General features: G+C 34.4%; 2 long non-coding RNA genes across 2 annotated transcripts; both read right to left on the bottom strand.

Moving 5' to 3' along the window:
* Positions 1–10232: 10232 nt before the first annotated feature.
* LOC123665574 lies at positions 10233–12774 on the bottom strand. Its single transcript, XR_006745069.1, has 4 exons — positions 12677–12774; positions 12102–12339; positions 10583–10739; positions 10233–10497 (listed from the first exon to the last, which is right to left on the bottom strand). It is a non-coding gene; the product is annotated as an uncharacterized LOC123665574 (long non-coding RNA).
* A 1493-nt stretch (positions 12775–14267) lies between these two features.
* LOC123665518 lies at positions 14268–31865 on the bottom strand. Its single transcript, XR_006745062.1, has 3 exons — positions 31487–31865; positions 28433–28437; positions 14268–14280 (listed from the first exon to the last, which is right to left on the bottom strand). It is a non-coding gene; the product is annotated as an uncharacterized LOC123665518 (long non-coding RNA).
* Between the last annotated feature and the right edge of the window lie 29083 nt (positions 31866–60948).

The raw sequence follows: 60948 nt of genomic DNA, 5'->3' as shown, positions 1-60948 counted from the left end.
CGATAGTTGACGTCATGCTCGCTGTAACAATGGGCAGGACTAGGGTTGCCAGATCGATTAACCCTATTATCGGGAGAAAAAAACAAATATTTGGGATATTGGGACTTTAGTCGGAAGAAACAAAAATGAAATAAAATTAAAGTTCATGTATATTTTTAAAATAACATTTTACATTATTGTTATATCGTCCGCTGCCAATATAAATGTCTATATAAAAAAAATACTAACAAAAAGAAACAGAAAATGGTTTTCTCATTACCTACATTTTTATATTATCAATAATCAACGAAATTGAATAAAGTAATTTATTTTTTAGGCTTTCTACGTGTATTTTGTGTTACTTTTCTCAGATTTTACCATTTCAGTGATTTTTCACTATTTAATTTGTAATTCAAACAATTTACCTCAAAGTTGAGTGAAATTATTGGCTCTTTTTTTATTAAAGCCATAGATTTTTCAGTAAACAATACTTTTCCACAATAAGCATTGCTTACTGAAATAGACAGAACTAAACACAATTTATTTTTAAATTTTTACCTCATTGCACCTACTAATAAAGTAGACCCATATTTTGTCATTGGACATATTCATTTTTCTTTCTTGGAGGTGATTTAAATTAAATGTTTTTTTTAAAAAACAATATTCATTCATACAATTCATCCAATTTTTTTACTAGATTCAAGAGATCATTCTATGAGAACAAAGTGTCCTTTTTAACCGACTTCCAAAAAAGGAGGAGGTTCTCAATTCGACTGTAATTTTTTTTTTCTTTTTATGTATGTTACATCAGAACTTTTGACTGGGTGGAGCGATTTCGACAAATTTTCTTTTAATCGAAAGGTGGTGTGTGCCAATTGGTCCCATTTAAATTTATTTGAGATCTAACAACTACTTTTCGAGCTATATCTAATAATGCGTTTTTACTTGACGCTTTTTTTTGTCGACCTATGTTGTATTATACCGCATAACTTTCTACTGGATGTACCGATTTTAATAATTCTTTTTTTGTTGGAAAGGAAATATCCCTAGTTTGGTATCATGATAAGGAAACCAGGATCTGATGATGGGATCCCAGAGAAATTGATGGAAATTCTTGAAAATCCGCAATAACTTTTTACTGGTTGTACCGATTTTGATAATTCTTTTTTTGTTGGAAAGGGGATATCCCTGGTTTGGTACCATGATAAGGAAACCAGGATCTGATGATAGGATCCCAGAGAAATCGAGGGAACTTCTTGAAAATCCGCAATAACTTTTTACTGGGTGTACCGATTTTAATAATTTTTAATTTAATCGAAAGCTGATGTTTGTCATGTGGTCACATATAAATTTCATTGAGATCTGATAACTACTTTTCGAGTAATCTTTGATAACGCGCAGTTACTTGAGTATTTTTTCGTCGATCTACGTTGTATTACTCGTCGATGTAATTGAAGTCCGTTTTTTTTCGTTTGCGAGCAAACACAATTTTTTAGTGAAAATTGGGAGTCTTTTATATAAGGAGTTCTCACGGAAATAAAATCGTTCATCTAAGTACTTAATAGCTTGTTTGAAAAACTTCGCTGCTTCTTTATAAAATTGTTCCTTTTCAGCATCGGATACTCTAATTGATATGAATCTGTTCTTACTGCCATAGAATTTTATCTTGCATTCGGCCTTTGAGCTGCTTAGTAGCTTTCTTATTACAGCATCTTTTTTTTATACAACTAGGTCGGCAAAACAAGCGTATGGCTCCTGATGGTAAGCGATTACCATCACTTATAGATGCTTGTGACACCAGAACCATCGCATGTGCGTTCCCGACCCTATCCCCAATCCCCCCAGGACACCTTACTCACCACAGAAACTCAACACTGCTTGAAATCAGTATTATTTAGCTGTGATCACTAATATCCAGGTCGAGGAACTTGCCCAGTCGGGCTTCTTCTTCTTCTTTTTTTATAATTGGACTCCCATAGGAATTGCCAAAGTCAGAGTGTTTTCCCTAAATTACTTTTGAAGACTCTGCTCATAAGATTAGCGTTGTGATACTACAAGGTTATGTATGGTTTGCTTAACACCACTTATTCATCTAAAAAAAAAACAAATGTTAGTTGTTAAAAGAAAAACTTCACATTTTAATATGGTTATCTAAAATAAATGTACTTAAAATATCCCGTCTTCGGCCTGTGTATTTCAAAGCTAGCAGTTGGATGGTTATCCCGCCATCAGTCGGCTTCTTAAGTTCCAAGGTGGTTGTGGAACCTTGTTATCCCTTAGTCGCCTCTTACGACACCCACGGGAAGAGAGAGGGTGGCTAAATCCTTTAGTGCCGTAGCCACACAGCACATCAGATAAATATTGCCTTCTAAGTTGAAGTGGTGGGTCAACTTAAAGAGCATTTATGTGTGATGACCTCATAGCACCAACGACAATACGAAGAGCTTTCGTTTGAATTTTATCTAGTAATTTCAGATAGGTTCTACTGCATGGCTCAAGGAAAAACGATCCGTAATCTGTGACTCCAAAGGAGAGAATTGTATAGAAGTTTCTGGGTATATGTGTGAGAGCCCCACAATACGCCAGAGAAGGCGCGAAGAATGTTTATACTCTTCTCACATTTTGAATAATGTGTGTATAATGTGTTGAAATGGATAGGCCATGTCTATCCAGCCAATTATTTAAATAATTAACAGCAGAGTTCAGGAGAGCGGAACAATTTGAAATATTCTTAGAAGAAATATACATTGCTATATCATCTGCATACTTATTGGAAAACATTGCAAAAGCAATTAATAGACAAGTCTTAAGTCATATGTATAAATACTATAGAGGAGAGGGCTTAGCATTGAGCCCAGTCGGGCTGTTCCAGATTTTGAGCAGGATATTTCCTACTGTGCTCCACCTCAGTTGCATAACAACATGCCAATACTGCCGAAGCGCCGAGTTTCGTTAGTCGAAAATTCGGAACTTAAAATCGTTTCCTAAACTGAAGTTGTTTTGCGGTGGATTTTTTTTCTTTGTCGGGAGTCGGAAGGGTATACAAAAATTTGGGAGAATCCCGCCAAATCCCGACCATCTGGCGACCCTAGGCCGGAAAGGTTTCGACTTGTATTGCGCCCGTATTACTTTTGTTTAGTAGCCAGGTCCAGGAAACGTTGGACATCGAACAAACTTAATAAACCGCGAAAAGTGGTTTCAATAAAAATGTCATTTGTTTTTCACTCTCTTATAAATAAAAGTAATGTAGTATGTGTAATAGTGATCTCATAAGAATGTTCATTTAGTATTTTTGAGTTATATACAATTAGTATGATAACTTACTAGAATATATGTTTGTAATTAAAGGTGTCGAATATTTTTTAATTATTCTACTTAATCACATAATCTAAGTTATTATGCAGCATTTACTCCTATCAATTGATCTTGAAAATTAATAAAAGATATGTATAAGATCGGCAAGAAAAGTGACGGATACGGATCTCATTTTTCCTGCAGATATCTACGGATACAGATACTGATATCCGGAACATCACTGATATATTTACGTGTATATATTATGTATTTACACCTCCATGCCATCTAATTCTTTTGTCATATCCTTTTCATGCTAGAGGTTGTCTGGAAGATATATTGCCCTTTTTTGCGATAAGACCGCCTTTTGTACATGTCTATATATTCTTTCTTTCGGTGTAAATTTTTTTCTCAGATAGTGTTCAATGAAGTGTATTTCTATTTATTTTAGTCAAACGCTAATATCGTTTTTATTTTAAGATTTCTACTCACAAGAACAGAAAAAGTATTAATCACTATTATATATATACGGCATTACAGTTTGACTTAATGAATATAATGTATATTTTGACATCAACCCAATTGCTACCTCATTTCAATTATGTTTTAATTTGTTTCAGATCTATGTGGAATTGGCATAAGATCTTTACTAAATTGGACACACATGATCAGTGTGTTCAATTTGCTGAGGAGAGGGGTCTGCTTCCGACAGAAAAGACCTGCACATACCACCGGAAACCAATGACTCTTTTTAGAGAAACGGGCCAACTTGGCACTTTCAGGTGTATGGAAAACGATTGCCGGATGAAGGATGTGTCGCGTGCTAGCGGGACATGGTTTGAAGAGGCGAAATTGTCCCTCACCATGATCTTTCAGATGATGTACGCATTTAGTCAGGGACTATCTTACTATCAAACCAGAAAAGAATTGGCACGTGAAGATAGTCCAGTTATTTCCACCAGTACAGTCACTCACTGGTTTCATTCTTGCAGAGAAACCATTGCCATCCATGAAATAAAAAACCAAAGGACCCAAGGAAAGATAGGGGGCCCTAATAAAGTGGTGCAAATTGATGTAACAAAATTTCAAAAAAGTAAAAATAATCGGAGACGGCATATTGAAGGTCATTGGGTAATCGGAATGATAGAAGATGGCAACGATGACCTCAGGCTCGAAGCGTGTCCTGATGAGGAGATATCGGCAAAGATATTGGTGCCACTTATAAAAAAACATGTCGCGGAAGGTTCCATCATTCACACCGATTCTTGGAGACCTTATATGAGCCTTCCCGACCATGGATATACCCACAAAATGAACGACCATAGTGACCCTAACAATAAATTTGTGGCATCAGATGGGACACACATACAGAGAATTCTAAGCCAGTGGAGGGGTCTGAAAAATCATTTCATGCAAAGGAAAAATAAACAAGATTTTACACTTTGGCTCGTAGAGTATTCGTGGAGGAGGCGAATTTATGTAAATCATTTAGATCCCTATGAAGAGTTGCTAAATGCTATCAAATATGTATATTAAAAATAAATGTACATCCAAGACATATATATATATATATATATATATATATGTCATCGCGGACGCTAATCGGACTCAATATTACAAGTTTTGATTTAAATTATAAAAATATTGTACAGAACAACGCACATTGAGTAATATGATTGTCTTGAAAACTAATAACCTTCTTAATGTTGCTTATTTATTACAAAATTATTATTTGCCTGATGACCGCAGGGCTGGCTTTGTCGCACCGAAGACGCTGCTGCCCGTCTTCGGCCTGTGTATTTCAAAGCCAGCATTTGGATGGTTATCCCGCCATCGGTCGGCTTTTTAAGTTCCAAGGTAGTTGTGGAACTTATCCCTTAGTCGCCTCTTACGACATCTACGGGAAAAGAGGGGGTGGCTATATTCTTTAATGCCGTAACCACACAGCGTGGTGACGATGGGCAAAACACATGAGTTCACGCCATTTTTGGCTCGAACTTGTGGAGGATACATACAGTTTTTTTGGTCCTTCGAGCATACAGCTTGAAAAAGAGTGAACACATCTTTTATTCAACGACACAAACCGTTCTTCTATACAAAATTTAACCCTATACAACGAACATATGGTCATAACGCGCCGTATTGATGATTGAAGAAGCGAACGAAGCAATAGAGTATATAACTTATATACTCTCTTATATTTTCTGAAGCTGGAGCTGTAATTACCCAAGAAAGAAACCGGTTGCTCAGCAGTAATTATCGAAATGATTATTTTTGAATTCTGTAATGAGAAAAAATAGTAAATAACTTGTGTAATTCATAATAAAATTGATTATCTTTCGTTGTTTAATTTGTCGTTCTACTACTTTTCATATCCTAATGCGTTACAGATGTATCATTTAAAGTAACTAATTGTTTGCTTGTCAGTATTCATGACTATCAAAATGAATCTAAGTAGGTTATCAAGGCTGTATTAGCTGACCCTGCTAGTAATTAAAGAAAACATCGATGTTGCACTTTAAAAAATATCGATGTTTTTATGAACGATGTTGCATCCCTATATATAAGGTAGTTGGAAGTACATTGTTGTTCGTACCTACAGCGGTATAATCCAATGCCACGCGCTGTTGCAGCTCATCAACCAGCGCGTCGAGTTCAAGGTTATTTCTACGGAGCGGCAACGTTGTAGAGGTATCGATAAAAATATCGTTAATTCGTGACGTCAGAGGTAAAGTTATCAGTATCGTTAAAGTTCTATTTAACGTTAAAAAACGTTTTCGTTACCGAATTAACGTTAAAAGTTTTGACGGTAAAAAAGGTATCTGTTAAAATTAATGCTATTTACCGGTACTTAATAATGGTAATTGGTAACGGTAACAAGCCCTGCTAACTCGTCATTTAGTTTCCGGATTCCTTTCTTGGTCTTTATTTTTGCTCTTACGACTTTCACTCCAACAAGCCTTACACAAAGCAATGTTTCCTGTCCTAACTTAACAATTTTTGTAACGTAGACTAAGCTTCACTCAGATATTGGCAAGGGAGCCAAAGTAAAAGAAGAAGTATTATTTTATAAGAAACTTATTATTTTTATCCAAATTTGCGCAGGAATCTTAACACTTTATGTTGCACATATTTCGGTCCAAAGGAATGCAATTTACCACAGAAGAGATGGTGTTGGTACCAGAGTGGAGGCTAATCCAATTATATAATATAATTTATATTTAGTAAAGCCACAAATGCCAACAACAACCAGCTTAAAGATGTGACTTGGTCCAAAGACCAAGACCATTTCAATTCGTTAATAGTCAGTAGCCCACTTACATCTGAGCAGCTAAGGCTTAAGTGGGAAAATTAATAAAAAGCTGTTCGAAAAAGAAGAAGTACTAAAATTAGGATGAATAACTGAACTTGGGTTTTGATACACACAATCAAAGCAACACAATAAGACGCTAAAATCGCATCAATCATATATAATTCACTTTCGAGCAAAAAAAGGAGCTATTATACATATCGCTTCAGCCTGTAATATCCCACTGTTGGGCATAGGCCTCTTTCCCCATGTAGAAGGATCAGAGCTTAATCCACCACGCTGCTCCAATGCGGGTTGACGGATATATTCCCATTATGAGTAACGATCGCTATCAGGTGTACATGATAACAACCGGGACCGATGGCTTAACGTGCTCTCCGAGGCACGGTGGGGAGACCCACAAGGACTGCACAAACACCCAGACCATGGCAAATACCTGTATGGCCAATACAAATGTATGTCATGTGCAAAGATCGAACTCGCAACCGCCAGCGCAACCGGCACAATCCATAGCTGTGACCGTTGCGGCAACGCGGCGTCATTATTCATTATACATATAAGGTATTGTATTTTGTATTTTATATTGTCTTGGTGTTCATAATATATATAAATTATTATTATGAAATCTATGTTTTATGTGAAATGGCAAATGTAAAGTTAATGCAATTTGTCTTGCAAAATAAAAGTATATTTTACTAAGAAATGACTACACTTGTGAATACAGACTGTAACATTACTAAATATACCCCTTCAACTTTTAGACTGGAGGTGAAAAACCAGACTACATTCCACTAGATGAAGCGCTGAATAAAATAGCAGCCATTTTTGGTTCGACCTGTGAAGGTTACAGCATTCAGTTTGGTGGTGAAGTTGTGGTCGAGGAGGTGGAGGAAATGGTGCAGGAAGCAGTGGTTGTACCTTATTATATTGAGAACACCACCGGTTATTTTTTATTTTTTTTTTATTTTATTTATTTAACATTAACACCAACAAGACATACACTAACAAGAACAAAAAAGAATAAATTTTTACAATATTAAGTATAAGTGTTGCCTTAATTATAGGTGTTACACACAATTCGCAAAAAGAAAACAGACGCACAATATACAAATAAAGTTATATGTAACAAATTCATATTAAATTAAATCACAGAAAAAAAAAATCGACTATAAAAATCATAAAAAATATAAAACAATTAAATTTAACATTAAAATTTATCACAAAATATTGAAAAATTTATAAGGAATTCCAAGGACATTAATTATTAATCACAATATTACTATTAATTAAATCAACATTCATTCACACACATAATAGATAATAACAATAAAAATCATCATCATACTTAATCATATAGCATAAAGGAACCACAATACAAACATCATAATCAAGAATCATTAAAATTGCAAAAATTTAACAAATTGTACTTAAATTTAAAAAGATTGTCTGAAAAAATATCGATATCCGCTTTTGTGTTTTTTTGTTATTGTTTCGTCTGCTTTGTCTCCGCACACCCCTCGGTCCAAAGCTTCTTTTTCATCCACAATAAGTAAAGGTGCATATTGTTTCACTGCTTGTTTCTGGGTTCTATATATCTGACTCTACCTTATTTATTTCATGTATGTTATTTGGTGAGCTGAAAATTAAGCTAACATGTCTTATTTGATGTTTGCAATATTTTAATTTCAAAGCAATTTCACTTGAACTAGTTTCCCTATGGAAAAAATCTCATAAAACATGGACTAACGCAGACCCAATTCTCATACCGAGTTATAAGAATCTATCAGATCTACTCTCCTAACCCTATATACGAATTTGGTATGCATTTGTCCATGTTTTTAACCGACTTCAAAAAAAGAAGGAGGTTACTCAATTCGACCGTATATATATATATATATTTTTTTTTATGTATGTTCGGAGATAACTTCTTCGTTTATGAACCGATTTTGATAATTCTTTTTTTGTTTGAAAGGAGATATTCATAGTTTGGTACCATGAAAAGGAAACCAGGATCTGATGATGGGATCCCAGAGAAATCGAGGGAAACTTTCAAAAATCGTAAGGGTGACTAGTAAATTTAATCATGTTTTCATTAAGTACTATAAAGCACTACTATTTAATAAAGGTCTGGAGTGGATCTGATGATGGAGAAGAAAGATAGTCGAGGGAACTCTTTAACAATTTATAGCAATTACCTGCTGTGTGATCATCTGTGTCGCAGGACCAGGTTTGATAATGGAGCCCATAAACACTCGAGGGAATTACTCAACAATTTACAACAGTTACCTTTTGCTGTTTGACGACCGCTTTGATATAATAGTGCATGTACCGTGTCGGCGGCGCCTAAACACCGACGGTCGCGGGTTCTATTCCCGCTCGGAGTGGATATTTATGTTTATACAAATATTTATTTTCGGTCTAGTTGTTAATCCTTGTGGTTCTCCCAACCTAGCCTCAGAGAACACGCTAGGCTGTCAGTCCCGGTTGTTATTACGTACACCTGATAGCGAACTTTACTCATAGTATGTCGACGCGTTAGCGCAGCGGTCACAGCACCGGCTGTTGCGCTGGCGTTAGTGGGTTCAATCTCCGCGCACGACAGACATTTGTATTGGCCATATAGATGTTTGTCATTGTCTGGGTGTTTGTGCTTGTGTATTGTGTATGTTTCCGGACCCCCGACACAAGAGAAAAAGCATCCTTGTTAGGTCTACCCATCACTGAAAATTGTAAAATAAAATAATTTTTAACTAAAAAAAAACCGACTTTAAACAGGAAACTAAAAAGTGAAAAATAAATTTATTTAGTACAAAGTAATTTGTATTTTGATTTAGTTAATCAGAAATGATTAAATAAATATTTTATAATTTTGAAGTTGGTGCCAAGTAAATACTACAACAACCTGGCTACAATACAAATACAAACAACACACACACAACAAACAAGTACAAAAAATATTATTGGATATGTCAAAACAATAACAGAATAATAACAGTATTCAACCTAATAGTCAATGAAACAAATTATGAAAGAAAACTGAATACAACTTACGAGTAGATACTAGAGTAGTTATTGTTTTACTTGGCACCGACTTCAAAATTATAAAATATTTATTTAATAATTTCTGATTAACTAAATCAAAATACAAATTACTTTGTACTAAGTAAATTTATTTTTCACTTTTTAGTTTCCTGTTTGAAGTCGGTTTTTTTTTTGTTAAAAATTATATGAGATATTCTCCATAGAGTTGTTTTTGGCTAAATTCATATTGAATTATAGTAAAAAATGTTTAAGTCATTTGTCTATAATAAATGACTTGTTCAAACATTGTTTCTATTTCTATGTAATTTTTGTAATTTATGAATATTCCACTATTGTCTGTAGAGAAGGTAGGAATATTTATTTTAGTACATAACCCTAAAATATTCAGTATTGTACTTGTATACTAATATAATTGCTTAATATGATTTTTACGAAATCTAAAACGACAAACTCTGGCTGAGGACATCAAGATGTCAGTGAAAAATAGAAATCAGGCCATTGCTGATTATTATGATGCAAGAAGAAATGTTTGTTTTAAAGAGAAGAAAGTTATAATTAGAAATTCTTGAGGAGGAACGGAAACTGGAGGAAAGTAAATAAATTAAAGTGTTTTGAAACATTTGTTTTATTTACCTAAATTAATTATTACTTAACGATTGCCATTCCTGAATCTGATTTAAAGAACATTTGCAGATTTAATAATTATATTAAAATTGAGTATATCTATTTCTGGTTAGACTTCCTGTAAATTTCTTTGTCTGCAAATGTTATGCATCTTAGAAGTAACAACAATTATAGCGTGTATTGTTTCCCTAGGTAGCCTTATTTTTCATGACAAAACTGGGAATCTTCTTTTCCAAGATCCAAAACTTCTGTAAATTATAACCAATAATCAATTCAATTAATTTTGTTCTCAATATTCAATAAATCCAATGATCAACATTGTTTTATTAGTACCTTTTTATAGTATTTCTAGTTAGAATGTTTGCTCGGTTGTAGTTTATATCACTATTACATTGTGTATTCAGTAACGGTGTTAAAAAATAGGATTTTCATGGATATTCAATATCGCCGAATAACCATCGAATGCCGTAAACACCACTTTCACACTGAGCTAAAAATAAAAATTTAATTAAAAACTTGTAAATATGTGATATGATTGATATGAAATAACCCTATTTTAAGTAGTAGAAATAAGTAACATATTATATATACATTATAAATATAAAACTCTAGTGTCTCAATGTTAGTTATAGTTCGCGTCATGTCAAAAGAACGCTGAAAGAAACTGGAGGGGGTGCGTTTGCGCATGGGTATACTCGCTCACAAAAGTACTACTGTTTTATTTTTTAATTAGGCTTTCACTCGCGGCTTCGTATAATAGTTATTGGTAGGTACATTAAAAAATACTATAAATACAAGTGCGAATAATTCGGACTAAATCTTAATATATATAAATCTCGTGTCACAATGTTTGTCCTCAATGGACTCCTAAACCACTTAACCGATTATAATAAAATTCGCACACCATGTGCAGTTCGATCCAACTTGAAAGATAGGCTATATTTTATTTTGATATATTAATTATTATATTTAAGAAAAAAATAAAGAAGGCGGTACAAAGTTCGCCAGGTCAGCTAGTAAGTATAATAATTATCACTTTACAAAATCACATTTTTTTTTAAACAAAAGCAATAACAAATTTTTTAGTTATTGAAATGTATTCAAAAATATTAATTATCTGTACTCTCGATATTCGTATCTTAATAGTTTTTATGTGTTTAAAATGATTAATTGATATTTGTTTTTTAGTGAAATAAATAGTAAATGGAGAATTTTGTAATTTAAAACTTTTGTGCGCGATAATATTTTGAGTCGACGTCGAACTGTCCGACCAATAGCACACCGGCAAGCATGCGACACGTGATAAACACTCCCGTCCCCTACCCCATAACACCAAATAGACCGATAAATCGCTTCTGCGCAGCTTCAAGGCCAGCGTTCTTTTTACATGACGCGAACTATAACACACTCCTCTAAAACGGCTGGGCCGATTTTTATAAAATTTTGTGTGCATATCGGGTAGGTCTGAGAATCGGCCAACATTTACTTTTCATACCCCAAGTTATAAGTGGGGTTGGAATTAAGGGGGGTTAACATATGGCAAAACAACGTTTGTCAGGGTCAGCTAGTAGGTAGGTCAGCTGGTAGTAATATATATAATAGCTACCTCGTAGCTCTGAGTTGTTAAATATTGTTGCATCATGGGTTGGCCCTGGTCATCTAGCCACAACATTCATGAACTTTAAATTAGCATCGCACACCTTGAACATTTAGAGAAAAAACAGATTTTCTATTTCTAAACTCTTCACCAATATTTGAATCTCTTGAAAAAACATTTAATTAGTATCTGTAGGAATTTTTACTATGATCTTAGAAATTATTAACAAAAACTACACACTAACTATATACTTACTTGGTGATCGCATTAGTATATGTGTGCCTTCAATAGCACCTAATACACGAGGAAATCTGGCTATTTGGATGTATATGTACTTTGCGTATAATCTGTAGCTTGTGATACATCTTTTATTATATGTCCTGCATAAGATTTAGTAACTCCTATGTAGTCAGCTACCGCAACCAACATTGTGCCCAATGAGTAGAACCTCAATGTCAACAAAAGCCGATGTAGAGGTGGAACTTCACGATTCCTAAAAAATATAAAGTTTATTTACAACTAGCTACTGGCCGCGACTTCGTCCGCGTTACTAAAAAAAACCAAATTTGAAACATTCTTCATTAGTGCTCCGCTCCTATTCATCCTAGTGTGACGATATATAGCCTATAGCCTTCCTCGATAAATGGACTATCGAACACTGAAAGAATTTTCCAAATCGGACCAGTAGTTTTTGAGATTAGCGCATTCAAACAAACAAAAAGACAAACTCATTACAACTTTAGGTATAATATTAGTATAGATGAAATATATGATATCAATTTCTTAAAAATTCAATTTAAAATATTTGCTTTAGAATAAAGTGAACTTACCGTTTTGAGATTACTCTTAAAAATAGTAATCGTTAAATATAGTAAATATAGTAAATCGTTTGCTTGCACTCTTTCTTAATATAAACCTATAAACAAAATCGAAATGGTCATAATTATGAAAATAAGTAATACGCTCTTCGTATACACGCATTGTACCGTGCACATTGTCCTCGTCAGATTTCTAGTTATTTAACTGTAGCATAAGAGCAATATCTGTCGACTGTTGTCTTGCAGATAGCTTGTAGGTCCAGAATGACTGTGTGCAGCTTGTCAACAGCAAAGCTATATGCTCGAAGGAAGACTGTTGTCTTGTAAAAAGCTTGTAGTTTACTTGAAGTTGTTCGAAGGACCAAAAAACTGTATGGTGCAGTCTATGGTTGAGTGAGATCATGAGGGAAACCAAAGCCAATGAAAGTCGATCTAACACTATGTTTATTAAGATTATTTTGAGTATATATAGGCAGAAGTACAGACGTCATCCGCATCAGACAAACAACAATTTCATTAGAAATCTGCATAAGGAGGTTATTAGTTTGCAAGACAATCATATTACTCAATGTGCGTTGACCCGTACAATAATTTTATAATTTAATCAAAACTTGTAATATTGAGTCCGTGTAGCGTCCGCGGCGGCATATATATATGTCTTGTATGTATGTTTATTTCGAATATATATATTTGATAGCTTTTAATAACTCTTCATAGGGATCTAAATGATTTACATAAATTCGCCTCCTCCACGAATACTCTCCAAGCCAAAGAGTAAAATCTTGTTTACTTTGCTTTTGCCCGAAATGTTTCTTCAGACCCTTCCACTGGTTCTGAATCATCTGTGTGTATGTTCCATCTGGTGCCACAAATTTATTGATAGGGTCATAGTTGATTATATTGTGCTTATATCCATGATCGGGAAGGCTCATATAAGGTCTCCAAGTATCGGTGTGAATGATGGAACCTTCCGCGACATGTTTTTTTATAAGTGGCACCAATATCTCTGCCGATATCTCCTCATCAGGACACACTTCGAGTCTGAGGTCATCATTGCCATCTTCTATCATTCCGATTATCCAAAGACCTTTAATCTGCCGTCCACGATTATATTTACTTTTTCCACACTGTAACTGATCAATTCGCACCACTTTATTAGGGCCCCCTATTTTTCCTTGGGCCCTTTGGTTTTGTATTTCGTGGACGGCAATGACCTCTCTGCAATAATTAAACCAGTCAGAGACTGTGCTGCTGGAAAGAACTGGATTATCTTCACATGCCAGTTCTCTCTTTGTTTGATGGTAAGATAGTTCCTCACTGAATGCATACATGATCTTAAAGATCAAAGGTAGGGACAATCTTACCTGATCAAACCATGTCCCTCTGGCACGCGACACAACCTTCGTCCGGCAATTGCGCTTCGTACACTTAAATAGGCCAAGTTGGCCCGAATGCCTATAAATAGCCATTTGTTTCTGGTGGTATGCGCAGGTCTTTTCTGTTGGAATCAAACCCCTCTCCTCAGCAAATCGAACACACTGATCATGTGTACCTAATGTAGATAATATTTTACACCAATTCCACATCGATCTGAAACAAATTAAAATATAATATAACTTTACTAAAAACACTTTTGTATCCTCACCAAAACATAACTTCTTCTTTGATGCCGTAGCCACAAAGATAATATTATTAATATGATATTAGTATTTCTCTTTTTTTTTTTGTTATAATAATGTTAAGATAACTTTTGAAGATTACCTTTGTTCGGTGTGGTTATCGGAGCTGGTAGTTTCGGGCTAGGCTTTGATTAAGAACCGCATTTTGAAGTTAGATAGCTTAAGGACGCTATCACATTTTTCTACAAATATCAGTGTTTTTAACGTACCATTTTAATTAATTAGGAGTCACCCTGAGAGGATATCTTGGTTTCAAATGAAAGATAATATATTCATCTCCGAGTGAGACCATAAATATTCTATAGCCCCATACAAACTTTTCACACAAATACAGTTTAACCATCACAGAAATCGCAAAAAATTAAAAAAAGACGGGTCTGAATTGGAACCATTATAGCCTAAATACACTGCACTAAGAAAAATAAATACACTAAGAAATTGTTGCTTATTTAGTCCTCTATGCGTAGCGCTAGATATTTTATATAAAAATAAATAATATTTCCATTTATGAGAAAAATAAGAAACGCTCTCAAATTTCTTCATACATTTTTTACAAGTGAACCATCGTCGTTCGTCATTCCGCGCCGAAACGCGCTCATGGAAGCACGGCTGTATCGCTTCAGCGCAAGTAATAATTACGTAAAAAATTAGTTTTTTGAGTGTACTGTGCTTGGACGAAATTGATACTTCACAATCGATTGTCTTTGCTATGCATCTGGTTTATATATAATAATCAATAATAATAAGTAATCTTTACAATTTGTCTTCTTTTCAACCGACTTCAAAAAAAGGAGGAGGTTACTCAATTCGACCGTGTATATATGTATATATATATATATATATATATATATATATATATATATATTTTTTTTTTTTTTTTTTAATGTATGTTCGGAGATAACTTTTTCGTTTATGAACCGATTTTGATAATTCTTTTTTTGTTGGAAAGGAGATATCCCTAGTTTGGTACTATGATAAGGAAACTAGGATCTGATGATGGGATCCCAGAGAAATCGAGGGAAACTTTCAAAAATCGTACGGGTGACTAGTAAATTTAATCATGTTTTCATTAAGTACTATAAAGCACTACTATTTAATAAAGGTCTGGAGTCGATCTGATTGATGATGGAGAAGAAAGATAGTCGAGGGAACTCTTCAACAATTTATAGCAATTACCTGCTTTTTGATCTTAATTCGTTTCTATTGATGAGAACTTTGCACCTGTATCAGTTATAAGTGCCATTACAGTCTGATGATGGAGACAAAAGATAGTCGAGGGAACTCTTTAACGATTTATAGCAATTACCTGCTGTTTGAACTTAATTCGTTTCTATCGATGAGAACTTTGCAGCTATATGAGTTACAAGTGTCTTTACAGTCTGATGATGGAGACGAAAGATATTCGAGGAATTACCTGCTGTGTGGTCATCTGTGTCACAGGACCAGGTTTGATGATGGAGCCCATAAACACTCGAGGGAATTTCTCAACAATTTATAGCAATTACCTTTTGCTGTTTGACGACCGCTTTGATATAATGGTGCATGTGCCGCGTCGGCGGCGCCTAAACACTGACGGTCGCGGGTTAAATTCCCGCTTGGAGTGGATTTTTATGTTTATACAAATATTTATTTTCAGTCTAGTTGTTAATCCTTGTGGTTCTCCCAACCTAGCCTCGGAGAACACGCTAGGCTGTCAGTCCCGGTTGTTATTACGTGCACCTGATAGCGAACTTTACTCATAGTATGTCGACGCGTTAGCGCAGCGGTCACAGCACTGGCTGTTGCGCTGGCGTTAGTGGGTTCAATCTCCGCGCAGGACAGACATTTGTATTGGCCATATAAGATGTTTGTCATGATCTGGGTGTTTGTGCTTGTGTATTGCGTATGTTTCCGGACCCCCGACACAAGAGAAAAAGCATCCTTGTTAGGTCTACCCATCACTAAAAATTGTAAAATAAAATAATTTTTAACAAAAAAAACCGACTTCTAATAGGAAACTAAAAAGTGAAAAATAAACTTACTTAGTACAAAGTAATTCGTATTTTGATTTAGTTAATCAGAAATGATTAAATAAATGTTTTATAATATTGAAGAAGTTTCCTGTTTGAAGTCGGTTTTTTTTGTTAAAAATTATTTTATTTTAAATTTACATTCATCATCATCATCATTGTTCCGTTTGCAGAGTTATAAAATAAATAAATTTCTAAAATAGAAGCAGCCTATGTTACTCCTTATTGCATAAGATATATCCCAGTGAAAGTACCGTCAAAATCGGTCCACCCGTTTCAGAGATTAGCCGGAACATACCGACAGACAGACAGACAAAAATTGGAAAAATGTTATTTTGGTATATGGACCGTGTATACATCCGCATGCATTTAGTAAAAAGCAGTATTTTAATATAACTAAAGGACACTCCAATTTTATTTATTTGTATAGATTGTTTACGTAAAATATGTTATGTTTATATTATTATAATATTAAAACTATAATAATATAACTTAAAATTGTATGTGATTTTGAATTATAAAAATAAGCGTATTATTATCTATTATATTTTATTGTATAGTACGACGAACGAGTAGTAGATACCCTGACGCCTTAAGACATCGTCATACACAGAGTAGGGGAGAGGTTCCGTGAATAGTAGGTACTTAGTAACAGTTACCAAGTTCGACTTTAAACTTACAACTAAATTTACTAATCAATACCAGTAAAATTAAAAATTAATACTTTCAAGTACCAAGATTAGTTACGTCGGTACAAAATCGAGCAGATAGCGGTATCAATGTGTGCGTACGCGTAATGTTATTGTGTTGCGATTTAAATACCTAAACTTGAGCGAGTGAAAAATGTGATAGCGTCCTTAAGGTTATTTTTTTTTTTTGTAATGAAATTATGCCGATAATCATTATCATTTATCGATGAATCATTGATCATTGATTTTTGTTTAAAAGGGTAAAACTCTAATTTTGTTGTTACAAATAAGCACTTAGTTTAATAATTTCATTATTATCATACAAATCTAAATTTACATCGCATATTAGATTATCTGTACTTATATTACAATGAAGTATATGAATGCCTTGGAAGACATTTGTTGATCAGGTCACGTAAGTCTCCACTGTGGCTTACACGTACTGTAATAAGTCCCCAAAAAAAGTTAAATACATTAAAGTTAATAAGTTTTGCCATATTATTATTATGTATGTATATGTTATTAGCCCCCGTAATCTAACCCCCCACCACTCACAGCTTAGGATTATGAAAAATAGAAGTTGGCCAATTCCGAGATCTACCCGATATGCACACAAAATTTCATAAAAATTGGTCCAGCTGTTTCAGTGGAGTATGGTAACTAACATTGTGACACGAGAATTTTATATATAAGATATATCGACAGTTATCCTAATCTAGGATTAAAACATTGTCTATTTTTTAAGCTTTCTGCTGTTTGATTTGGATGGCTTGGACACTTAACACCAGGAGACACTTGGAACTGTAGATTTATTGGAAACCAGACCCGAGACTGCATCCTGTTCTGACATCACTGTTAATACGGTGTTTAAAGCTATTGTTGTCCAGGATTACTATAGGCCCATCTCTGGTCCAATATTTTGTAACACCAAAGCGCTGATGAGAAGCCATAAAGATCTTATGTCCGTTCTTTGTTAGGAACTCAGAGACAGTCACATCATAGCCCATAGTTTGCTTAATGGATTCCATTGTGTGATAAGTACTGCCTATGAAAATTTTAAAACTCAACTGTTTTTCCTGTTGAACTTTACTTGTCAGATTAGCTGGTAGGCAAATGAAGATCACAGACACATGAAATTATAATTTTAATCAGAAATCGTATTTTACTTTTAAATATTATTTGCACAGCAATTTCTTTTGTTTAATTTGACCCCTATACTATACTGTATATTCTATGTATATAAAATAAGTCAAATTAAATTAAATAAATTTACCTTAACTCATTCGAGTAGGGATTCATTCTTCTGCCAGATGAACCAGTAGGTCTATACACCGGCATCGTAACATACTCGTCCTCGTCCAAAGAACTAGCGATAGTCGGTTGGCTACCACCGGAACTAGATGCTATGCCACTAGGACCAGCAACCGGTTCATTGAGTATAGATTGCACAGTAGGAACAAGCGGCTCTATTGAGTCTATCACTCGCGCACTACTCGAAGACGGCTTAGAAGAGGAAGCCGTGACAAGTGGCTCTATTGAGACGTACAACATTTGCACTTCACTCGACTCTTCAGATACAGAAAGAGACGCCATCACACGGTGTTTTCCAACAGGAGTACGTGAAAACTATCTCGACTGCAAGAGCAACAAACGATGACGACTAGGCTTTAGATTTAGAACCGTTATTTGGAAGTTAGATAGGTTAGGGTTTATTTTTTATGCCGATAAACGGTCAAATTTTGAGCTTAGATAATTCGACGGTTCCTAATCTAAAGTTCCACCACGATGACCAAAGAGTTTAGCAAAGAGTATAAGAATATACGGGGATACGGGGGAGTATAGAATAGTTTCAATTCTAACAGATATACGTTAAAAGTTAAAACTTATTAATCTGAGCAAAGAGTATATAAGTAAATCTGAGGTTAAAACGTCACGTTTTCAAACAAAATGACGTTGGCGCCACACAACATAGAATACCTATAATAGGTGTTTTGCAAAGGTGTTTTGCACAGAGTATAGTAATTCTTACCGTGGCTCCACACATGGCTATTTGTGTTTGAGTATTTGCCATATTTGACAAATAACTTCCATGTGTGGAGAGTGTATTTGCCAAATTTATTGCCGTATTTACCTATTTGGCAAATATGGCCAATAACAAATACGGCTTACCGAACTTCTGTCGGTTTTGCAAGGCACATCAATGGCCAATATCAAAAAATGTGTTTAATTTTTTGATATTTGGCTCCATGTGTAGACGGTCGTATCGTCTATTTGCTCGTACGTCAAATATTTTGTCAAAAACAACAAATACTGAACAGCAAACACAAATAGCCATGTGTAGAGCCACCTTTATAGAAAGTGTTTTGTATAAGCTTCTTGGCGCCACATTTCACGTTTCGTTCTGTGCTGCAAACCTAAAAAAGCTAAAAAACAGCAGCTCACCAATAAAAATAAAAAAAACAGCAGAAAACTGTTGGTAAAGTAATAAATTATATTTTAAAAAAACTAAAAAAATCACGCTTTTGTAGCTAATCGAACTAAAAAGTAGAAAATAATTTTTAATTATAAAGAGTTTATATTACAGTACCTACTAGAAGATCGAACAATCAATTATAATTAATTACCTACTTCAAAATAAAATTATCATAAATTTTTAGTTATTAAAAGAATAATTCAATTCAGAGTAAAAAACGTGGCACCCCACGTATTTTACTTTATTTTCATAACTTTTTAACCGACTTCCAAAAAAGGAGGAGGTTCTCAATTCGACTGTATTTTTTTTTTATGTATGTTACATCAGAACTTTTGACCGGGTAGACCGATTTCGACAAATTTCATTTTAATCGAAAGGTGGTGTATGTCATTTGGTCCCATTTAAATTTATTTGAGATCTAACAATAACTTTTCGAGTTATATCTAATAATGCGTTTTTACTTGACGCTTTTTTCGTTTACCTACGTTGTATTATACCGCATAACTTTCTACTGGATGTACCGAATTGGATAATTCTTTTTTTGTTAGAAAGGGGATATCCTTAGTTTAGTACCGTGATAAGAAAACCAGGATCTGATGATGGGATCTCAGGGAAATCGAGGGAAACTCTCGAAAATCTGCAATAACTTTTTACTGGCTGCACCGATTTTGATAATTTTTAATTTAATCGAAAGCTGGTGTTTATCATGTGGTCACATATAAATTTTATCGAGATCTGATAACTGTTTTTTGAGTAATCTTTGATAACGCGTAGTTACTTGACTATTTTTCGTCGATATACGTTGTATTACTCGTCGTTATTACTATGTTTTTATAACTCTCCGCACATAGATAGTTGCAAGTAGAATAATTGTTACATTTAATATAATTATCAAACTTTTCAAAAACCAGTAATAGATATAGCTGGCACTGGTTTTAAAAATGATATAAATATTTAGTTTATGTTTGATATGATAATTATTGTAGTATACAATAAATAAAGTCCATCTTTATAATAATACCTTATCTTTCTATCACTTTAAAAACCTAATTTCCCTAACCGAGTACTTGAATTTATCGATAATTCGTATCGACTATCGACAGTTTATGCAACCACGACTGTAAGCAACTTGTCAGCAGCGTGACCAGATTTAGTAGATTTCTACTTTTTTGGTAGATTTCGAGGTACCGGTAACAGTATCTAGTAGTTAAAAATTATTTGGTATATTTTGGTAGAATGCATGTTTTTCAACTATTCTGGTACTTTTTTCCTTCATATCGCAAATCTCTTCGAAAAAATGCGGGGTATTCCTCTTTTCGTCGGATGAATTGTAGCTATCTCTTTCTGATATTAATTATTCGAGAGGGAAAGCTGTTGGAGGAATCCCACATGTATTGAAAAATATGATTAGGTAGGTTTACCTTTAATTTTCATTCTTTTCATAATCATTCGTGCCGTGAGCCAGGGATGAAAAGTTACCGATTTATCGGTGGACCCCGATTTTAGTGAATATTTATTCACGATATACGAATATATCGATAAAACGATTTGAGGGAGTAAATCTCCCGATTTACTCCATTTTAGCACATGAAACTTAAATTATACGAGTTATAAGGTTTGTAACACTGTTTGTACCTAAATTTAACTGTACATAAATGGTAATTCCCGGAGGCATTTTATATTGGCCTCTTATTAAACAAGCCAATCTAAGCTGTCATTCAAAGGTACTTAGGATTAAATATTATTGTCCTTGGAATGTAGGGGCTTCCCACAGCTATCAATTGCGAGTGAAACACAAAATCAATAAAAAGTAGAATAGGTTAAAGATTCTAAGAAATAAGGCTTTTAAATCAAATTAATGGACTCAAAACAGCTTTATGATAATGTTACCTATTACTCAACATAAGAAGAAAAATTACAACCCTATCACAATTTAAGAATACCTATATTTCTGTAGATTTCAATTTTAAGTAATAAGCATTAATTTATCTAATTTATGGTGTTTAATTTGTTCATTGTATTTTTTTATCGTTATAATCAAGAGAACAATTATGCTTTTTCGTTGTAACACAACAGCGAAAAATGTAATAGATTTTTAGTAATTTCTCGTTCTCTTTTGGTAGAATTTAGTAGTTTTTAACTTCCACAAGCAGTAGACTCGTTAACTACAATCTGGTCACACTGCTAATCTACTCTGATAAGCAGTGTGACCAGGTATAAGTTCGCCTGATAGGTTATTTATACTGCAGCCTGAAAATAAAACGAAAATGTGGTGTATAGAGGTTTTATAACTATTAAAATATACTAAATTGCGCCTTTTAAAAAGTTACTTCGTGTGATAAGCATTTCAATTGACTGAAATAAAAAAATATTTTGCATTGAACATCTTAATAGTAATGCATATCTTCACAACCACGCGAACATAGTCGCGGGCGACAGTTAGTATATTATAAAACAAAGTCCCCAAAAGTATATGTGATGGATTCCCTCAAAATCTACTGAACGGATTTTCATGCGGTTTCACCAATGGAGAGAGGGCTTCAAGAGAAAGGTTTACGGAACGGCTAAGCCGAGTTTGATGAGTTTCACTGGAAGTTTACCGGGAAAACTTTGTGACACTCTGATTTCAACGCGGGTGAAGCCGCGGGCACAGCTAGTATACTATATACATAAACAAGAATATTGTTAATAATTTATTTACAACTACACTATGATAGAACAATCACCGTACAATAGGGTGAATAAACACAACTTTCAAATTCAACACTGATTTTCTTACATATTTTGTATAGAAGCTTATTAATAAAACATTGTGAAATCGTGAGTCGTGTTGTAATATACCAAATATGTATCCCAAAAATTAGCGAAATCGTGTCTATTATTTGTAAATTAAGAAAAAGTAGGTGGTTTTTATTTATCCGGAAACTGGGGTCAAAAGACACGAGGGAGGGGGTGAATAGAAAAAAAACACTAGGGCTGTCAAATTCAACTTAAATTTATTTATTGAAATAATAAGTAAGAACAAAGACAACATAAATGTATGTATATCTTTTATAAATCAGTATATATATAAGTATTAAGTATTTTCAGGAACATTTAATTAAATACTTTAGGAAAATAAACATGAGCAGTATATTATTACAAGCAAACAAGCTTAAAAAAATAACAAAAATATAAGAATGTTTAATTCTAACATAAACTATAAAATTCCAAAAAAAAACTATATTTGATAAATAATCTTAGGTTTTCTATAAAATGAGATCAAAAATCACAATTGAAAATAAAATTGGGAACATTGTGATTAAAGTAGCAATGTAATTCACTTTTGGGGTTTAGTTTTGGAAATTAAATTGGTAACTTGTTATACTACCTATTTAATCTGAATCCATCAGAACATTTAATATATCATCATCACACCTCTAATAAGTGGGCCGCCTAGAAATAGTTTTCGTTGATGCTGTCTCAACAAATGTATTTAACAATGTTTTCTTTAATTCTGCATCCCTCAGAAGAACAGTTCTTTAGGATACCTTTTATACTTCTTGTCACGAGGATTTGGTTTATAAATCCTCGGCATGGCGAACGCAGTACGATGTAGCGTACCTGTTTGAAATAAATATCAATTATTTAGATAATTATTTAATTTATTTTAATGTTTGAATTTATATAAAAAAAAAAAAATAGATAACTACTTAAAATGGTTTTCTAATAATTAATTGATACTTATAATATTTTTAAAGCACGTAGGTAGCTAAGTATAATGAACTAGTCTACTATAGACAACCCTAAAAAACGTGTTTTTACTAACCCCTTTTCGTTTCTATTAACCTCTCACTCGTATCTATTCACCTCTTTCTTCGTGTCTATTGACCCTAAAGGCGTTTCTATTTACCCCTTTCTCGTATCTACTCACCTCAAAATTGCAGAAAAATGCGTGCATCCTGATTTTTACAAGAAATAAGAAAGAAATAATTGAATATTAACACTCACCTTTGTATTCCTAAAAGATTAGAAAGTTAACTTTCCAAATAAATCAATTGGCTAGGTGCAATCTTCAAAGAACTCAATATTGAGCAAAACTTTTCGCAAGGTCTAAAATCATTATTCACACACGTTGACTATAACGGCTTTTTTCTTTAAACCATTAAACTTGACGTAAATTTGTGTGTTGTCAGCATAAAGGAAAAATATTGCCGTGTAATTAATAGAAGATATAAACCTTCAATAATAAGCGATAAATAATCTAGAGACAAAATAATGAAACTTCCAGTTTTGTTTCTATTCACCCCGTGATTTCTATTCACCCCATTTTACGGCACCTAATTTATTTACAATTTAATTCTATTACGTCAAAGAGCAACACGGAGGGGAGTAGCCATGTACAGGCGTTCCCCTCTGTCAAGGTATAAGGCCAAATGGCCATATGCAAACAATAAAACTAGTTGCAGGCGCACTGATTACTAGACTAAATCTAGTTGCGCGATTGGATCAACGTCCTTCAAAAAATGCCAAATCGTTCTGTTTTTTGCTACAAAAAAAGATCTGCAACGTCAAATTTACTAAAACATGGTGTTACCTTTCATACGTAAGTATTTTTTAATCACGTTATTACTTGTATACTTCTTTTAAACCTTTTTTAAACTTAAAAATTACAAATATTATCGGTCGTGTTGACTCGATTTGTTTACCAACACAGGCCGCTCGCCCTCATACAATATGCGGATCGGTCGAGCGACTGATCGGAGTCTATTTCCGAGAAGTCACTGTCGCCGAGCGATAGTGTTGTTACCGGTTTGTTTGTAGATGGTTATCGATAAAAACGGCAAAGGCAAAAGAGGAGACAGACAGTTTGAGATTTTGATTTATTTAAAATATTATATTGCTAGCTTTTTTTAATAAACATAGTTATATAATAAAATTGCATTAAATATTAGTTAGTAGGTTAGTATTGAGTATTAATACATTTTACTAGAATTACTTAATGTGAACTTCGACCATAATGTTTTATATAAAAATTTGGCAGGTTTTCTAAAAAAATTGTAATAACAGATTAACCTGGACGCCCACAAAAAATAGTGTAATTTGTTCAGATCATATCAATACCACTAACTGTCAAGTGTTGGCGAACAATAGAAGGATTAGTCGAGGGCACCAAACCAACACTAACGCCACACTGTTTTTGCCCCGTAAGTTTTTTTGTCACATGTACAAGTTAATCAAGATATGGTTCACCCTAGTCATAGTAGTGAAATGAAGCTTAGATTTATAAACTTTAAAAATTAACAATGTCCATCTTTTCAGTGTCATCAACAAATCATTCCGATGGCTCCTAAGTATACTGAGTCAACTCTACTTTTAATAACTTTATTTTTTTGTTACATAGGTAGATAGGAAATGAAGTAAATGTTATTAATATCTTAAAAAATGAAATTATCAAAAGTTGTTAGTTGACTCAGTATACTTAGGAGCCATCGATTCAATCTAGCAGATGACAAGCTATCATCTTATGATGCCATTAGTGCTACGCTCCCTATTCCTGATTCGTTGACATCACCGTGTACATCATCAACTCCTCAAAATGTATGTTAACTTTAAATCGTTTATTGTAGACTGGCATCGTTTGGTACAACAATGTTGCACCAAACGTATTGTGATATAATTATAATAGTTAGACATATGCTGTCGCAACACTTTTTAGCCGACTTCCAAAAAGGGAGGAGGTTCTAAATTCGACTGTATCTTTTTATGTATGTTACTTCAGACCTTTTGACTGGGTGGACCGATTTTAATGATTTTTTTTAGATGAATTTAATAGAAAGCTGATGTTTATCATGTGGTCGCGTTCAAATTTCATCGAGATCTGATAACAACTTTTTGAGTACGTATCCTTTGATAACGCGTATATATTACGTATATTGTATTACTTGTCGATGTAATTGTAGTCAGTTTTTTTTCCGTTTGCGAGCAAATACAATTATTGTAGATAATGATGTGTTCTACAAAGTCTTACTACATTATATATTTCTATTATCATTAGTTTTTGCAGCGCACGCAATCTAAGGATTATTTTTGGTTATTTTTTTATCCCTTGGGTTACTACTCTATTGGAGTTTTAGTAAGGATCCCTAATATTTTTGAAAATATAGTATAACCTATGTCGCTCAGGGATAGTGTAGCTTCTCAACGGTGAAATAATTTTTTGAATCGGTCCAGTAGTTTCGGAGCCTATTCAATGCTAACAAACAAACAATCAAATAATCAGATCTTTACTCTTTATAATGGTTTTTTTCATGAAGATGTTTGATTTGTAGTATATAATAAATTAAGTCTATTTTTATAATAACATCTTAGCTTTATATTATCACTTTAAAAACCTTATTTACCTAACCGAGTACTCGAATTTAACGATAATGCATATCGACAGTTGTTACAACCACGGCTGTAAGCAACTTGTCAGTGTAGTTGCGGCGTGTCATTATACTGTAATGACACAGAATGTATCTATGTGTGTGTGAAAAATGTAAGTGTGATTTTAATTTAGTATAATGTGAGTTTCGTAGCGACAGACGATTATTTTTGTGTGGGAATTAGATAAAGTGTGCATGTGTGTAATTTCCCCCCGCAAAAAATGACAGAAAGTTTTGTATCGGTAACAAACGCAATGGTTACTCCCCTCCGTGTTGCTGTATGTATTACTTTTAATATATCTACACAAGAATGTACAATGAGGACTAAATACAAGCATCAATAAGCAAACAATATTTTCAGGACGAGGGATTTCAGGGGGAAGGACATCGTAGATAGGGTAAAGGAGTTTGGGACAGTTGAAAAGGATATGGGATGCTGAACCTTCGTCGAGGCAACACAGAATGTATCTATGTGTATGTGAATTATGTTTGGTCGCAAACGAAAAAAAAAAACCGACTTCAATTACATCGACGAGTAATACAACGTAGATCGTCGAAAAAATAGTCAAGTAACTACGTGTTATCAAAGATTACTCAAAAAGTAGTTATTAGATCTCGATAAAATTTCTATGTGACTACATGATAAACATCAGTTTTCGATTAAATTAAAAATTATCAAAATCGGTAAACCCAGTATAAAGTTATTGCGGATTTTGGAGAATTTCCCTCGATTTCTCTGGGATTCCATCATCAGATCCTGGTTTCCTTATCAAAGTAGGTAAACTAGGAATATCCGCTATCCAACAAAAAAAGAATGATCAAAATCGGTTTATCCAGTAGAAAGTTATGCGGTATGATACAACGTAGATCGACGAAAAAAGCGTCAAGTAAAAACGCATTGTTAGATATAACTCGAAAAGTTATTCTTAGATCTCAAATAAATTTAAATGAGACCAAATGACACACAACACCTTTCGATTAAAAGAAAATTTGTCGAAATCGCTCCACCCAGTCAAAAGTTCTGAAGTAACATACATAAAAAATACAGTCGGATTGAGAACCTCTTCGTTTTTTGGAAGTCGGTTAAAAACTGAAAAATGACAATTTACCTTTTGTATCGGTAAAAAACGCTATGGCTACACCCCTCCGTGTTGCTTTCTGTTTTTAACAGACTTGAAAAAAAATGTTCAAAATTCGATTGAATTTTTTGTTATGTGTGTTACGTTATAACTAATTTTTATTAGTTGGGCCGATTTCGATAATTCTTTTTTAATCAAAAGGAGCTGCTCGTCATACCTAGGTATAGTCGCATTTCAATCTTTTGTCCTACGTTATATCGAGTTATATCCTACATGGTGTAAAGAATTATCAAATTGTACATGTTACATGAAATGTTTAAATTATTGACGTATTTTAGTCAATTTACTAATTAATTACCGTATTTAGTAAATATCATAAATATAATAATCAATTAAGGGGCTACACTACCTCAGCTCGAATTCAGATTTCACCCGTACTAAATACACACGAGAATTGAGAGCGCTTGGTTGTTCATCGCGCGAATTATATGTATTTTCTCCCCACAAACATTATCAATAGTTATTTTTTAAAAAACGCAACACATAAAATGTTTTTCATACGTATTTCAATTACCATGCTTAATCTCAAGTCCATAACTTCTATATTTACTGAAAAAGAAAATTTTTTGAGAAAATTTTATGGAATCGTGTTTTCGAAACATATGAAAGATAGTTTATGTCCTGAACTTTACCATATATAAATTTCAAACTTAAATATTTTGTAGTTTGGAAGATATGGACATCCTGCCGCGTGAAAAATAAGCAATTTGAGGTAGCATACACTCTTAATATAAATAATTAAGGTTTTTGTAAATAACGTATTTTTGATAAGGAATAATACTGTATCTGTATAGCTTTAGAATTAGTGCAATATAAATTAGCATTATTTAGAAGTTACTATTTATGTATACTGTATGTGTTGTGTACTATATGTATGGTGTATACAGTATGACTGAGTAGCTATTCTTAAAAGTCAACACGGACTGTTTTTGTAGACCAATGAAAGAGGAAAAATTATACATACGGTCGACTTTCGTTAATTCAAACTTGCTATAATTCGAACCTCTATATAATTTAAGGTCATCACGAGTTCCCTACAAAATCTCTTTATATTTAGAACTAAATCTATACATTTTTATACACTTGGTAATTCGAACGAAAAAACCATTGCCACATAACAAAACGACGCGTTAATGCGAACTCATCGGCGTCAAACACTCGACAATTAAAAGTTGAAGAGAGAAAAAACAGAAAGCTTGTAAGTAGATACATTTCGAGACAAGTTCAAACTTGTAAATACATGTATCATGATCACACACACTTCCGCACGAATTGGTTTGTTTAGTTATGTTTCAGTTACTGTTACTCTTTCGTCGTATACAAATTAAAAGTTTGTGTTAGTTATGAGTCCTAAGAAGTATAAATGCTTGACGATTGCTGAAAAGAAGAAGTAAATCAAAAGAAGAAGAAGAAGTAAATCAAAAGAAAAATTTATATGTGACCACATGATAAACATCAGCTTTCGATTAAATTAAAAATTATCAAAATCGGTACACCCAGTAAAAAGTTATTGGGGATTTTCGAGAGTTTCCCTCGATTTCTCTAGGATCCCATCATCAGATCCTGGTTTCCTTATCATGGTACCAAACTAGGGATATCCCCTTTTTAACAAAAAACGAATTATCAAAATCGGTACATCCAGTAGAAAGTTATGCGGTATAATACAACTAGGGTTGCCAACTTTTTTTGATAAAAAAAAAGTATAAAATGGTTTGGATAGGAAAAAATAAAGTATTTGGAAGAAAAAAAAAGTATTTTTAAAATTTTATGTTTTTGTTGCTTTAAAAACGTATTTTTGTGCGCCTTTACCACATGCTAACAACTTTTTGTTATGTTTAAATGTTTCAAGGCTCGTTTGACAATCAATATTTAAATTTATATAAATAAACAATTCGTTTCTAATTAAATTTAATGATGCTCTATTTCTCTCTTCTCGCACTTTAGATTCATTACTGAAAAAACTCTTTCAGTGAAAGCTGAAGTGGCGGGAACAGAGAGTAAATAAGAAATAATTTTATTTATATTTGGTAAGCTATCAGATGCATTTTTAAGTATATATTGCCATTTTTCTGCTGTACTTTTCACTGAAAATTCTTTATCATTAGTGATTTTTCTTTGGATCTCTTTAAGTCTTATAGATTCGGAATATATATCATCCATCTTAATATTTAATTTGTCTTGTAATTTGATTTTTGTAATTATTATTTCAAAATGTTCAAATTTAACCTCATTTTTTAAAGACACGTTAGGAAGTATTGAAAGCCAGTTATCTTCGCTAAAATCAAACCATTTTTTCATATAATTTAAGCTCATATCAATAAAAAGAGAAAAATTACTGATAACTGTATTAAATGTTTCGGTTGATGACTTTTTAATTTTTTGTAATCTCATTTTTGATTCATAACCAAAGTACTTATCAGTTTTTCTTTGTTCTAAATCGTTTCTTAAATTATCCATAATATTAAAGACATCCAGTATAGTTACATTATTTCCTTCCAAACATTTTATTGTTTTATTAAATATATTAAGCATGTGGCTTGTAAAGTGCAGATAAATTTCAACAATTTCCCTATCCTGTTGATCACTTAGTTTTAATAATTCTTGTATAATTGTTGGACAATTATCACCTAAACTTATAAAATAATTACATATTGGTGTCCAATTAAGTAAGAGGGTGTCAATGGCTGGAAGAAGAGATAACCAACGAGTGCCAATATGACGTTTAATTTCGTGAAATTCACCATCGACCATGGAAACAAATTTTTTTAATTCTTCTCTTCTACAAGCAGATACCGAAAAATGACTGTATATTTTTAAAACAATATTTTCTATGTCACATTTCAAGTAGCCCATGGCATGTTTCACTGTATTATGGACAATGTGTGCATGACAGTTGCTTTTTATTAGATTTGGTACTTCTTTTTTAATATTTGTATACAATGAGTGATGAATGCCAAAATTAGCATTGCAATTGTCTGCACTGAGACTTGATACTTGACTAAATGACAGGTTGTAGGAATCCATAGACTTCTTAATAGCTTCTAACATGCCATCAGCAGATTCCTTAGAATTTTCGTAAAAATCTATCAGTTTATTTTGGATCCCTTCATTTATTGAAAAATATTGCACTACAAGAGGAAATAACTTAATATTCTTTTTATTTGATGCATCTGTCTGGAGACAGAAAAATACATCATTGTTTAAATCATTTATTACGTTTTCTACAGAATATGGACCTATTTTATAATACTTCTGTTACTAAAGCTTCCATTTTAGTTCTAGCCAAGCGAATTTTATTAGCTATTTTGGAATCTACAAATAAAATTTTGTTTAATTTATTTATGCAATCCATGCTATTATAAGATAAATTATGCTTCACAGTGTGATAAGTTAACGCTAATTCCACTGCTGTAATATTCTCATAATCACTAGATTCTTGACTTACTGATTTAGTATTTGATGTAAGGAAATTTTGTAATGCACTAGATGTTTTTTTCATTTCAGTTTTCATCTTATGCTTCTGAGTATTTTGATGTTGCTTAATCTATAGAAAGAAACAAACAAAAACTGAAACTACCACCACCATATTAATCCATCACCATTTTCAAAATAGCATTATTTATTGAATCATGAATTGCCTATTCTTCAATTGAATGATAAATATTAAAATATCTATTGATATATCTATAGGATGAAAAATATATTTTTTAATATTATTATAATAACAAAAAACAATTTTTTTTTTTTAAATAAGGCATAGAATTTGAAACATTGAAACCAATTTCCCATGCTCATGCTTAAAAAAATATGTAAAATTGTAAATGCAGAATAAATATAGAATTTGAAACATTGAAACCAATTTCCCATGCTCATGCTTAAAAATAATGTAAAATTGTAAATGCAAACTAAATTTCAAATATGCAAAACTAAAACTGTTTTTAAAATTTTTCAATACAGTCTCACCATATACAAACTGAAGACTTTTTGTCAAGATGTAAAAAAAAAAAACTAAAGAATTAGGAAATTAAGAAAATTAAAAATAATGGAAATAACATAAATAGATGAAAGGAGAAGAAACGTAGCTTTAACAATATATGTACACATTAACAAATTAACATACCTGTCCAATGCCAGCTGAACTGATTGTAAAATTTACGTCGCAGGTAATACATTTTGCATTACTTTTATTTTGATTATCCCTTGTTAGCCAATTGTATTCTTTTTCCCATTCTGGTCTATATTGTTGTAAAATTTTGCGTATTTTAGCTTTTTTAGGAATCACTGGTGTATGTGTGTCGCTATCAGAATTACTCTCCATATTAATTAAATATTTACTTAACTACATATAAACAAAGCCAACGGTCAATTTTTGTAAAATATCGTCGATAGTGAGTAGTGACATCTGTGACAAATGTCAGAATGTCACCTTCTTCTTCTTCTTCTTCTTTGGCTTTAGCACCCTTGCGGAATTGCCAGTATCAGAGTAGATGCTTCAATGTTCGGTGAGTGTCTGTTGTTCAGTTAGGACATTGACAAGACTGACTTTGCTATTTATCAATAATTGTGGAAGTACAAGTTAAATAAAAAGAAAAAAGTTTTTTTTTTTTTTACCGATATTGAAAGAAACTGTTGCTCTACCTAGAACAAAACACAACAAAGGTTAGTAGGACATTACTCTATAGTCTAATGTTATTTTCTACAATAAACGCACACAAAGTATCAACAAATGGTGTATGTACAAAGGATAGCACAGATTTAAAATCAGTAGGGCGTGGGATAACAGGCGGAAGAAAATTATATAGTGAGGATACATTTTGTGAGCAGCTAAAAAATATGTGTTCAGGGGAGCCTTCGTCTAATCCGCATTCACAAAGGGAGCTGTCTCTTATTCTTAATTTGGCTAGAAAGACAGGGTTGCAAGAATGGCCAAGGCGAAGTCGGCATATTGTGGAACATACATACTTGGCCGCTTTGTAGTACTTAAAAAACCAAGGTTTGGAGGGTATTTGCCTTTGGATATCAGCATAGTGCCTCCCCGTAGTTCTACTAGACTGCATCCACAGTTCATTCCAGACTGAGGATAAATGAATTTTTGCAAGAGAAATGACGTCCTGACAATAAACCTTAAATTGACTAAGACCTCCGGACCTAGTTGCCTCCTTAGCGTAAAGATCGACATTCTCATTGCCAACTATACCACAGTGGCTAGGAACCCAACCCAGCTCAACTTTAATATTGTTATTATTCAAATTAAAAAGTATATGTTTAATTTTCAGGATTAACGGAAATCTTGACTTTGTTCGAAATTGATTAGAAGTAATTGCTTGTAGAGCACTCTTCGAGTCAGTAATAATAATGGATTTGTCAAGACGGTGTGACTCAACAAATTTAAGAGCTTCAAGAATAGCCAAAACTTCACCTGTAAAAACCGAGGATATTGGTGGTAATCTGTAATTTAAAATAACATTGACTTTCGGAATCCAGACAGCCACACCCACACAGTCCAACTCAGACAATTTAGATGCATCAGTATATATAATTAACCAGTCCTTAAACTGTCTGTTCATAACAGAATTGAATTGAGAGTTGGCCACCATGTAATCCTTACTTATGGGTAAATCTAGGATAATCTTGGGGGAGAAGACAACCGAAGAAAAGGGGGTATCATAAAGAGGGTTAAGTCTGAATTGAGCAACTGGGCATGGTAGAGATGTAAACTTTAGGTAACTCTTAAGGAGACAGGGGATATCTTTATGGCACCAATAGTTGGAGGAAGAAGTAAGCTGGGACAGAACACTAAGCTTACGAATAAGTGGATGTTGAGAGTCTTGGAGAGCTTTAAAGATAAACCTATCAGCAAGGTACTGACGTCGCAGATGTAGGGGTGGATCGACACATTCCACCTGCATAGCATTGATAGGGGAAGACTTCATAGCCCCTATAATTATGCGAAGTGATTTAGATTGTACCCTATCTAACATTTTTAAACAGGTTTTATTGCAGGGCTCAAGTAGAAAAACTCCATAGTCAAAGTGACTGCGGACCAGAGCATTATAGAGGAGCTTCTGTGTGTAGGGATGCGAACCCCACCACACTCCAGAAAGCGAGCGAAGAATATTGACATTATTTTCTGACTTATTTAGAACATGATTAACATGTTGAGAGCCAGTCATTCTTGAGTCAAGGTATACTCCTAAAAATTTAACACAATCCCTAACCGGGAAAACTTGGTTGTCTGAAACTATTATTACATTAGGTATAGATCTCCTCCTAGAGAACACGACCACACTACTTTTTTCGGTAGATATGGATAAACCATGTCTATCCAACCACTCATTTAAATAATAAATAGAGGAATTAAGTCGGTTAGAGCATTCTAGTATATCCGTGCCAGAAATGTACAATGCCACATCGTCCGCATATTGCAAAACATTGCAGAAAGAACTAACTGAAAGGTCAAGGTCGTTAGTATAAATATTATATAAAAGAGGGCTAAGTACCGAACCTTGGGGAAGACCTTTCCAAACTTTCCTAGGTGGGAGGGTGGAATTTTGATAATTAACTATAATAGAACGGGTTGACAAGTAATTGCAGACATAATTTACTATCTTCACAGGAAGACTCAGATGAAGCATCTTTTGCCTGAGCACCGGAAGAAGCACATTATCGTAGGCGGACGACACGTCAAGGAACACTCCCACCAATGATTCGTTTTTTGAGAAGGCAGTGCGGATATCAGTAATGAAGATACTGAGGCTATCTACTGTACTGCGACCTTTTCGAAAACCGAACTGAGTCTTGGAAAGAATGCCATTGTTCTCTACGATCCACTCAAGCCTATTTTTAATGAGGTGCTCTAAAATTTTTGCCAGGGTTGATGATAGAGCAATTGGGCGATAAGAAGAAGGATCATTACCAAGCTTTCCCGGCTTTAAGATAGGTATAATGATTTGAGTCCCCCATTCCTCTGGAGGAATTTCCGATTGAAAAATGGAATTTAAAAAATTTAGACAAGTCCTCTGTGTTTCCAGGCCACTTCTTACCACAAAGGAGTAAGGAATATCATCAACACCAGGTGAAGAGTCTTTTAAGGAATTTAAAACCAATTGAAACTCCTCCAGCGAAAAGGGGCGATCAAATTCACCGAGGGGAGTACGCGACGAACTTAAAAAAACGCGACTTTCCTCAAAAGACGGAGCCGATGCAGGAGCCAACTTCTGAGAGAAGGAATCTAACCAAAGTGAAGTGTCATTAATCATAGGGCTATCATTAAGGGAAAAAGAACCACGGAATTTTTTAATATTTCGCCACACTAATGAGGGATGAGAAGACGGAGACAAGCTTTCACAGAACACAAGCCAACAACTCTTTTTCTTTTGAGCAAGTAACCTTTTTACCTGTGCTGCAATATGTTTGTAATTCAGGTAATTTTCTAAGCTCATAGATACCGAATACAAGCGCTCTGCCTCTTTACGCCGTCTACAAGCATTTGTGCATTCGGAATCCCACCAAAGAAGAAAATCTATAAATGCCTCTTTTTTTAATAGGAACCGTTTTTTTCGCACTATTTAACAAAACGTTTTTAAAATCTGAGTAAAGCATGTGAACATTGTAAACGGAGACTGGAGGAATTTGGCGGATTTGTTGATCAGTTATGTTAGCAAACTGAGACCAATCTGCGTTAGCCAATTTAAATGATTGTCTGGATGGATAATTAATTATAGAAGGAGAAGGAGTGTGACTAAATGAGATGAGAATAGGAAAATGATCACTGCCAAAAGAGTCACTGAGAATTGACCATGAAAATTGGGCTGAGATGTTACAGGAGCTTAAAGAAAGGTCGACAACACTCTTAGGATTCTGGAAAGGTGAAACCCTGCGTGTGGGAGAACCATCATTAAGTACAACGAGGTTGTATTCATCAAATAAGTCTAGTAAAAGTAGGGAGAGACTATCACTGAAATATGACCCCCATGACATATGATGACAATTAAAATCACCTAAAACAACTATAGGAGGGGTTAAGGAGGATAAAATGGAGGAAAATTCAGACAACACAGATGATGAGGGGACAGGAATATATACAGATATAAATGAAACATTTAAAGCACGGACAACAACAACATTGAGACTATCACTATGAGATGTATGGATGAATGAGTATGTACATTTTCTAGAGATTAAAATGGCTGTACCAGCCTTTCCATCACTTCTGTCGTCCCGGAGACAAGCGTAGCCCGGTAACCTAAAAGAAGTACCAGGCCTTAACCAGGTCTCCTGGACGGCAACAATTGATGGATTATATTTTTTTAAGATATATGTAAAATCATGTTTTTTATTCTTTATGCTATGGCAGTTCCACTGGATTAGATTCAGGGACATTTTGCAATAATAAAGACAGCTGAGATAGGTTTTTACGAATATTGTTCGGTAGCCCGGTGTCACTGAACCGGGAAATCATACTAATGAGAATAGAGGTTAGTAGTTCCAAAAAGTTATCATTAGGGGAAATATTTTCTTGTGGGAAAGCACACCCATCAGGTAGGGATGAACTAGGGGGTTGGACTATATTTTGATGCGCTTGTCTGTCATAACCTGGGCTAGCAGGTGCGATTGGACGGGCTGGGGTAAATGTAGTTTTTCTATATGAAGTAGAAGTAGGGGAATATTGTGTATTGACAGGGTTAGAAATAAGAGGCGTATTCCTCGCTGTGTCAGCAAATGATCTACGTACCTGTGGGAATCTAGCAGAGGCTTCAAGGTATGAAACACTTTCCTGCGACATAACTAATTTTATAGCTTTTTGTCTAGAGTGCTCAGGACAAGAATTATCATTTGCTGCATGTGCACCAGAGCAAAATAAACAGGACAGGGATTGGACAGAGCATGTTTCGCCCTCGTGCATTTGTGAACATTTGAAGCACCTCGGTTTTGATCTACACTGAGCCTTTACATGACCAAATCGACAACAATTATTGCATTGGATTGTTGGCAGAATGTAGGTTTCAACCGGTAAAGAAGTAAAATAACAGAATACACGAGGGGGAAGTTTTTGTCCAGAGAAAGTTAAAACTACTGTTTGTGTAGGGATCCAAATGGGGGTATTATTTTCATTATATGATTTTCGGCTCAGTCTCCGGGCCCGAATAACTTTTCCAACACCATTAGGGACTTCAATATTTTCCACCAGTTCTTCCATAGACCACTCTACAGGTACTTCTCGAATAATTCCCATTCGGGAAATGCTAAATACTGGAATTGCTGCTATATATCCACCTGCAGGTAATGCTGAGTGGTCTAAGAAAGCATTGGCGTGTTCAGCTGTCTTAAATTCTATTGATACACGGTTGCGTCCAACTCTTTTAATTCCATCCATCACAACATTATTGATATTATTTTTGTAAAGAAAATGGCCGAATTGTATTGGACGCAGGAAAGCACCTGTGTTTGGTACTGTTTCATGTCTTGATACGTGAACCACGAAAGGGGCAACATCATTTGACGAGTATTTGTTTTTTCCTTTATCATAGTCCGGATGAACGTAAGTCAGTTGAATAGATGGTGTTTCAAGGGCGGAAGACGACGATTTCTTGGCCTGGAGAGCAATATCCGATTCAGGCCGCCTTTTTCTGTTGGATACATTCGAATCCATTGAAACTGCCGTACTCATATAACCTCCACCAGGATCCGGCGGTTCATTATCCATTTTAAAACAAGTAAAAACTACACAAATATACTTACAGAATGACAATCACACAACACAAAACACAATAGGATAGAGGTTTTACAACAGAAAGGTATCAATATATTAAACAGAAAAATAGCCGCGCAAGAACTTACGAAACTTGCACACAACCACAATCCTGATGGTTGATTCTCAACTTGATTTTCCAGAATGTCACCTGTTCTGTCACATTCTCAAAACCACAGCTGACATCTGACATTTCGTTCAGTAATTTTAAATCCTTTCCATCATCCGTTTTAACTGATGTGTACCGTTAAATAGTTAAGTACCCTAACCTACCTAATGAGTATTTTGTTTCACGCAACACAGTAAAGGTTGAAAATAAAGTATTTTCATATACTTTATTTGTATGCAAAAGTATAAAGTATATTTACCAAAAATAAAGTAGGATACGTTATTATAAAGTATGGTTGGCAACCCTAAATACAACGTAGGTCGACGAAAAAAGCGTCAAGTAAAAACGTATTATTAGATATGACTCGAAAAGTAGTTGTTAGATCTCAAATAAATTTAAATGGGACCAATTGGCACACACCACCTTTCGATTAAAACAAAATTTGTCGAAATCGGTCTACCCGGTCAAAAGTTCTGATGTAACATACATAAAAAAAAATACAGTCGAATTGAGAACCTCCTTCTTTTTTGGAAGTCGGTTAAAAAGTAGAGCGAGGTGAGAAGAAAGGTGACTTTTGTCACTGTTAAAGAATAGTAGTTAATCAATTTGTATGCAGTAATTGATCAACACTTAATAATTCGAAGTTTTATTTATTTTCTCTCAAAAATTTTGAACCATTTGATATTTCGAACACTCGATAATGCGTAATATTTTTCGAGTCCCCTGAGTTTCGAATTAACGAAAGTCAACTGTACTTATATTTTTTGTTTCATCTTAAAGTGTTTATGCAGTGTTTTCGATAAAACTTTTTTCAATTCAACTAGGTGGCAAACAAGCACCAGCTACATATGTGCTAATCTGAGAATAAGCATACAGCTCGCCTGATGGTGACCCTGTTGAATATATACACATTATATACCGGGTGATTTTGAAAGCGTTTTGGAAACGAAAATTTTGAATTATTTATCAATAACAGAACCTATATATAACGTTAATTTAATAATATATGTATTTTTTTTTTCATCAAAGTCGATATTCATATCGTTTACAGATAAAAAGTGAGAACCAGTAGTAGCGCTACACGGTAGGTACATTCTAAAAATAGAAATACTATACGTTTTAATAGCGAGTCACAAAATCGTATTAGCCAATAAAAACAAAGCTACCGAGTTGCGCCGGAGTCGACCAATGACGGCGTTGCTCACTTGTCCTTGTAATCGTCGGCGTCCCGCGTCCCTGGCTTTCAGTCGGTCAGTAATACCATAGCGGTACATGCGTAAACAAGGTCAAGGACGTTTAAATTATTATTCGCCGGAGTTTGAAGATGTTCTTGAGTACTTCGAGCGCGATCCCTGGCGGAGGACAAGGATGACAGCAAGAGAATTCGATGTTAGCTAAAACTTCGTATGGAAGATATTACGTACACAAGGATTACACCCGTATCATTTTCGTAAGGCTCACGTAATAAACAACGCACCGGAAAGAATCGCCTTTTGCCAGTGATTGTTAAATAATACAAACGCCAACATACTCTGGACGGACGAGTCACTGTTTACTCGAGTGGGACTATACAATGTGCACAATGAGCATTACTGAGCTCTAATTAACCCCCACTTGATACGAGAAAACCATCACCAGGTTTGTTTCAGTGTGAACGTGTAGGCCGGTATTATTAACGACCAACTAATAGGGCCTATTTTTATTGAAGGTCATCTAACCGGCAATTCGTACTTAGAGATGTTAAGGAGAGTAATATCTGAGTTAGTAGACGATGTACCTGGACAGTGAGTTTAGTGATAGGTGGATAGGTCGAGAAGGGCCTGTGTCTTGGCCACCTGGAAGTCCTGACTTAACGCCCCTGGATTTTTTCTTGTGATCGGAAATAAAAAGTTATACACGTCAGTCAATATGAAAGCTGTGATGATTTACGCATTGCGATAGTGGACGCTTTTGATAAAGTGAAAAGTGATCAAGACACATTAAGAAAATTAAAAGACAATTGTATTAAACGCGTACGTTTGTGTATTGAACGCACCGGACTCCATTTTGAGCAGTTGCTTCGATACAGAGAAGTGTAAATAGTGTAAATAAACTGTTAATAGGTATGTAAGTTAATTATTCTGTAGAAAACTCCGATTTTTTAAATACGCCTGAAGTTTATACCTACAGTCCGTTTATAAATTGATTTGTTGTGAAAAGAACAATCGTGGTTAATAATCGAAAAGAAGTTTAAATAAAATAGGTATTTCTGACGGTCCTAAGCCCGTGTAAAGTATGAAGGACAAACGAGTCTATCTACGTAAGTACTCGCTAGCTCGCGCCTATAGGTATACTTTTATCAACCGAAACGCGCACGGACGTGTTTCATTCATATAAAATAATGAATGAATGATCAGTGCCTTACTACTTTCCAAGTCGATCGAATAAAAATGAATATTAAAATAGAAACTTTTTATTAGTCAACATTACAATTGATTTATCCATTTTTATATGTACTATAGATGATTCCAAAGTAAAATATTTCGTTTCCAAAACGGTTATAAAATCACCGTGTATATATATAGATAAAAGATATAAAAATAAAAGTTAAAATGTAAATATATTTTGTACTATTTAATTATATACATATTTTTTTCTAATTGCACTCGTGATTTTTTATTTAAATAGCCAATTCATATTTTTTTATTATTGTGTGGGTAAAAATTATTCATATTTTATCAATATGTAATTCGTATTTAAATATGATACCCAAAACATGATTTACTAATAATTGTGTTTGCAGGTAAACGAAGAAAAACCGGTGCGACAAAGTCAGCCCTGCGGTCACCAACCCGCCTGCCCAGCGTGGTGACTATGGGCAAAACACATGAGTTCACGCATTTTTGGCGCGAACTTGTGGAGGCCTATGTCCAGCAGTGGACTGCAATAGGCTGGAATGATGAAGAAAAACCGATTTCAATTATATCGACAAGTAATACAACGTAGGTAGACGAAAAAATAGTCAAGTAAATACGCATTATCAAAGATTACTCCAAAAGTTGTAATCAGATCTCGATGAAATTTAAATGTGACCACATGATAAATATCGGCTTTCGATTAAATTAAAAATCATTAAAATCGGTACACCCAGTAAAAAGTTATGCGCATTTATATATATATATATATATATATATACGGTCGAATTGAGTAACCTCCTCCTTTTTTTGAAGTCAGTTCCGTTAAAGTTAAATACCGAGCTAAGCTCGGTAGCCCAGGAGAAATTAATATGATTAAAGGATTAAGGAAAAAGGTACGTAATGAATAGATTAGAAATAGAACTTCCTTACATATATACTGTTTTGTCTGTATTTTATAACGTAACTACAACATATATATGTCTGAAATTGTAAAAATATATTCTGTTTCTGTTTAATAAATTTAATTTCATTTCATTTAATTAGATAAGGATTAATGCTGTACTGGTTAAAATCGCTTTGAAAATTAGCCATTATTTGTCGTAAAAAGTAAAGACAAAAAAAATGTTATTGTGGGATATCCATAAGGGATAGACATATACCATAGCGGAGTTTTCTGTAGACCTTTTCAATGCGTGCAATACTTAGTACATTATTTTGATAAATCTCGTAGGGTTCAGCCTGCGTTTGAAATGTAAGCAGAAATTTTTTAATTATTTACGATATCACATTTGAAACCCCAAAAATAACAGTATTTGTCCACTATTTAATGGATGTTATTATACATATAAACCTTCTTCTTCAATCACTCTATCTATTAAAAAAAACCGCATCAAAATCCGTTGCGTAGTTTTAAAGATTTAAGCACACATAGGGACATAAGGACATAGGGAAATAGGGACAGAGAAAACGACTTTGTTTTATACTATGTAGTGATGCATGTTCAAAGAGCAACACGGAGGGGAGTAGCCATGTACAGGCGTTCCCCTCTGTCAAGGTATAAGGCCAAATGGCCATATGCAAACAATAAAACTAGTTGCAGCCGCACTGATCACTAGACTAAATCTAGTTGCGCGATTGAATCAACATCCTTCAAAAAATGCCAAATTGTTCTGTTTTTTGCTGCAAAAAAAGATTTGCCACGTCAAATTTACTAAAACATGGCGTTACCTTTCATACGTAAGTATTTTTTAATCACATTATTACTTGTATACATCTTTTAAACCTTTTTAAACTTAAAAATTACAAAAATTATCGTTCATGTTGACTCGATTTGTTTACCAACACAGGCCGCTCGCCCGCATACAATATGCGGATCGGTCGAGCGACTGATCGGAGTCTATTTCCGAGAAGTCACTGTCGCCGAGCGATAGTGTTGTTACCGGTTTGTTTGTAGATGGTTATCGATAAAAACGGCAAAGGCAAAAGAGGAGACAGACATTTTTGAGATTTTGATTTATTTAAAATATTATATTGCTAGCTTTTTTTAATAAACATAGTTATATAATAAAATTGCATTAAATTAAATATAATACACGTAATATGAGTATTAATACATTTTACTAGAATTACTTAATGTGAATTTCCACCATAATGTTTTATATAAAAATTTGGAAGGTTTTCTAAAAATCCAAATTTAAGGGATACATGGAAAAAAATGGTAATAACAGATTAACCTGGACGCCCACAAAAAATAGTGTAATTTGTTCAGATCATATCAATACCATTATGTAGTATGTTACATTTTTGTATATACAGAGTGGGGATGACAATACGACAAAAATTGATAACACAGGTAATACTAGTTTAAAGGAGTATTTCAAAACCATCAAAAAAGTTCTAACGTCAAAATCAAAAAAATGATTTTTTCAAACAAACTAAATAATAAAAATATAATAAAATTATACTACAACATGTGTGACTATAGGTTCACTGACCTGTTATGACGCGCGGTGACACAACGAACTATTACGAACTAGGTACGTTGGTTTGTTTGGTCGGTCATTACTAAATTTTTAAATTCTATCTAAAATAATTATCTTCTTATAATTTAATTCATTAATTTTGACATGATGTCGCCATTAGTGGCCATATTTTTTAATTTATTGAAAGGTCTAATAATTCTATTTTTTAACTCATCAACTGTATTTACGTCTGTTAGAAAGAAAATGCGGGATTAAGCATTGATCTTCCCGTATCCTCTGAAAAGCATTTGAAATAGTGCGGCCATCGGTTTGACAAACACGGGTGTTCCCATATCTCTCCCGGTACTTCTGTATTGCTAAATTAGCCTTGCCGTGGCATTCTCCGTAAACAAAAATCATGTACTCCGAAGCTGTGTAATTATAACGTGGCATTGTAAATAAAATAAAAACTATTCTTACTATTAACACTAGCGCCTAATTTCGCACAATTCACCTAATAACTATTAAACTAGGCATTTATTCTACGTTAATGTTCTTGTCACTATAAAAATAAAGCGTTAAAATATCGCACAATCACTCCAAGTCTTTCGAGATAATCCAATAATTAATTAAAACGAACAAAACTCGTGCGCATATGTAGAAAATTGACAAATCAACGCGTATGACATCAAGAAACATGAGTACCTAAATAAACGGCACAGAGACCACTGGCCGCTTGTTGCGTACGCGGCAACTCAGGGAAAAACCAAAAACAGGTTATAACATGTTTTGTTTACGCTAGCCTACGCACCAGGGCTGACAGATGTACGATTTTAATCGATACGATTTTTTTTTTAATTTTTACTCATGTACGATCGCTAGACTAAAATCATACGCAAAATGTACGATTTTTATGTTCCTATTACCTGGAAGCATTTCATAATTAAAGAAACATCATTCACCGGCAAGCTTGAATTTCGTTAATTTCCCTTACTTGAATGAACCTACCACTTTTATATGAATGAGGACTCTTTGAAAAATCATATAAAGGCTGTATTTGTTTGCTTTCTAATGAAACTTATAATTTATCTTGTGGCAATAATTGCGACTTGAAAAAAAAAATACATTTTGAAATAAAAAACAATTTGAAAATTATAAAACACTGGCTCAATTTGCTTTAAATTTGTTATGTTTTCCCCATTACAGTGCAATCTGTAATGTGAACGAGAATTCAGCGAAGTTAATTTAATCAGAACAAAACTTAGAAACAGTCTATCCAATGATACCCTTAAGGGCACATTATTAGCCTAGCAATTAATAAGAAGAAACGAAAATGATACGAATTTTAAGCCAACAAATTCTTTTGTTAAAAAATATGACCACAGAAAATTTCGTATGAGTGTGACAAATTTTTCTAGCAGCCCTGGCACAGCCAGTTGTCCTTTACACCGTTAGACGTTCTCAGGGTCATTGCAACACACGTGCCACGTTGATTGTTTTTTTCAGCTGTTGCAAGATTTAATATTTTAATGTAATAACGTGGTATTTTATTATGAATAATTGTTGTTATTGTTATTTGTTGTCTTTATCGCATTTGTTGAACTGCTCGAGCAAAAGTTTCGCGAATATTTTGATCTTGAAATAAATATAGTCAATGAAATACTTAAATTTATTAAATATTGTTGATATGCCATGTGTGCTCCCCGTGATATAACCTACTTGCAAAAACTATGTTAGATTCAGAATTTAGATTTTCAGAATTTAAAGTTTAAGCATTAAAAGAAACAATAAATTTTTAAAAAACAAAAATTATAAAAAGAAAATTATTAGAATCATACTGAATATTAAAACTATTTAACAAATGTTTTTAATATGTCTTAACACAACACTGACCTACCAAAATAGACAACAATTTTGCACGTTTTTAAATTACGCGTACGCGTAATATTATGTTTGTACAGTGTTGCAAAAGTGTAAAATAAAAAATCGGTATATTTGACTCCGAAAAATCGGTAGAAATCGGTAGATTTTTACTTGGAGTAAAACAAAAGTATTTTAAGTCAATAATGCGTTCATTTATTTAAATTTGTTCCGTTAAATTAAATCAAATTCCTTATTTGCATGAATATAGTTAATACATTAGGTGTTATTAGTTACAATGTCTCATATAATCTACCTTAAACGGCGTGCAAATTTTTGTTCCATTTATAATTATAATTATTTTACATTACAGAAAAAGCAAGTACTCAAAAGCAATACGTTTTATCACTAAGAAACATTAATTATAGAAGTAGTCCATACAATGGAAACAAAAAGAGGTAATTTATTTATTTTATTTATTTATTTTGTTTACAAAACCAACAGCCTTATATACTAAACATATCACTCCTCTCACTCACACACTCACTCTACAATCTTATAGTAACCTAATAACAGGTTTTCCTTAATTATCTGAGCATGTAATATTAACATGCCCTTTGATATATGCGAGCAGAACTCTGTTATATGACGTGTTAGTACAATTTGTTTTAACACACCGCGGATTTGAACGGTCATATTCGACGTGGTGGGAAGATTCGGGAAGTCCCCGTGCATTGATTTTGTGTTACCGTTTTCTTTTAGTGTTACCGTATTAAGAATATTATTTTACCTTTTTTTTATAAAATTATTTTACATTAGTTGAAAATTCAAAAATTCGGTAGATAGCACTGCTAAATCGGTATATCGGTAGACAAGGGCCAAAATCGGTAGATCTACCGATAAATCGGTAGCTTTTGCAACTCTGTGTTTGTACCGATCGCGCTCAAAGGGTCGTTAACCTGCGGGTGACCGTTTATTAATGTTATACAACACGTAGTAATTTTAAAAAATGAAAAATCATATTTTTTGACTAAACTACTGGATGTATTTTATTGATTTTTTGTATGTGGGCTTGGAATATCATTACATATACGATGTCAAAGTTATTGTCGTATTGTCATCCCTACCCTGTATATGTAAATTTTATTATCTTTTATTTTATTTATTTTTTCTTTGGTGTTTTATTTATATTTATTTTTTTCTTCTTCTTAATGAATACTTCTTGCACTGTTTGCCTCGCTATATGAAACACTTACTTATGACCATGGGTTGACTGGAAGAAATCTCTTTCAGAGATAAGTCCACCTTTGCCATAAACCTTTATTATTTATTATTATTATTATTAATACTTTATTGCACTCAAAAAATAGATATAAAACATACAATAATAGAAAGGTTTATGGCAAAGGTGGACTTATCTCTTAAAGAGATTTCTTCCAGTCAACCCATGGTCATGAGTAAGTGTTTCATATAGCGGGGCAAACAGTGCGAGAAGTATTCATTCAGAAGAAAATAAAAAATAAATAATAAATATTAAAAAAAAACATGAAAGAAAAAATAAATAAAATAAAAGAATAAAATTTATATATATATACAAAAATGTAACATACTACATATTAACAAATACACATAAAGATACATACCAAAATACAAATATACTTATACACATACATAAACATATATATATACTCACTATAATATATAAGTAAATACATACATATTCTATAATATACAGATGATTACACATTAGTTAGTGAAAGCAAGTGTTTCTTTAATTTATATTTAAAGGAAACAAGGGAAGGACTAGTTTGAATGACTCTTGGGAGTTTGTTCCATAGTATGGAGGCGCGTACCGAATAAGAATTTAACTTAAATTTTGTATTACATTTCGGTATGTCTAGCTTAGCTTTAATGCCAGGGCGCCTGGAACGAGTAGGAGAGGGCAGTAGGTGAAATCGGGATCGAAGATACGATGGAGCATTTGGATCGTGAAGGATATTAAAGAGAGTAGAAAGGATGTGCATATCACGCCGAAGACGAATGGGGACTATAACCTTTCTATTATTTTATGTTTTATATCTATTTTTTGAGTGCAATAAAGTATATAATAAATAAATAATAAATAAATATTTACACAATACACACACGGTCGTCTGTTCCTAAAGTAAGCAACTTAATGCTTGTGTTATAGGTTACAGCCGACTGGTATATAGCTACATATTTTTTTTTCGATAAACATACTTATAAATAATACATATATAAATATATAAATAAATATTTATATTGACAGACTCGGGGTGGGAATCGAACCCACAACCCTCGGAGCAGAAAGCAGGGTCACTACAAACTGCGCCAACGGGCTAGTCATAGATTTTTAATTTAACAGAAAGCTGATGTTTATCATGTGGTCGCGTTTAAATTTCATCGAGATCTGATAACAACTTTTTGAGTACGTATCCTTTGATAACGCGTATATATTACGTATATTGTATTACTTGTCGATGTAATTGTAGTCAGTTTTTTTTCCGTTTGCGAGCAAATACAATTATTGTAGATAATGATGTGTTCTACAAAGTCTTACTACATTATATATTTCTATTATCATTAGTTTTTGCAGCGCACGCAATCTAAGGATTTGTTTTGGTTATTTTTTTATCCCTTGGGTTACTCTATTGGAGTTTTAGTAAGGATCCCTAATATTTTTGAAAATATAGTATAACCTATGTCGCTCAGGGATAGTGTAGCTTCTCAACAGTGAAATAATTTTTTGAATCGGTCCAGTAGTTTCGGAGCCTATTCAATGCTAACAAACAAACAATCAAATAATCAGATCTTTACTCTTTATAATGGTTTTTTTCATGAAGATGTTTGATTTGTAGTATATAATAAATTAAGTCTATTTTTATAATAACATCTTAGCTTTGTATTATCACTTTAAAAACCTTATTTACCTAACCGAGTACTCGAATTTATCGATAATGCATATCGACAGTTGTTACAACCACGGCTGTAAGCAACTTGTCAGTGTAGTTGCGGCGTGTCATTATACTGTAATGACACAGAATGTATCTATGTGTGTGTGAAAAATGTAAGTGTGATTTTAATTTAGTATATGTGAGTTTCGTAGCGACAGACGATTATTTTTGTGTGGGAATTAGATAAAGTGTGCATGTGTGTAATTTCCCCCCGCAAAAAATGACAGAAAGTTTTGTATCGGTAGCAGACGCAAAGGCTACTCCCCTCCGTGTTGCTCTATGTGCATGTTTAAAGAACAGTCCCGATATTAATTATAAATTATGTAAATTACAAGGTCTGTCCTGAAGATATTTATAAAATTAACCAGCTTCAAAGCAGCTGATACTAAAACTAATGGTCGAGCTAACTGTCAGTAACGGAGAAACATCTTTTTTATTCTCAATCAAATATTTCTAATAGACATAATTCAAAAAAACTACGTTAGACTTATTCAACTAGATTACGATTTTTTTTGTGTAAAATCGATTAGTAGAAATTATACTTAATATACTTTTTCAACATTTAACTTAGTGTGTTATTGTTATTTGTTGTCTTTATCGCATTTGTTGAAATGCTCGAGCAAAAGTTACATTCTATTTCAGAATTTACATTTTCAGAAGAAACATTTATCGCAGGGCCTCTCTTTAAATTAAACAGCTTATTCCCGAAACGCAAATTTAAAAACTATATCTATGAAATGTATCAATTTCAAAAATGATGACAAAATTTTGAGGTCTGTCCTTAGAAGTTTTAGCAATGTATGTACTATAACAGTAATATGTACAAGACATTAGTTGACTACTTAAAATTGGAATCGGAAAATTATACAATATGTTCCTCTAAAAAAACAAAGATTTTATTATACAATTTTTCTTTATACATTATGATACAAAAATAAATTATAAAAACCCTTAACCTACCTGAAAAAACAAAGAAACGACATTTAAAGTTATTTACCAATTCCTATACATAAAATTAAAAATTTCTTTTATATTTGACTTTTATGGAGTGTTAAAAATCTCTTTATAAAACAATACATATTACTACTGCTATAAACAAAGGCACTATACAAATATACAAACTCAAAGGAATATATTCCTTTATATCTCCCCCCCTAGGTTAGAAAATTTCCTCCGACATTTCGCCACTGTCTTCTTCAGCAGGGACAGGAATAAGTTTAGTAATGTGAAATTTTGACTCCAATTTTTCATGACCTGTATTAACCTCATATATTGAATCTGATATTTTTATATTTATTTTAAAAGGACCAATCCTTAATTCATCTTATTTTTAACTGACTTCAAAAAAAGGAGGAGGTTACTCAATTCGACCGTAAATATAGGTATATAAATCTATAATATATATAAACGCGAAAGGTCATTCATCACGAAATCTCCGAAACTATAACACCTACAAACTTGAAATTTGGCAAGTAGGCTCCTTATAGGACGTAGACATCCGCTAAGAACGGATTTTACGAAACTCAACCCCTAAGGGGCTAAAATGGGGGTTGGAAGTTTGTATGAGAGTCCCATGTTTTTGACGTAAGAGACTTGAAATTTAAAATGTATGCTCTATAGATGGTAACAAGGTGTTCAAATAATGTATCTTTAGAAATCAACTCCCTTTTGGGGTTAAAACGGGGGATGTTACGTTGACTCACTAATCACGAAATCTCCGAAACTATAATGCTTACAAACTTGAAATTTAGCGGGTAGGCTCCTTATAGGGCGTAATCTATTGCTAAGAATGTATTTGACGAAACTCGACCCCTAAGGGGGTAAAACGGGGGTTGGAAGTTTGTATGAAAGTCCCATGTTTTTGAAGTAAGAGACTTGAAATTTAAAATGTATGCTCTATAGATGATGAGAAGGTGTCCGAGTGATATATCTTTAGAAATCAACTCCCTTTTGGGGTCGAATCGTGGGATGGTAGGTTGACTCACTCATCACGAAATCTCCGAAACTATAACACCTAGAAACTTGAAATTTGGCAGGTAGGTTTCTTATAGAGCATAGACATCCGCTAAGAACGGATTTTACGAAACTCAACCCCCAAGGGGGTAAAACGGGGGTTGCAAATTTGTATGAAAGTCCTATGTTTTTGAAGTAAGAGACTTGAAAATTAAAATGTATGCTGGATAGATAATGAAAAGGCGTCCAAATAATGTATCTTTAGAAATCAACCCCCTTTTGGGGTTAAAACGGGGGATGGTAGGTTGACTCACTCATCACGAAATCTCCGAAACTATAACACCTAGAAACTTGAAATTTGGCAGGTGAGTTTCTTATAGAGCATAGACATCCGCTAAGAACGGATTTTACGAAATTCGACCCCTAAGGGGGTAAAACGGGGGTTGGAAGTTTGTATGAAAGTTCTATGTTTTTGAAGTAAGATGCTAGGGTATTTAAAATGTATGCTCTATAAACGATGAGAAGATGTTCAAATAATGTATATTTAGAAATCAACTCCTTTTTTGGGTTAAAGCGGGGGATGGTAGGTTGACTCACTCATCACGAAATCTCCGAAACTATAACACCTAGAAACTTGAAATTTGGCAGGTAGGTTTCTTATAGAGCGTAGACATTTGCTAAGAACGGATTTTACGAAACTCGATCCTTAAGGAGTAAAACGGGGGTTGGAAGTTTGTATGAAAGTTCTATGTTTTTGAAGTAAGATGCTTGATATTTAAAATGTATGCTCTATAAACGATGAGAAGGTGTTCAAATAATGTATATTTAGAAATCAACTCCCTTTTTGGGTTAAAGCGGGGGATGGTAGGTTGACTCACTCATCACGAAATCTCCGAAACTATAACACCTAGAAACTTGAAATTTGGCAGGTGAGTTTCTTATAGAGCATAGACATCCGCTAAGAACGGATTTTACGAAATTCGACCCCTAAGGGGGTAAAACGGGGGTTGGAAGTTTGTATGAAAGTTCTATGTTTTTGAAGTAAGATGCTAGGGTATTTAAAATGTATGCTCTATAAACGATGAGAAGATGTTCAAATAATGTATATTTAGAAATCAACTCCTTTTTTGGGTTAAAGCGGGGGATGGTAGGTTGACTCACTCATCACGAAATCTCCGAAACTATAACACCTAGAAACTTGAAATTTGGCAGGTAGGTTTCTTATAGAGCGTAGACATTTGCTAAGAACGGATTTTACGAAACTCGATCCTTAAGGAGTAAAACGGGGGTTGGAAGTTTGTATGAAAGTTCTATGTTTTTGAAGTAAGATGCTAGGGTATTTAAAATGTATGCTCTATAAACGATGAGAAGATGTTCAAATAATGTATCTTTAGAAATCAACTATCTTTTGGGGTTAAAACGGGGGATGGTAGGTTGACTCACTCATCACGAAATCTCCGAAACTATAACAGCTACAAACTTGAAATTTGGCAGGTAGGTTCCTTATAAGGCGTATTTTACGAAACTTGACCCCTAAGGGGTAAAATGGGGGTTGAAATTTTGTATGAAAGTCCTATGTTTTTGAAGTAAGAGACTTGAAATTTAAAATGTATGCTCTATAGATAGTGGAGGAGGTGTCCAAATAATGCATCGTAATCTATATATATATATATATATATATATATATATATATATATATATATATTGTTACGAACACGCAAAGAAACTAGCGCAATCTAGCGGCAACCATTGAAACCACACAAAGACAGCGATAGCATGAAACTCTCTACTCAATACTAGATGGCGTTAGAGGAACTACTGTGGAACTATATAGAAGTACTAGCTGTGCCCGCGGCTTTGCCCGCGTTGAAATTAGTGTGTCACAAAGTTTTCCCGGCAAACTTCCAGTGAAACTCTCATTAAAATCGGTTTAGCCGTTCCGTAAACATTCCTTTTGAAGCCCTCTCTCCATATATATATATATATATATATATATATATATATAGATTACGATGCATTATTTGGACAACTCCTCACCATCTTCAGCAGGCATTTTAAATTTCAACTCTCTTACTTCAAAAATATAGGACTTTCATACAAACTTCCAGCCCCCGTTTTATCCCCTTGGGGTCGAGTTTCGTAAAATCTGTTCTTGGCGGATGTCTACCTTTTATAAAAAAACTACCTACCAAATTATAAGTTTGTGGCTGTTATAGTTTCGGAGATTTTGTGATGAGTGAGTTGACCTACCATCCCCCGTTTTAACCCCAAAAGGGGGTTGATTTCTAAAGATACATTATTTGGACGCCTTTTCATTATCTATCCAGCATACATTTTAATTTTCAAGTCTCTTACTTCAAAAACATAGGACTTTCATACAAATTTGCAACCCCCGTTTTACCCCCTTGGGGGTTGAGTTTCGTAAAATCCGTTCTTAGCGGATGTCTACGTCCTATAAGGAGCCTACCTCACAAATTTCAAGTTTGTAGGTGTTATAGTTTCGGAGATTTCGTGATCAGTGAGTCAACCTACCATCCCCCGTTTTAACCTCAAAAAGGGGTTGATTTCTAAAGATACATTATTTGGACGTCTTCTCATCATCTATACAGCATACATTTTAAATTTAAAGTCTTTTACTTCAAAAACATAGGACTTTCATACAAACTTGCAACCCCCGTTTTACCCCCTTAGGGGTCGAGTTTCGTAAAATCCGTTCTTAGCGGATGCCTACGTCTTATAAGGAGCCTACTTGCCAAATTTCAAGTTTGTACGTGTTATAGTTTCGGAGATTTCGTGATGAGTGAGTGACCTTTCGCTTTTATATATATTAATAATATATAGATTATAGATTATAGATAGTCTCGAAAACCGGGTACATGCGCGAACTTTCCAGAATGGTCTGGGCCTCGTGTTGGCCGATATAAATAGCCGCAGGTAGGCAAGCGAGTACAGTTCAGTTTGAGCGATCTTCGAAGCGACTTCAAGAGTGAAAACTAGTGATCAAGAGTGGTACCAGCGAAACCTACGACATTGGCTACGACTGAGGACATCGTGAGTGCTTAGTGTTTGAACTTAGTGCTTAGTGTTTGAACCTAGTGCTTTGTGTTGGACCTAGTGCTAGTGAATAAAGTCTTGAAAAGAGTCAGCAGGTCTTTCTCTCCAAATCCTTCGAACCCTAACACGTAACAACTGGTGTCGGAAGTGAGATTTGGAGATGCTATTGACTCCGAGAGAAGACTTCAAGGGTGTCAGGACAAGGGCACAACGAGCTGTGGAGGCCACACCTACTGGGGACCAAGCTCCGCCCACTGGATCCGCCCACCTTACCACGCCCGCCAGCGACACCGTAGCTTCTACAGACTCTCAAGTGGCTCTTCAATTAGGAAGTTTAATTAAATTAATAGAGCAACAAAAGGTTGAAATTCGTAGTGCTTTGCAAAAATCTCAAGAGCAAACAAGTTAAAAATTGCAAGAATTACAAGAGCAACAAAAAGAGCTCCAAGAAAAAACGCTTTGAGCTGTAAAAGATGTTAGTGACGCGGTGACTAAGCTTCGAAAAGATGTCGACGTAGTGGAAGAACGAGTTACCGGGTTAGGATTGGATGTTGAAAATGTGAAAACCGACCTCACTGAAATACAGAAGAAAGTTCCGTGTTCCGTGCCCAACTGTGCGACAGAGTCCAACGCTTAGGAGAAGGACTACAACAATGGGCGTTGGAAATTGAAAAACTCGTCAGGAAGGCACACCCAGGAGCCGACACCAAGATGGTAGACACCAATATTGTTCAAGCATTTGTCGACGGAATCAAAGACCTGGAGGTCAGAGCTGCAGTGAGGCTTCGACACCATACCTCGTTAAAGGAAGCATTGGCGCATGCTTTGGAGGTAGAGACTGTTCGCCTTGACATACGGCAGACCCCTAAGATCCGCGAGGTCTCTGAGGAAGTCAAGGTAGTTAAGGCTCCTACGAAGAAAAGTTCTGGAGTCATGTGCTATAAGTGCGGCGAGAGGGGCCATCTTCAGCTCAACTGTCCGCAAAAGAAGACCCAGATAGCAAGGATGAAAAGGATCGAGGAACAAATAGAGGAGCTGAGGAAGCAAAGGGCTCCGCCTCCTGCCCGGGATCAGGAGAATGACTTCAAGACGAAACACCGCGGCGAAAAGATGCATGGGAATGCCGACGCACTCTCACGAAGGCAGTGTTCGGAAGACTGCAAACATTGTGTTAAGCAAGAATCTAATGAAGTAGCATTAAAGCTAACAAGAGCAAGTCCTTTGGGTATCTGGGAGAATGATGCTATGAGGGAAGCTCAAGAAAGAGATGACGACCTTCGTCACATCATCACATGGAAGAAACGGGGTGACGTAAAACCAATCTGGAGTGAGGTTGCGCCCACTGGCGCTGTTACTAAGGCATACTGGGCTCAATGGGACAGTCTGATACTTCAAAACGGAATACTCTACCGGAAATGGGAGAAGACTAACGGCAGAGAGTTCCACCTTCAGATAATTGTCCCAAGAACGAGAGTACCAGATGTTCTCCGTGAAATACATGATGGCGTATCAGGAGGTCATTTAGGTGTCAAGAGGACGTTAACAAAAGTGCGAGAACGATTTTACTGGTTGCATTGTCGAGATGATGTACAGGATTGGTGCCGCAAATGTACTACTTGCGCTGCTGTAAAAGGACCACAGACCAGGAGTCGTGGGAACCTGCGGTTGTATAACGTCGGTGCACCGTGGGAGCGAATTGCAGTTGACGTAGCGGGGCCATTTCCTGTAACGGAATCGGGAAACAAGTATTTTATGGTCGTCATGGACTACTTCACCAAATGGCCCAAAGTTTTCGCCATACCAAACCAAGAAGCTACAACAGTCGCTTCTAAGTTAGTCGAAGAAGTGATATGTCGCTTTGGTGTGCCTCTAGAAATCCATTCTGATCAGGGCAGGAACTTCGAATCGCAAGTATTCCAAGAAGTGTGCAGAATTTTGGGTATGCATAAGACGAGGACCACCGCGTACCATCCACAGTCTGATGGAATGGTTGAGAGATTTAACCAGACCCTTGAGAGGCATTTGGCGAAATTGGTAGACGACAAACAAAAGGATTGGGACAAGTATATACCACTCTTCCTTCTGTCGTACCGAACCACCGAGCATGAGAGCATAAAAGCTACCCCGGCGTATGTCAATTACGGTAGAGAATTACGAATACCAGTAGACCTATTGACTGGAGGGTCACCGGAGGAACCAAATACCGTACAAGACTATGTCAGCGATTTAAGGGAAAAAATGCGCTATATACACGCCTTGGTTCGGGAAAATGGTTTACAGTCAAGTGAGAACATGAAAACCCGATACGACCGGAAATCGAACACGAGCGGCTTCAAGGAAGGGTCACTGGTGTGGCTGCATAACCCAACCCGCTGGAAAGGGAAATCTCCAAAGTTGCAGACCAAGTGGGACGGTCCATACAAAGTGGTTACCCGACTGAATGATGTGACTTACAGGATTCAAAAGCAACCAAGAGGGACATTCAAAGTGGTACACATAGACCGTCTGGCGCGTTACCATGGCAGTAACAACGATGCTCGGGACGAGCATCTCTAAGAGGGGAGTAGTGTTACGAACACGCAAAGAAACTAGCGCAATCTAGCGGCAACCATTGAAACCACACAAAGACAGCGATAGCATGAAATTCTCTACTCAATACTAGATGGCGTTAGAGGAACTACTGTGGAACTATATAGAAGTATAGTCTCGAAAACCGGGTACATGCGCGAACTTTCCAGAATGGTCTGGGCCTCGTGTCGGCCGATATAAATAGCCGCAGGTAGGCAAGCGAGTACAGTTCAGTTTGAGCGATCTTCGAGGCGACTTCAAGAGTGAAAACTAGTGATCAAGAGTGGTACCAGCGAAACCTACGACATTGGCTACGACTGAGGACATCGTGAGTGCTTAGTGTTTGAACTTAGTGCTTAGTGTTTGAACCTAGTGCTTTGTGTTGGACCTAGTGCTAGTGAATAAAGTCTTGAAAAGAGTCAGCAGGTCTTTCTCTCCAAATCCTTCGAACCCTAACACGTAACAATATATAAGAGGACCTTCCTCTTATATATATATATATATATATATATATATAAGAGGAAGGTCACTGACTCACTTATCACGAGAACTCAAAAACCGCTGGGTAGTTTCTATCCAGCATGGACAAAGATAAAATTTGGCAGGGAGGTAGATTACCTATAGTTAGTAGACGTCCGCTAAGAACGAATTTTGCGATATTCCACCGCTAAGGGGGTTTGATTGAGGTTGATAATTTGTATGAAATATATGCAGCAGCTATAACTTCGCCTGATAGGTTGTTATTTATACTGCAGCTTGAAAATAAAACTAAAAATGTGATGTATAGAGGTTTTATAAAAATAACTATTAAATTATACTAAATTGTGCCTTTGAAAAAGTTACTCAGAGTGATAAGCATTTCAAGTGAATGAAATAATAAAAATAATTTGCGCTAAGCATCTTAATAGTAATGCATATCTTCATAATCACGCGGACGTAGTCGCTGGCAACAGTTAGTGTAGTATTATAAAACAAAGTTCCCAAAAGCGTATGTGATCGATTCCCTCAAAATCTACTGAACGGATTTTCATGCGGTTTCACCAATGAAGGGCTTCAAGAGGAAGGTTTACGGAACGGCTAAGCCGATTTTGATGAGCGTTTCACTGGAAGTTTGCCGGGAAAACTTTGTGACAAACTGATTTCAACGCGGGCGAAGCCGCGGGCACAGCTAGTCTATATATAAAAGCGAAAGGTCACTCATCACGAAATCTCCAAAACTATAACACCTACAAACTTAAAATTTGGCAGGTAGGCTCCTTATAGGACGTAGACGTCCGTTAAGAACGGATTATACGAAAATCGACCCCTAAGGGGGAGAAACGGGGGTTGGAAGTTTGTATGAAAATCCTATGTTTTTGAAGTAAGAGACTTGAAATTTAAAATGATGTTCTATAGATGGTGAGAAGGTGTCTAAATAATGTATCTTTAGAAATCAACTCCCTTTTGGGGTTAAAACGGGGGATGGTAGGTTGACTCACTCATCACGAAATCTCCGAAACTATAACACATACATACTTGAAATTTGGCAAGTAGGTATTGTATAGGACGTAAACATCCGCTAAGAATGAATTTTACGAAACTCGACACCTAAGAGGATAAAACGGGGGTCGGAAGTTTGTATGAAAGGCCTATGTTTTTAAAGTAAGAGACGAAATTTAAAATGTATGCTCTATAGATGGTGAAAAGGAGTCCAAATAATGCTTCGTAATCTATATATATAAAAGAGAAAGGTCACTGACTCACTCATCACGAGAACTCAAAAACCGCTGGATGGTCCATCCATCCAGGATGGACAAAGATGAAATTTAGCAGGGAGGTAGATTATAGTTAATAAACGTCCGCTAAGAACGGATTTTTTGATATTCCACTGCTAAGGGCGTTTGATTGGGGTTGATAGTTTGTATGAAACATAGATATACAGCAGCTATAAGTTCGCCTGCTAGGTTATTTATACTGCAGCCTGAAAATAAAACTAAAAATGTGGTGTATAGAGAGGTTTTATAAAAATAACTAATAAATTATACTAAATTGTGCCTTTTAAAAAATTACTCAGCGTGTTAAGCATTTCAAGTGACTGAAATAAAAAAATAATTTGCTTAAACATCTTGATAGTAAAGCATATCTTCATAAACACGCGAACGTAGTCGCGGGCAACAGTTAGTGTATTATAACAATAAGTCCCCAAAAATGTATGTGATCGATTCCCTCAAAATTTACTGAACGGCTTTTCATGTGGTTTTACCAATGGAGAGAGGGCTTCAAGAGGAAGGTTTACGGAACGACTAAGCCGATTTTGATGAGATTTTGAGTTTCACTGGAAGTTTGCCGGGAACACTTTGTGACTCACTGATTTAAACGCGGGCGAAGCCGCGGGCACAGCTAGTATATATATATATATATATTATGTATGTTCGGAGATAACTTCTTCGTTCATGAACCGATTTTGATAATTCTTTTTTTGTTAGAAAGGAGATATCCCTAGTTTGGTACCATGATAAGGAAACCAGGATCTGATTTTTTAATAATACATATTACCACTGATATAAAAAAGGTACTATACAAATATACAAACTCAAAGGAATATATTCCTTTAAATATGTACTAGCTGCTGCCCACGACGTCGTCTGCGTGAACGCTATATAGCACCAAAAATACCTACCATTATACCTTTTAAAATAAAATTCATTTACCTGTTTTGTCTTTACATTTCATATCTACAGAAAGTGCAGTGACAGAGGGAGATTGTCTTTTGTAAAATTGACCTTCAAAAAGTGCTTATTGTCAGCCTGCTTTGAATAAATGACTTTATGGTGATTCTGCTGAATTAAGTTATAAGTTGTGACTGAAGCAGATGGAGAAAATAATAAATATATATGGCTAAAAAAAATAATACATGGCGCTGCTTTAAAATTGTCTTGTTACTACTTATATTCATTTAATTATGTTTATCGGCCTAAGTTACTTATATTGCGTGATATTTATAGTGTGAAGCTAGCTTATAGAATGGTTATTATTAACATAATAACAACAACATTCAAATATGCGTCGTTAGATTACGCGTTGTTACAGAATGCGTTGAAGAAAGTTCACTGCTCGTTCCCCGTAGGTGATAACGTGACAATATGTAGCCTATATGTTGACCCGACTTCTTAATAATATTCGTGCCAAATTTGAAGTAAATCCATGCAGTATTTTCGAGTTTATCCCGCGCATACATACAGACAAACAGACAAAAATTCTAAAAACCATATTTTTGGCTTCGGTATCGATTGTAGACCACATCCCAAGTACTCTTTTAAAAAAATATTCAATGTACAGTTTTGACTTTCCTTCCATTTTATTATATGTATAGATAAATTTCGAAGACTGTCCTGAAAATAAGTAGAAATTTTCAGGAGAGACCTCAAAATATATATTTGGTCTCAAAGTACACATAAGTCCTCATACGTTCGGTTGAAATTGAATCCAAATTTTGAACCCATGTCCTTGAATTATAAGAAATTCTGCAAATTTTGGGGACAGTCTTCAAAGTTTTAACTTTTAAATTTACAAAAAAAAATAACAAATAAACTGTCATCCCCAATTGCCAAGTGTACTTTGAACGTAATTTAAGAAAATAAAAATAGGTAAAAAAACTTTTTAAGTTAAACGGTTTTATGTTAAACATACATTGCAATGTTTAAGATAAATGTACTAAAAACCAAAAAATAATAAAATAGATACAGTCGTGGGAATTATAAACATATGCATAGACTAGACTAAAATAAAACCGTGGGGAACGTCAATTGTCTACAATCGTTGATTAAAATGTTTGTTTTGTAATGTTACACTATAATTAGGCAGTTGTTCAACCGACAACGATGGACGTGTGATAAGTAGGGCTAGAATGTGGAAACAAGCTAGCAAGCTCGATTATAAGCGAGTTTTAGGGTTTCATAGTGGTGAGCGAGTAGTACTTTTATCATATGTTTTGTCGATTAAAGACAAACTACGAGCAGTGAAACGATTCCTCGCCAGCCAGCAGTGTGAATGTCCAACGATAAACTAGTTGAAACATCTCTTTTATTTACATGGAGTGTATAACTATTGGAATTTCCATGAGCAAGAAAATAGTAAGTAATTTCCTCACCGTCTGCGGGCCAACTGCCTATTATAACGACGAATTAAACGATTCGCACATTAAGTCGATAATTTGTAGACAATTGACGTGCCCCACGGTTTTATTTTAGTCTAGTCTATGCATATGTTTATAATTCCCACGACTGTATCTATTTTATTATTTTTTGGTTTTTAGTACATTTATCTTAAACATTGCAATGTATGTTTAACATAAACCCGTTTAACTTAAAAAGTTTTTTTACCTATTTTTATTTTCTAGTTTTTAGTTTTTATTTCGCATTCTGTTTAATTCATTTAGTGCTTCATTATTGCAAGGCCCATCTTAAATATTGAGGTTGTATAGTGCACTGTATTCTTCTTGTCAAGCCCTTTTATTTGATACCCATATTGGTGGGATTGATAAAAAATTGTTATCAGACATTTGGTAGCGGCGGCCAGCTTAGATTTCAATTTTGCATAGTAAATTGTATTCTACTTGTTGAGACCTTTCATTTGATACCCATGTTGATGGGATTGATAAAACCTAAGTTATCCGCCATTTTGTAGAGGCCACCATCTTGGATTTTAATTTTATATAGTACATTGATTATACTGATTGAGCACTTTCATTTGATACCCATATTGATAGGATCGATAAAACCTACGTTATCCACCATTTTGTAGCGGCCGCCATCTTGTATTTCAATTTTTTATAGTATATTGTATTCTGCTTGTTGAGCCCTTTCATTTGATACCCATATTGATGGGATTGATAAAACCTACGTTATCCGCCATTTTGTAGCGGCCGCCATCTTGGATTTCAATTTTTTATAGTATATTGTATTCTGCTTGTTGAGCCCTTTCATTTGATACCCATATTGATGGGATTAATAAAACATAAATTATCCGCCATTTTGTAGCGGCGGCCATCTTGAATTTATAATGATAATGAATAAACATAATTGTATTGTCACCAAAATCCAAAGTGTATTCAAAATTTCAGATTAATCGGTTGACAGGAAGAGGGTGAAATTTGAATTACTAAATTTGACCCAAGAATAATAAAAAATAAAACAAACAGGGTGAGCTAAATAAAACTGTTTAATAATAAAAAATAGGGTGTCTCAAACCTAAAGTTACACACACACATATACATAAATCTATAATCTATATAAAATATAAAAGCGAAAGGTCACTCATCATGAAATCTCCGAAACTATAACACCTACAAACTTGAAATTTGACAGGTCTCCTTATAATACGTAGACATCCGCTAAGAACGGATTTTACGAAACTCGATCTAAAGAGACACTTGAAATTTAAAATGTATGCTCTATAGATGGCGAGAAGGTATCCAAATAATGTAATTTTAGAAATCAACTCTCTTTTGGAGTTAAAACGGGGGATGGTAGGTTGACTCACTCATCACGAAACCTCCGAAACTATAACAGCTACAAACTTGAAATTTGGCAGATTTATTCCTTATAGGGCGTAGACATCCGCTAAGAACTGATTTTACGAAAATCGACCCCTAAGGGGATAAAACGGGGTCGGAAGTTTGTATGAAAGTCTTATGTTTTTGAAGTAAGAGACTTGAAATTTAAAATATATGCTCTATAGATGGTGAGGAGGTGTCCAAATAATGCATCGTAATCTATATATCTAAAGGAGAAAGGTCACTGACTCACTCATCACGAGAACTTAAAAACCGCTGGATAGTCCATCCATCCAGGTTGGACAAAGACAAAATTTGGCAGTGAGGTAGATTATAGTTAGCAAACGTCCGCTAAGAACGGATTTTACGATATTTCACCGCTAAGGAGGTTTAATTGGGGTTGATAGTTTGTATGAAACATATACAGCAGCTATAAGTTCGTCGATAGGTTATTTATACTGCAGTCTGAAAATAAAACTAAAAATGTGGTGTATAGAGAGGTGTTATAAAAGTAACTATTAAATTATACTAAATTGCACCTTTTAAAAAGTTACTCAGTGTGATAAGCATTTCAAGTGACTGAAATAAAAAAATAATTTGCGTTATACATCTTAATAGTAATGCATATCTTCATAACCACGCGGACGTAGTCGCGGGTAACAGTTTTTTTTTTATTAGATAGAGTGATTGAAGAGAAATGTTTATGTGTATAATAACATCCATTAAATAGTGGAGAAATACTGTTATTTTTGAGGTTTCTAATGTGATATCGTAAATAATTAAATTTTTTCCGCTTACATTTCAAACGCAGGCTGAACCCTACGAGATTTATCAAAATAATGTACTAAGTAGGTATTGTACGCATTGAAAAGGTCTACAGAAAACTCCGCTATGGTATATGTCTATCCCTTATGGATATCCCACAATAACATTTTTTTATCATTTACTTTTTACGACAAATAATGGCTAATTTTCGAAGCGATTATAACTAATACAGCATTAATGCTTATCTAATTAAATACCTTAAATACATTATTGATTTAATATAGATCAATATGGCCCTTTACAGCATATGTTTTAAATGAATATTTTCGAAGATATTATAGATTTAAAAAATTGCGGTACGTAGCGTTTGCGGCGGTTCCGGTCGGCTTTTACTCTAAAGTTAACGCGTGCGGCCACAGGCAGTAATGAATAAATCAAAACTACTGGATCGATTTTAATCAT

This window comes from Melitaea cinxia, chromosome 24 (assembly GCF_905220565.1).
Source record: "Melitaea cinxia chromosome 24, ilMelCinx1.1, whole genome shotgun sequence".
Classification (NCBI taxonomy): Eukaryota; Metazoa; Arthropoda; class Insecta; order Lepidoptera; family Nymphalidae; genus Melitaea; species Melitaea cinxia.
This window is presented reverse-complemented; position numbering and strand designations above follow the sequence as displayed.